Source organism: Acomys minous (assembly GCF_964271855.1).
Source record: "Acomys minous genome assembly, chromosome: 15".
Taxonomy (NCBI): Eukaryota; Metazoa; Chordata; class Mammalia; order Rodentia; family Muridae; genus Acomys; species Acomys minous.
Genome location: NC_140497.1, coordinates 76621777 through 76693865, shown reverse-complemented (window position 1 = coordinate 76693865; position 72089 = coordinate 76621777). Strand labels below are relative to the sequence as shown.

Below are 72089 nucleotides of genomic sequence, written 5' to 3'. Positions count from 1 at the left end.
CAAGGCTTTCCAGTCTGCCCGTCTGATGAGAGAATCTGTCCTTCTTCAGCTAATTTGTTGAGCTGTTCCCATTAGTTTTCTGTGTTGTCTGCATTGCTGTCTTTCTATGTCTCTTCCTTGAGTAGTGTCTTTTATGTGGAAGCTTCTCTCTTATTCGGGTCAAATCTTTATCAATTTTGATGGAGCCCATAGTCATCCATCACCTGTGGAAATATAGGCAAAACCTCTACCCCAATGAAACACATTCTCTGACTTCCATTCTGATGTTAGAACATCTATAAAGTATACAGCTTGATCTACTTCAGCAGGTTTTTTTTCTACACTCCAATATCTTTCAGCAGCTGCTGTTCCTGCCTCATTGGCATTCAAAAAGTTAAAGTTAATAAAGCATTATTTTGTTTATTTCTGGGAGTTTTTTATTCCCCTTTTCTGTTTATTAAGCATCTCTTTAAGGTATGATTAGATCTCTCTATCACTGCTTGGCCTATTGGATTGTATTTTATGCCTGTAATATGTTTTATGTTTTACTATGCATATTTCATTTTATTGGAAACATGCAAGGGCACTATCAGTCTTAATTTGTAAAGGTATTCCCATGATAGTCATGATTTCCAAGTGTGTAATTATAGAATCAGACTTTTCAGATCTCAAAACAAGAGCCATTGAAATTCTGAGTAAGTATTAATGGCATGATGCACAATTTTTAGTCTCCCAAATTCTGCAAAGTGAAACACATCCATCTGTGTTCCAACATCATTCCATTGTGTTTCCTTTCGTTACTTCTTACAGGTAATGGAACTTGATTATACAATCAACAACTAGGACTTTTTTTTTTACAGTTTCTTTGGCTTGTTGTCAAGTAATGGAAATATTTCTATTTAAAACTTTGGTGTTAACATAATTTTTTAATGAGGCTTCTAGCACATTTCCTTTAAATAATTGGTTAATCTTTTAATTTCCTTGGGTCAATGGACCAGGCAATCTCACAATCTTGTATCTGGTCAAAAATAGGTAATATATAATTGACAATTTCTGTTTTGAGTTGTCTGTTACAGTTGTATAATGATGCTAATTCTGAATTATCAGAAATAAGCTCAGCAGTTTCTACATGTAATACAACCACCTCTGCAAATTGTGAGTCAGTAATTATATAGATAGGTTCAGAAAAAAATCTAATAAACCATAAAAAATACATATAGCTCTGATTTTTTGAACCAAATCATAAGGGTTTTGAGTTACTTTTCTTATATTTCCTCACTCATAACCTATTATTCCTGGTTTATTTTCATCTGTATAAAATGTAGGAGCTTGAGAAATTAGTGCCCCTTTTACTATGCCAGGGAGAATCGAATTAGTTCTTTTTATGAACTTGAGTTGCTTGCTTTGGGGATATTTGTTATTAATTTCTCCCAAGTAATTGCTACAACCTCTTTGCCAATCTTCATTAATTATGCATAATGAGGTTAATTTCAGCATTAGTATAAAGTACTATGATTTCTTCTGGGTCTTTCCATGAAAATTGACAAAGTCTCATTCTTCCTTTTAAAGTTAGACAACAAAATTTTACAACATTATGATTTTAGTTTTTTACTCTCTGTGTGTGCTAAGAATATCCATAAATATTGTCTTCTCCGCATAATGATTCCAGTGGAAGAATGAGTAAAAGGCAAGATAACAAGAATACAGTCAAGGTTTGTGATCTAGGTGGTTCACATGAGTTTCCTGCAATTTTTGTTCTACCTAAGCCAACTTTTTCTCTGCTTCAGCTGTTAATTGTCTAGGACTGTTTACATTTGAATCACTTTTAAATTTTGAAACAGATTACTCAACTCTTGAGTAGTTATTCCAATAGTAGGGTCGTAACCAATTAATATATCCCAATTGTTTTGAAACTTATAAAAAGTTTGTAACTACTCTCTTCTGACCTGTATCTTTTATGGTTGAATTTTTTGTATTAATTTGTATCCTAGATAAGTGATAGACTCTCTTCTCTGTATTTTTCAGGAGCAATCTACAAACCCCAACTAGGAAAATCCTTTTTGCTTCCTTAAGCACTCTTTTTAATGTGTTTGTATCAGAATTGACCGACAATTCTGATTGAGGAATTGGTAAATTCATTTACCATATAATGGTAAATTACGGATTGAGGAAACTGTTTACAAATCATTTCTAGTAGCTGTTGTGCAAAATATTGACATAGAGTTAAACTATTTAATATTCCTTGGGGAAAAAACTTTCCATTGGTATCTTTTCACAAGTTGAGCATTATTACAGGAGTTACTGTAAAAGCAAATATTTCCCTATCTTGCTCTTATAGGAGAATAGTAAAGAAACAGTCTTTTAAATTGGTTATTATTATAGGCCATTTTTTTTTTGGTAATAGAGAAGGTAAGGGGATTACAATCTGTAATGGACTCATAGGTTGGATCAATTTATTTACAGCCTTTAGGTCTGTCAACATCCTCCAATTTCTAAACTTCTTTTTAATGACTAATACAGGAGAATTCCAAGGCCTTGTAGACTATTCCTTATGTTGAACTGCCAGTTGCTCTTATACCAGCTGCCCAGGTGCCTGCAACTTTTCTTTATCCAAGAGTCATTGCTCTACCCATAAAGGCTTGTCAGTTAACCAATTTGCTTTTTATTTTATTTATTTATTTATTTTTGGTTTTTTGAGACAGGGTTTCTCTAGGTAGCCTTGGCTGTCCTGGATTCACCTTGTAGACCAGGCTGGCCTCGAACTCACAGTGATCTGCCTGCCTTTGCCTCCTGAGTGCTGGCATTAAAGGCGTGTGCCACCAGCTGTTGGTCCTGTTCTAACTAGTGGAGCTCCTCTCTGCCTTTGATTGATGGGCTACTTTGGGCTAAATCCAGAACAGTGTTGCCTTCTACAGGATGCATAAGGTCTCCAATACCAAGTTTGGATGAGCTATCCCAATACTGTACTATCCTCCCAAAATGTGCTATACTAACTTCATGAACTCTACTGTACTACTCTCCTCTCCCCTTCCCCCCTCTCTCCTCTCTCTCTCTCTCTCTCTCTCTCTCTCTCTCTATATATATATATATATATATATATATATATATATATATATATCCTGCTGCGCCGCTGCTCTCTTAAGTAGCTTTTCCATCCTGTCTGTTCTCGTGAGAGTTGGGCATATCGTATCTGACTCATTCTGCCAAATTTCTCTGATTCATCGCATTATCTGCCCCTCAATTAGATGTCACTGTTTGAGATTAAAGATGTTTTGTTGCTAAAGGTGTGTCTGTATTCCAGCTGGATCACACAGACCTAGGTCTTTGGACATGATCCCATGCCAGAGCAGCCATGTGGCTGGATTAAAATTCTTCCACACATCTGACTCTGGACATGGTGATACCAGGTAATGTCCAAAACAGCCAAAAGCGTTCCTTTCTTTAATCCTAGTGCACATGCTGAGGGCATGCAAAGAAACTGTTATATTGTGTTGTGCATATTTTTACTTACTTCATTTGGGTTCCTGTACCTCTTTCTCCCTTCTAACCCTTATCCACCTCAATACCTTCCAACACCTCAACATAAGGCAGGAAACAAAGGTTAGTAGTAAGAAGTGATGTAGGCATCTGACTGGAAGAAGATACAAAAATATCAGGACCCTGTTTTTCCACATAGCAAAAACTGATTAAATACATTGTGACATTCTTTTATTCAGACCTCTGTCTGTCTTCTCTTCTCCTTCATAGAGACACTTGAGGACACATGGAGAAGAACTTGAGGAAAGGAACACATACACAGAATAGACCCTCAATGCCATTTAGAAAGCAGGAAGAAGGAAACCCAGGGACCAAGTTGGAACACAGGACAGACAACTGTAGTTGGAATAAACCATCTAATTTTTCAAGCCCACCTTGCTCTTTACAAATTAACTCTTGAAAACTTACCTCTCCCTCCTTCGGTTGAAAAATAATTATTTTAACAAACTTTGATCAGGTGGATACAATAGCCCAACGAGACTGTATGTCTTTATTTGCAAATGTTAAACATGCAAAGATGGTGATGATGGCACGACCTTCAAGAGAGGGACTAACAGAGCTAAAAAGGCAGACTATGCCAAAGAAGTCTCTGGAAAACTCTCTGCCAAGTAAAGTTGAGGCATAGCCATCTTCTGCTTCAGGGTTACTGACTCTTCATCTGCTATGTAATTAGGATGATTGGTTTTTAAGTCTGCTGTGTATTTAGAATGTGCCATGCCTTTCCCATTGAGTTGGAGTTCAACTGTAGTCGTTCACCCTATTTAATTAATTTTATTTTATTTTGCATATTTGGAATTAGTGATTCAGGAATGTCATATGCAAATATATGCAAAACAGCACACAAAATGGTACTGAAAGCCAAAAGCCAGTTTGTTTGCAATACAATTAGGAATACAGAAATACATCACTGGAAAACAGTGGAGCACTGGAAAACTGCTCACTGACCTACTGGGCTTGGGTTTCTTAGAAAAGTCTTCACAGTTTAATAGACACCTATAGATCCACATGAAGAGAATAAACCTGGGAGCTGGGGGTGTAGCTCAGTTGGTATATTACAAGCATGAAGACTCTAGTTTAATCACCAGAAACATATAAACCAGGCTTGGTAGTACATGTCTGTAATCCCAGCACTCAGAAGGTGGAGGCAGAAGGATCACAAGTTCTTGGTCATACTCAGCTACATAGTAAGTTCAAGTCCAGCCTGAGATATATGAGACAATCTCAAAAAGTGTAATAAAGCCTGAGAGGATTGCTCAGTGGTTAGAGTTCTTATCGTGCAAGTCTAAGGACTGGAGCTTGGATCTCTATATAACTTATATAAATGCCAGGTGGGCAGTTCTGGCCTCTCTGTAATTCCAGCCTCAGAAAATAAAAACAGAGGATTCCTCAGAGCACGCTGCCTAGCAGGTCTAGCCATATACATGATCTCTGAGTGTAAGTGAGAGACCCTGATGCAATGAAAAGCTGGAAGAGGAATAGAAAACAATTCCTGACATCGGTCTTGGGCCTCTACACGTAACCACACACCACTGCATGAGCACCCCAAAACACACACATCAGAAAAAAGAAAAAACATATTATGATATTTAATATTGAAAAATTAATAAAGCCAACTGTTTTAGTGTATTGACCCAGTTCACCCTAGAGAATAAATACTACTATAGCCATAGATTCTTATCTGGGGGTGTGAGATATAGGTGGAGCTACAGCAAGAGTGAGAGGTGAAGTGGTCACTGTTTCTCAAATTCAGTGTGACACATACACACACACACACACACACACACACACACATACATATACATATACATATACATATACATATACATATACATATATATATATAAAGCTTCCAGTTCCCACCTTTCAGTGGCAGAAAAGAACCATTAATTGGTATCTAAGTGAAATCTAGAGAAAGGCAGACCACACCATTGAGCTCCCATGCCCCATGTTGAGTAAATGATCTTATTCCACAGTTGGATTCATAGTAACTATTAAAATCCACTTCATTTCTGGGAATTGTCATGAATCAGAACGCTAAATTATCTTTACAAGTGGTGCTATTTTTTTTTTGTATATTTTAGTAAATAAGTTATTCTCCTAAAGTTCAAATTAACGTGAGGTTTCGATAAGACATACCCAAAGCAGTCAACTAAACAAAAAATGAACAAGGAAATAAATAAGGGTATTTAATAAATTCTGAAAATTCTTTTAAGATGTAGTAGACAAGGGTTGTATTCCAGCTCTAAGGAAGAATGGCATTAATACGCTTTTGAAAAAATTTAAATTACAAGAAATAGACTTCACATAGCACTTCATAATTTCCCTCGTCAAGTCCTAAAGACTATATTAAAACATCTGTTTTTTAAATATCTTGCTGACAGTAGAATGCTATAACCCCAGGGAGTCTCCTAATTTTGCATAAAATTTACATACTCATAAATAAATTAACATGGGGGAATAAGGATATCATTTGCAAACAATGCAGGTATTTTCAACATATTCTCTTAATAATTAGCTTAGGACAGGGAACAATACTTTAAAAAATAAATTTCCTTTTCGTGATCATGAGAATTTTTTATAAGAATTTTTATTGCGGAGGGAGGAATGGGAGGATACAAGTGATGGGATAACAAATGAGTTGTAATCTGAATACATTAATTAAATAAAAAAAAGAATTTTTATTGCTCATATTTTTCCAATTGACACTCAAATTTTCAAAAGGAGTTCAACTGCTTCAAAATTCACTGACAGATACATTGCAATTGTGTAACAATGATCTTTAAAGTGTGCCGTATATAGCAAATTGTCTAGAAAACATATGCATAACCTGGCTATGAGACACAGAGGGTAAGATAGACTCTTATCTTCTCTTAGTATTACACAAAGCAACTATATATACATGTACCCTTAGTAATCCACATAATTCATTTCAGTACCAACATCAAGCATCCTTTATTTAGCTAACTGTGTGCCCTTAATACTGAAGTAGAAAAAAATAAATCTCCAATGTTTATTTTGTTCTCACATATACTTAGAAAACAGCGGAGTAGGACAGGAAAGGCACTCCATACAGATAACTGTCAAATCTGCTTTCAATAGTCTGCATTACTGTATTCTTTATATAATTGTTACATCACTATAGAAAATCATTCTTTGAATATAATTAATGACTAGCATCTTGATTTTCACCGACTTTTACTGCCATAGTCTAAGCTGGTAAGAAAAACGTAGGGAAAACTATGATCAGTGTGGCTTCACAGAAAACAAAAGGCGTCTCTGTCCAAATTATATCAAGCCAATGGAAAATTTATACAATTGGAGGCATACCTTTTGTTTTCAAATGTAGTTTTTTGAGTAAGCTAAGGAAAGTGATAATAACACATGAGATTAATATAAACCATTATAATCTGATAAAAAGAAATCTTAACTGGCACTCATGTACCAGATATAAGATTAGACATGATAATACTTTTCATAGTATATTCAGTTTTATATAAATGCATTTATATGAATGTTGAAAGGAAATGAGGCTCATAGATTTTGACATCTTTCCAAGTAATAACACACACACACACACACACACACACACACACACACACACACACACACACTCACACTCAAGGCCCAGTGCTGTAGTGTGAATGAAGTCCTTGAAAACAAGGTTGGCAAGGGTTTAGAGAGAAACAATGTACGTGCCTCACAGCTGAGCAGGATGTAACAAAACAGATTGCAGAATGACTACAGAGGGGGAAAGAGGACAAATAAAACAGTTGTTTTAAGGCCATAGCACCAACTGTGTTGGCTTCAAATTTTAATTCAAAACAGATAGAGGGAAACATGAATTCACTGGGTGAAGTTGCCATCCAAAAAAAAATGACTCATCATTATGACCTTTAATACTTTACATATATATGTATATATATAATTGCATATATACATACATATATATAATTACATTTTTAGAATGATCTTTATAAACTGACTCAGAACATCAGCTAAAACAGTAACAGGACTTAGATCCCAAAAGATTGAACTCTGGCTGGTAATAGCATCTTTATTAAGTACTATCAAGTAGAATAATTTCCTAATTTGTAACAGAACACCAGAGAGAGGGGGAGGGGGAGGGAAAGGGAAAGAGAGAGAGAGAGAGAGAGAGAGAGAGAGAGAGAGAGAGAGAGAGAGAGTTATTTGGTTTAATTGAAAGGCCATCAATAGATCAAGCAATGAACACAAAGGAACTATGTGAGCATGAACCCTTTGTCTCTGTCTACTCTGACTCCTCCAATCTGTTGATGGTCACGAGATGGCTGGGACAATTTCCTTGTTCAGATCCATCAAGTCTGGTTCATCATAACTAGCAAAACACCCTAGCTTACTGCAAATGGACTCACTGAGTCATAGGTCATGCTGGAAGCTTTGTAGAGTAAGCATGTAAAAAAAACAGAGATTAGTTAAGCCATTCAGGGGCCATTGCTGGATCTTAGGGTTGGACTAATCTGGTTCAATTATGTGGTAAGACTCGAGAGTGAACTGTCCAGTTTTTGCTGTTTTTATCAGGAGAAAACAGACGTGTGTGTGTGTGTGTGTGTGTGTGTGTGTGTGTGTGTGTGTGTGTTACCTAACATTAACTTTCTACCATAGTGAATAATAAAGAAATAAAATTTCCTCCAAGCCACAGTGAGTTAATGGCCCCATCACTAGAATACCATATTTCAAGTGAAATGGGGCGATAACACGAGATCCAGGGGCAAAAGAGAAGAGGCAGGTACAGTAAGATTTGAAACCGTAGTTTTCTGATTAATGATTGAGTGCGCCCTGAAGCTGTTTTGATTTGTGGTCAAAAGTCATTGTTGGTGGCTGAGGCCAGTTTAAGATGCAGGAGCAAATCTTTATCCCTGGGCCCTTTCCCAAGATGGCCCTGTCACCAACACTGTCAGGAACATAACTTTCGTTCTCATCAAAAGGAGACCGTGAGCTTACACAGTCCTTTATTCTTCCTTGTCTTCCAATTCCTCTATTTCAAAGTCATCCCCCGTTGCAAAAACATTTCATCCTATGAAATCCCAACCACAATGAGCCTGAAACACAGTGGATGACTGAAAACAAACAAACAAACAAAATCTATAAATAGAGTGAAGCAGCTGAGATCTTACAGCACTGGAAATCTTTTTCTTCTTTTTTATTATTTTTCTTTTTTACATATACATTTATATTATCACACATATATACAATAAACTACCTATAGAAAGAAGAACCATGAAACAGTCAGGAATTATACAAATGTTACATTCTTAGTGTTTTGGCTATTTGTATTTGGCAGCCTTGAAGGAAACATCTTTCCTATCTTGGTGCATCTAAAATTCTGAATGTAAATGAGTCTCCATCACATCTTGTCGTTATCAACTTAAAACATCCATCTAGACCTAAAAACATCTTAACCCCCAACAACTAAACCTAATTGTAAAATTAAACTATCTGGTCTTCAACCCCATCAGAGACTTGAGAAGGAATAAGCTTCCAAAATGAGAATTATGTCAGTTGATCAAATCATGGTTATGTCAATTACTAGTCTAATTTTACCATGAGAATATACATCCTAGGTTTAACCAATAGACATGATTCTACAGATAGATAAGATAAAATAGATAAGATCTTCAAAACCCTCAGAGACCTAGAGAATATGGCATTTAAAGATGATTTTATTATTTTAAAGATTCTCTGACAATAAGACGAGTTAACTCCTGGCAACACCCAGCCTACCTCAAAGAAGATGAGCATCAAAGAACCTCCTTATGGAGATGGCTTCAAATGTGGCAAACCAGACACTGGGCAAAATGTCCTCGTTTCTGCCACAGAAAGAATTCTGCCTAAAAATGGACAAGCTTAGATGCAGTCATATTCAATGCCTGAACTCTGTCAAGACAGGGTAAGCAAGTCCTCAATAGTTCCTGCCTCATGAATATGTCTGCCAGCTATATTGAGCCAGAAGGCTGAATATGATGCTCCAATGTTATAGAAAGTTTGGGGTGACTGTTCAGGCAGCAAACTGTCTCTGTCATTTTCTCATTTTGGAACCAGTACTGGAAATCTCACGTGGCAGACCACAATAGAATCTGTAGACAGAGACTCTTGGTCAAAGACAAAAGGCAGTGTATTATTCATGGCTCAGCATCTGTGCTGTTCTGTCCCCCTGTTGATTGAGACCTGCCTGTCCATGCTGTGCAGTGCATTCTGAGAAAGGATCCTGGAGGCCTGTGGAGCAGATCCTCAAGGCACCAAGTAGGCACTCCCGTTGCTCTGGGAAGGTTCTCACCTCCCTACGACTCTGACTACAAACAACATCTTTAAAAGACAGTGCTGGAGTGAGGCACCCTGTCTGCCCACTCGCTGCAAGGGCAGACACAGGAGAGCACTAAGGAAAGTGTCTCACAACTTTCTTTCCAGCACTTCAACAATTCTTTTTCTAAGTGTCACAGTCACCAACCATCTAATCCCAAGTGAGAATTAAAAAAGGAAACACGGGCGTAGGGAGGGGGGGTAGCTATGTAAAGTGAGGAAGAAAGGCCTTAATTGCTGAAAAACCCACTTGCCTTCTTTTCCAAGGGCCAATACCATTGCAATAGGCATATATCTTTAGTGGAACACCCCATTGTGACAGATATTGGCTGCTGAGATACAAGTTACGGGGAACAAATACTCCAGTTCTGAATTTGTCAAACCAGTAGTGTTTCATTATGTGACAATGCTGCTTGATAGGCAAGTGTGTCGTGCTATCTTTTTTCTTTGTTTATTTATTATAATTTATTCATATTACATCCCCTGATTGTTATCCCCTTGCTTGTGTCTTCCTTTTCCCACCATCCCTCCCTCTTCCAACCTATTCCCCTCCCTTAGACTCTGACGGGGGGGGGGGGGCCCTCCTCCCCCATTGTCTGATCACAGCCTTTCAGGTCTCATCCCAATAGTCTGCATCCCCTTCCTCTCTGTTCCTGCATGGTCTCCCTGCCAAGGGGAGGTGATCAACTTGGGAGCACCAGAATTCATGTCAGAGGTAGTCCCCATTCCCCTCACAACCGTGGGGAATGAGCTGCCCATTGGCTATATCTGAATAGGGGGGTCTACGTTCTCTGCATGCATTGTCCTTGGTTGGTGCAACAGTTTGTTCAGGGCCCCTGGGCCCAGATCCGCCAGGCTTGATACTATCTTAATGGTAAAACTGAGACACAGAGAGTGTCAGCAGCTTCCTTAAGGCCCTACAGATTATAGCTGAATAATTGAATTACCAGTAGCATCAGTAGTAGAAAAATATCATTTGCTACATGACTTTCAATATATGTCATCTAAGTGTTAATACAGCCATAGTCTTATACACATGTAGGAGTCCATGCACCAGATATACTTGAGTGCTATATGCAAGCTGTAATAAGTTGGAGGTGATTCTATTGTGACAGCTCATTTATACAGCATGAAGTTTACAAAAGACAGAACCTTAGACCTTTGCCCTGGCTAATATTGCCAGATTAGTAAGACTATTAAGCACATTGTCTAAACGCTGCCACATGAACATTTTTTGATGCAAATATTTTTTATTTTTATGAGCTGCTTCAATGTTCTAATTATAGAGACTTCCTCAGTAGCACAATGTACAGTACGCTGGGAAACTCAAATCACTCTACAAATGAGATTGTTTCTTTTTTTTTAATCATTTAAATATGGGATATTAATGATCTAGTGCAGGAAATATTTATAAAGTGGGTATATTCAAAGCACGTGGCAAATAGCTGCTAGAAATGAGCAGATAAAAGCTCTTGGAGGGGTGTGGGGGTGTTTCATGCGTATCTAAGACACAGCCTGTCATAGAGTGAGTGCCATAGTCATGAGTTTCATTTTAATCTGTAACGTGGTAGCAGATTGTCAAAGGGGTTAAAGATGATGTCAACCATGCCTCCTTTCAGCTCTCAAGAGTGTGGCAAAACGTATTATTTGGCATAGTCATGACACAGATCTGCATGTGTACATCTTCAATAATTCATGTTGCAGCTTGTCTCACTGTGGGGACAGATGTCAGGGAAACCAGTGACAGCCGATCATGCTGATCCCACATGCAGTCACGTGGGGCTGATCCCACAGCGACACTGAGCTTGCTGGGATACTTGCTATGCTCCACTAGAGCTGAGAAAATGCTGTCCAGCAAGCTTGGGTCTAGAGATTCATGTCTTTTTCACATAATTTCTCAAAAAATTAAGGGTTTTAAAATTTTGACTCGATATGCATGGTAACATTTTTGACTCTTGAATGTCATACACACCATGGAATACACACACACACACACACACACACAGAGAGAGAGAGAGAGAGAGAGAGAGACAGACAGACAGACAGACAGACAGACAGACAGACAGACAGACAGAGACAGAGAGTCAGAGAGCATGCAGAAATTTGCTATTTCAAGGCCAGCCTGGTCTATAAACCAAGTTCCTGACCAGACAAATTCTATGCCAGATAGGCTTACATAGTGAGACACCCTCTCTGGAAAATACACACACACACACACACACACACACACACACACAGAGAGAGAGAGAGAGAGAGAGAGAGAGAGAGAGAGAGAGAGAGAGAGAGAGAGAGACTTCCTGGCAAATTCAATTATTCATGATACTGCACAGAAATATGTCTCCTACATGTGATTCTATAATACCAGTCTTGACTATTACCATTGCTACTGCATGGTAATGATATGTGACAAATGCCACATATTCAGAAGATTACAACAGCCATTTTGACCATCAAGAATATTACTTTCTTTTAACATTAAACATTAATTAAATGGTTGGTTCAAATATTGTAAGAGCAATACAAACACTTAGTTTTCATTACTTAAAACTTGGGCTATAAAATGCAAATAAGACAGGAAAACTTCCAATGTACCCAGATTAGTGAAACCCTTACACATTCATCTCAAACTTGTTTCAAGGTAAGGGGGGACAGAATAAGGAAATGTAGCTGAGGCCATGCAAGTCCATTTTCTAGCTCAAAGTGCTGATTTTTTTTATTTGCACATAAAGAAATTAAAAGCTGGCAGTACCTAAGTCATTAAAAGTGCAAATGAAGTTTACTATTTCTAAGCCCAAAGATGAGCTCTGATTATTCACTTCTCAAATGGTATTAGGAAAAAGGTCAAACTCCGTTTAGAACCTGCATTATCTCTAACAATTAGAAACACTATGCACACATGAGTAAATCGTGTGTGTATATGTGTGTGTGTGTGTGTGTGTGTGTGTGTGTGTGTGTATACTGGCCTATGTATATGTATATATAAACTCACATATATTCATATATTTATGAAGAAAAAGTACATTAACACTGATGAATTTTGGGGCTACATGATAAGTTCTTTTGCCATTGCTAACTTGCCCTTAGACATAAGCTTAAACAAACAAAGAAACAAACAAATAAAAACCACAGGCTTTCAATGTGTAGCCTCCTTAACACTGGGATTAAAGGCCTGTACCTCCACTCCTGAGGCTGCACATAAAGCAATTTAGTTAGCTTTTGAATCACTTCACTTTTTCTTGATGATTTTTTATTGTTTTGCAGCTTATTTATAAGGGATCCCCACACCTGTTCTTTCTACCCTAAATCCAATACATTTAGAAAAAGATCTTGTTGCTCTGGGAATGGTGGCTCGCACCTATAATCCTAGCTCTTAGGAAGCTGAGGTCGGAGGGCTGCAATGTCAAGGCTAGCCTGGGCTGCAATGTGAAGGCTAGCCTGGGCCTGCAATGTGAAGGCTAGCCTGGGCTGCAATGTCAAGGCTAGCCTGGGCTGCAATGTCAAGGCTAGCCTGGGCTGCAATGTCAAGGCTAGCCTGGGCCTGCATGGTGACTTAGCAGGCTCTGAACAAGTCTGGCTTCCTGGTTGCCACATGGGATTCTGTTTATTAAGAAAAAGCAAAAGACAAGAAAAAAAAGAAATGGTGTTGGTTTTTCATCAAAGGATTAGATTATTTCTGAGAAACACTCTGACTAAACGAGGGAGTTAGATCAGTGCCACCATGCAAACTGTTGCCCAACCCTGGATACCTTCCCCCCCACCACTGCACCGCCCCCCCCCACTGGAGGTGCATTTACATAAACATTTCTAAGCACAGCTCTGTAAAGAGACGGTATAATAACTCATGACTTTTAGGTAATATGTCATCTGAATCTTAACATATGGCATTGTACTCCACAATGGCATTCTTGGCTTGCAAGGGGACCTGGAAAACATCCAGGGGGATGAGACTAAGCCAAACTTGATAGAAAACCGTATCGATGCTAATCCAGGTTTACACCTTTCATTCAGACTCAGAACTCTCTAGCAGATGGTTCAGTGTTGAAGCACTAATGTTAGCAAAATGTCAAAAACTATTTTGCTAGACTCCCCAATTGTTCATACAGAATATTTTCAAGTGCGGGTATCAAAACTGCATTAGTGAATCGTAGCATCTAGGTATCTCTGATCACAAGCAGAGGTTTTTAGTTTCAATTTCCAAAGACAATCTGGCTTGGATCTCTTGGCGTATAGCCAATCAGCTTTTACAAAAGAAAATAAAATTGTAGAAATTTCTGCCATGGTTCTTTGGTCAAAAAGGACCTATTCAAAGTAGACAAAAGAATGCAAGAACCGTTTGGCAGATTGCACTGTTAGTGGCTGCTGTATCCGTTTAATGATCGAAACAAATGTCATAAGATAGGATCTCTTCTCGAAGCTTCTAATCTTGAAATTCATAGAGAGAGAGAGAGAGAAAAAAAAATATGAAAAGCAGAGTCCACAACTATCAGACTCTGGAGCTAGATAAGCAAGGGAGCCTGAGCGGGCGCTGGTCCTTTGTTAACATGTGTATACACTGAACGGCCAAGGGGAAAAGGGTAACTGAAGGGGCCTCTTACATTGGGAGGGGACCAAGTGATAGGTGGTTAGAATACATTATAACACAAGATTATCACATCTGCTTCTAGACAAAGACCTATCTAAGCATCATCACCTAATGCTTGCTCGTATCTCTTCTATTTTAATGTAGTTTCCCCTCTAATATCTAAAAGATGTTGTGTGATAAGAAATTGAGGGTCTTGTCTTGCAAATATCTAATGACAGCTGTCCTGAGGTGTGTCTGAGGTTTTCCCACAGTTACTTCACATGTGGTTTCCTGCCCCCAGTGTCACCCTTTACTTTTATGTCACACCTCCTCCTGGACTAACGTTTACCATGTGAAGTCTAGCCACACCATGTTCTCAGCAGGTTAAAACGGAGTTAGCTAAGCCTATGATACCATGAGAAGACGTACAAACTGCATAATGTGTACAAACATTATGTGTTAATCAAACAGTATTAAATGCTAACAGGGAGGAAATGTTGACCACCCTGATCTTATCATTAGATGCTATTACATGTGCATCAAATTATACTGTACTGCCGAAACATATACAATCAAGATTTTAGAACTCTTGAAAAGAAAAAAGACATACAATAGGAATCTGTATTCATGTAACAGTCTTTCTCTCAAGATGTCTTGATATGAAGAATATGACTCCTGCCCACTAGGAGCACGCTTTTCTGTGTGAATTTCTTCAGCCACTGTAGTCTTACAGTCAATCAACATGAACTGATAAAACAGTGGTTTTCTAACACATCTATTCAGGAAAGCCATGTAGATGACCCACCCTGTGAGCCAGCTCACATCATATGTCCTGGTCTCTAGTGATTCGTAGTCCCAGGACTCTGCTTAGCGAACACCCATACTTTGCGCTGAAGGGCTAAGGAAAATCAAAACCAGTAACGTTCACTAAACTTCCCTGAGGAATTTGAACGCTGAAAAGAGATGTCATGCCCATATTACATCAAACTATTCAACACTGAACTGGAACAGTAGAGCTACACAGTCTGTCAGTTGTACGTCACTTCCTACAGGACTGACAAGACAGACTAGACACATTCCTCAAGCTATCTAATTTTTACACAAATGATTACTTCACAGTTCCCCATATCTCTAAGTCCTAATTTACTCATCTGTGTCTTCTGATTAATCAGTTTTATTTTCATATTTGTTCATTATCTATTGCACCGCTGAAGACTGGCCTTTTTTCTTTAATGTTGTGACAGGAATTCTTTGCTGACGCTTTAAAAAAACAAACAAGAATGAAACAAGCTAAGAGAATAACACTGTATTCCATTTTGTTCATTTAAAATATGTTACAAAACAGCTTTCCGTTTAAAAAATTTTGACAGTGTATATTAAATTTTTCAACTAACAGATGCACGTACATAAAATTATATGATTGGAATTCAGTGTCAGAGGCTTTAGTCTTTTAATCTGGGCAAACTCACAGCATTGGTTTACAATATTGCCCTTGAAACCTCTCTGTTTGTTAATGATAGAGTAGGATGGCTGTAACACAGAAGTCCTTGTGACTTTTAAAATGTGGTTTATGCATTTCAATAATGAAATTAATGGATTATTCCTAAATAAAAATTACTCTCTTCTTTCAAAGAAATAACATTCTAAGATCAATTGAGGCAGGTCTTAAGCTCTTGTCTTAGTGCTGTTGTTCAGCGTTCTTCCCCGTAAACTCTCAACGGAGGCCTTCGGAGTCACAACAACGCTTCGGTGCAGGTACAGAAGAGCATCTGTGGGAAGCATCCATGAGGTTTGAGTCATGTTTTCATCCAGGTTCTAAGCTGACCCTAACAAGAGCAACAGATGTGTGATTTCAGCAAAGGGAACCCAACAGGGAATTGATTCTAAACTGCCAAGTCTAGTTCAGCAGGGTCCTTCAGCATCCTTCTCAAAGCGCCGTTCTGGTACCCGAGTCAGGGGCTCTGAGAACACTGGCTCCAGCTACATTTCCTTCTTTTTCATTCCAAGACATTTTTAAATAAATGGATCGTTGTGCTCCTTTACATTCTGAGGCAAGCTCCCTGGGACATGGTCGACTACTCACAAACTGTTAGATACTGTCATCACCTGGTAACAACACCTTATATAGCAACTGTCCAAGGAAAGACAATTTAAGGCACTGCCATCATTAAATATATGGGTTTGAGATTTATAAATCACTCACGAAAAGCACAGGCTTTTAAAATAGTTAACTGACTTTTCCTAATTAATCTTACTTTCTTGTACCTAAATAACTATAAGACTTAAGGAAGTAAATTATACTCAGCAAAATAAACTGTGCTTATAATTTTTAAAAAAAAGTATAAAAGGCCAAAAATTTAACATTCACATTACTTGTACTGTGTTTACTGGTTTTAAAAGAGACAGACACAGAGCAGCTTTACCTGTTGGCTGTCTCTTCATTGTTCAGCGAGTCATTTCACAGCCAGGCCTCAAAGATGAATGTTGTCCATGTTTCACTAAAAGATGAGTGACTTGAATTTATCCTAGCTCAGGACTTTTTGTTTTAATGATGCCAATAAAATCAAAGTCATTTAAAAGCTATTTATTTGTCTACATATAGGATCAAATCTGTCTAGAATACATGCATATCTTTCAAGCTAGAGATTTGTTATGATAGATGTAGGTGCAGAATGTAGATTTTCTACTCAGGAAAACAGACTACTCTCCACAATAATTAGATTTAATAAGAAAACTAAGAATATCTCCTACAAGCCAAACTTCTCTCTCTGTCTAAAAAAAACAAAACAACAAAACAAACAAGGAAACACAATTGGAATGCCACACTAACTCTTGTTTGAGGACGGAAGATGAGGCTGGCCTTCAATCCTAGAGATCTACCTTCCTCTGCCTCTTAAATGCCACATTATTATCTTTAAGGATGTGTTAACCTTAAGGAAATATGTTTTCACTCCAAATAGGACAGGGTCACTTACAAATACTATTCAACATGGAATTTTATTAAAGCAAAGTGTGAAATGTATTTTACCTTTAGTTTCTGGACTTTTTTTTTTTTTCAGACAGGGCTCCATCAATAAGAATGACTTTGTCTTAAGACATTTTAGCCTAGGAAAGGTGGCTTTGAATATTCAGCAGGGCTCCAGGCTAGCAGTTTTGCGGTTAGTTTTCTTGTCTTCTGTGAAGCCCTTGACAAAGGTCACAAACAATCTGCTCATTCTTCTTATTAAAACAAAGATGGAAATCATTGGTGGTAAGTCTGCCCAGCAGCTAACTCCATCATCTGTAGCAGTCCCAACATATGCTTGTAGGATAATGAAAAATATAGCACTGAATACAGCGGCAGATTGAATCTTGTTTCAGGGTAAATATAGTAAGTCATTTTTCCCCTCCTCATTTCCTCAAAACCTGTTTAGCATTAGACTGTTAATATCATCACTGATACATGACAAAATCATTGCATAATATACTGTGTCTCACACCCACCCCTGCATAAAAGTGAGCAACAGAATACTATGAACATTAATCCAGCATTCAAAATAATGAAGTGTTCCCAGCCAGCCCTCTTCAAAAAGCCTTCCACTTGTATGGCATTGTAGGAGCAAATGGTCTTATAAATCTGACATGCTTTTCTGGTCTCAGTTAATATTATGAAAACCTCATTTTTCTGCAAAGCAGTGTATGTTGAAAATTTTTAAGGATCTATTCTGTAAGCAATTGGAAAATCTCCCTTGCAATTTTATGGCGTAATACTTTCTAAAAAAGCAAGTTTTAACTATAAAAAATGAATTTTGTTGATACTGTTAATCTTCAAAAAGGAGGAAAATAGACATAATCATTTTCAGCAACCAACATCCTGCGACAGCAAATTATTGCTCTGGAAAACTGCAGCTGTTCAGAGGCTATTTATGATGTGTATTTTAATTTCATAATAATTTTCACTTTTCAGTAATAAAAATATTTAGCCATTAATTTGGAAGACAAATCAAGTGGGTTAACCATAATTGGATAACTGGAGTATACCTCCAGATTTTGTTCTATAGTAACACACACAAAATTCTAAAACCATACCATATTTAAATAAAGATATTATTATTTAAGAATCAAGCCATGCATTTATGAAGATTGATATTCCATGGCTGGCAGTTTACACTATTTCCCTCTGTGTGGAGGCATCCATGAGCTCTGGGTGTTCCCTGCTTTGGGATCAGTGGAGCCTCTTTCGCCACCCTACACCCTCGCCGGGAGATGTTGACCCTGCTGTGTCTCTTGGGCTACTGGCATGACATCAGAGGACAGTTCACTCTCCTCTCCCAGCAGCTTGCACCTATGCTTCTGCCATTACACTCCTCACTCAGAAGTGATATTAGGAAAAGCATCTTCCCTCTACTGGCTCTCGTTTACAGAAGCAATAAATGGCTCAGCTGCAGCCATTACTTCAGGATCTAATTAAAACAGGGGCTTGCAGATGTTGTGATTTTTTTTTTTTTTTTTTTGATGCCTAATGATACAAGCAATGGCATGGAGCACATATGCTCACTTTCTGGTCTTCAACAAAGACCATAGAGAACACGAATGTGTGGTGCTCTTTCTAGCAGTGTTTAGAGTTGACTGTTTCCAGGAGAAATAACAGTGACAAGCAATAATTAGTCACATGACTGTGAAGTGTAGCCTAAGATTTCACGTCTTCATTTTTAGATTTAATTTGTAAGTTTTTTAAGACGTATTTATTTCCTTTTATGTGCATGAGTGTTTTTGCCCGCACACATGTGTGTGCACCACATGCATACCTGGTGTCCTCAGAGGTCAGAAAGGGGTGTCCGGTCCCCCAGGCAGTGGAGTTACAGCTGACTGTGAGCCAGCATGTGCCCTCTGAATGCGTAGCATCACCTGACCCACTGACTCAGCTCTGTAGCCTTCGTTCTCCTTTCAAAGCTTGAAAACCAGTCATGTGGATCCAGCCAGCTCAAAAGTACTCTAGATTATAGCAAATAGAAATTTTGCAAGGAATGCTCCTTAGGTGTTAAGTTTGTATTTCATGTATCTTTGAGTTATGTAGCATTATGCAAACTGAGGTGGGTGGACAAGCACATTAAAGCTAAGCATCACAGTGACAGATTTCTGTTAATCCACTGTCCAATTTAAGAGTAACTTCACAAGCAGCACTGATCGATCTTACTTTTAAAATGTTTAATATATTCATTTCAAGATACGCATTGTGCCTCTGATTGTCTCTGAGTCAGAGTCTATTTGGAAGAATGTGAATGTTTGGTTATTTGTCAGTGTCTAATGTGACTATTTTGATTCCATTATACTTAAAGAATATGGTGGCTGCAATTTGAATCTACGTGATCTTATTGACCTGTTTCATCTTCTGTTTCAAGGAAGATGTTCTACTTTGGTAATTACATCATGTGCATTTCTGCTATTTAAGGTACATGGCTGTGTAGACTGTACTTAGAAAAAGCTGAGTCTTACTTTTGTTCAAGTATTTTATACCTTCATTGATTTTCTAACTATAGTATTTCATTGGTCATTGAGGATAAGACACTGAAATAAAGGTTTATTAATTATCATTTTGTGCAGTTTGTTCCATGTCTTCTCAATGCATATGACTGGGCATATAAGATAAAACTTTCAGAATTGATCTTTCTTATGAAATGATTTTCTTTTTCTCTAATATTAAGTTTTGGTTTAGAGCTGGGTATGGTGGAGTATGCCTGTAATTCCAGCACTCAGGAGACTCAGGCAGGAAAACTTCCAAGCTTTCATGGCATCTGGGTTATAAAATAAGTCTCTCTATTTAAAAAATCAGAAGTGAGGGGCCAGAGTGATAACTTAAACAGAAAATAGGCATGAGGAGCTGAGTTCAGTCACCAAAAGACACACACACACACACACACACACACACACACACACACACACACACACACCACACACACACACATATACACACACGCACACACACAGGCATAGGCGTGACTGCTCACAACCAAAAGCTAAGAAGGCTGAAACAGGTGGATTCCTGGGACTCCTGCCAAACAGCCTCACCTAGTCATCAAGCGCCCAGTGCCAATGAGAGACACAGTTTCAAAAGATAAGTTTACACACACATACTCACGTGTGTGTGTGTATGTTGTGTGTGTGTGTGTGTGGTGTATGCATAGGCACACAAGCACTAGGGTGCATGCACACACACACACACACACACACACACACACACACACACACACACTCCAAAGTGAAATGGGCAGAACAAGCCGTGATTCTGGTAGGCCATGATTCCATCTATCTATTTGTCTTCCTTTGGATCTTGGGTGTTCTGCATCCTTCACACTTTCATAGACATTCTAATATTATCAGTCTCAACTATTCAGAAATATTCATTTTAAATATTTAAAATACTTGAATATTCATTTCTTAAAACTGTGGTAGGCGCAAATTCAGAATGACTCCCAAGATTTCCACTTCCTGGAAGCTCACAAAATTGTTAATGGGGCTTTAATTAGAATTCATTTTCAATTTTAGATAGAGTTGTGAAGACAGGGTGAAAACCTGGTGCAAGTTATATGCCCAAAATACATAGTAAACATCAGATCCCACAGTGGAGTATTAACAGCTTTGCCTCTAGAAACAGAATGTGAACAAAGATGATTCCTATTAATATTTCTATTTAACATTAAATTGTAAAACCTAGGTAGTTCTAGGTTTAATCTAGACTTTAAGAAAAATTTAACCTAAACTATAAAACTAGGATAGGAAAAACTAAATATGCTATTATTACTTTAATGGCACTTGTCATTGGAAAAAAATTAAATTACAGATGTTATTAAAATTATAAAACAGAGCTGGGCATATTAGTGCCTGCCTTTAATCTCAGCTCTGTGAGCTCAAGGCCAGCCTGGTCTACAAAGCGAGTTCCAGGACAGCCAGGGCTACACAGAGAAACCATGACTTTAAATAAAGTAATACTAATAGCAGTTTAATTTGAATATGACATTAATATATTTTTTCTTTAACAGGCTACTAAAATACAATTAAGTTATTACAATGTTTGCCTATTGATGCATTGATGAAATACTGACCAAAAACAACTTGAAGAAGAGAAGGTCTACTTGGCTTATACTTTACAGTTCATAATCAGGGAAACTATGAAAGGAACATGGAGGCAGAAGCTGGAACAGAAGTCATGGAAGGGAGTGTTTACTGTGTTGTTCCCTGTGGCTTGCTCAGCATACTTTCAACAAGCCAGGACCCCTGGCCAGGGCTAACACAACCCACACACTGTCCAGATATGCACACAAGCCAGCTGAGGCAGGTCATTCCTCGCCGTGATTCCCTCTTCCCAATTGTCTCTAATGTGTGCCAAGTTGGCAAAAAACTACCCAGACCACACAATAATAATAATAAAAAAATGCCTGTGAGTAAGTCCAAGAAATGGCACAGGTAATATTTTAATAAAGAAAATTGTTCAGAAGGCAAAAGGGTTCAGTGGGAGTAGTGGGTATCAACGGATAAAAGCATATGATATATATGTATGCTATTATCAAGCAGTAAGATATAAAGAGAAGGGCTGGAGAGATGGCTCAGTAGTTAAGAGCTCTGCCTGTTCTTCTAAAGGTCCTGAGTTCAATTCCCAGCAACCACACGGTGGCTCCTATCCATCTGTAATGTGATATGGCGCCCTCTTCTGGCTTGCAGGAGTACATGCAAGCAGAGCACTGTACACATAATAAATAAAAAATAAATCTTTTTTTAAAAAAAGAAATAAAGAGAAAATAAAGTAATCAAAATACATTGAAAGCAAATTTCAATTGCTGGTTGATGATACACATAAGAAAAACGGTCACATCTTAATGATGGCTGTTTACGGTTAAACACATTTTGGAAATGGCTAGCCAAATTTAGGAGAGGAGAAAAATATATAAAGCATCCCTACGATTGCAAGAACTCTCCTCGGTGTATTGCTCACTTTCTGTAGCTATGATAAAATGCCATGAGCAAGGCCGGGTACGGAAGGACAAGCTTGCCTTGTCTTCCTGTGTCTGAGAGGTGAGGATCTCCTGTGACAGGGAGGCAAGGCAGCAAACGCAGGAGTGGCAGCAGGAGCAGCAAGCTAGAAGGTCACACCTACAACTGCAAGCACAAAGTAGGGAGAAACTGCAAGTGGCACGGGGTGCGGGGTGGGGTGGCTAGAAACTCTCAAAGCCCATCATGCATTTCCCCCTCCAAGACTGTACTTCCCCATAGGCTTCCCCAGACAGTGTCACCACAGGGGTCCAAAATGTTCAAATCCATGAGCCTGTGGGGGGACATTTCTCATTCAAAATACTACTCAGAAATAGTGTCTTTAAAAAAAAAAATAATAATGGTGGTAGACAGAATTCCAGGATAATGTTCAAGGTTTCTACAATATAACGCTGTTCCACTTCCACTGAGGTACTGCCATGTAGCAGGAGGGATTTTTAAGAAATCAGCAAGATCTCTTATAGGTGACATAACCAAGGGGAATAGTACTCTCAGTGGCCTGATAGAATCAGAAGGCCTGTAAGAGATTTAGAGGGGATTCAAATTTTGTGATATCTCTGCTAAATCCAAGTAAGCAAACTTCCGTATTGCGAAATGGTTTCCCATACCAGGGAACCCCAAAAGAGCTAAGAACACTTCCCTTTGGTAGGCATGGTGGCTGGCGTTATCAACCTGAGAAACTACAATCACCCGGCAGTTGAGCCTGTGGGTATGCCTGTGGAAGCGTACTTTGACTGCCTTGATTTAGTCAGGAGGATCCACCCACTGTGGGTGGCAGCATTCCCTACCCTGAACTGTTAAGTGCAGAAAGGAAGCTGACCAGCAGCGTGAATCACGCACTCTAAGCTTCCGGGTTCTGGGTACCCTGGGACCAACCACTGCAGGTCCCTGCTGTTACCATTTCCCACCATGACAGACTCGATCTGTGAACAGAGAGCCAGGATAATCCCCATTTTCTTTCCCTTAAGCTACTTTCATTAGAGTATTCTGTCACAGCAACAGGAAAGGTCGCTAAGACCATGTGCAACAACAGCAAAGTGGAAACCTTGGGCTTCCAACTGCAGAAAGTTAAACTCTCACAACTTGAAAACATGGTTAAGAGGAGCCTTGGGCTCACAGGAGATTGCAAGCCTGACTGGAACCTGCATTTTTGCCTTGAGCGACCCTCAGCAAAGCAACCCACCTGACTGTGAGGTGCCCACCCTGTTGAATGACAAAATTATAAGGTAACAATCGTGTCTTCGTTTACGCTTCTAAGTTTGCTGTGACAACACAAAATTGAGGTAGTGTGTGATGTTTTTAAAAAGTTCAAAGTAAACAGAATGTCTAGGGAAAAAGCATTATTCCACTTAAGGCAAACAGTGATATGGTATGCCTAAACAGTGCTAAAATTAAATACTTTATGAGTGTGTATACTAACAGACAAAGCTCAAAAGTAAATATATTATAAATAAATAAATAAATAAATAAACATTGAAGGCTGGCATGACGGCATGCCCCTCTAACCCCAGCACCTGGGGGCTGAGGCAGGAAGATCTCTGTGATTTTTAAGATCAGCCTGTTTTACAAAATGAGCTCCAAGCCAACCAGCACTACATAGGGAAATCCTGTTCAAAGAAAAGAAAAGAAAAGAAAAGAAAAGAGAAAGGATAAATTGGGGAAGAAGAACTGGTGATACAGCTCAGTTGTCAGCACATGTACAGTAGTATGCATGAGGCCCCGAGTTTGGTCTGTACATTGCACAAATTGGGCTACTTGCAAGGAGAAGTGTGTGCATGCCTGGGGATCCCAGAACTCGAGAGGTAGAGGCAAGGGGATCAGGAGTTCAAGGTCATCGCTGTCAGCCTAACATCAATCGATGATACCTAAAACCTGGTTTCTAAAAGACAAAGAAAACCCTAAACCAGAAATCACACATAAAAATTTTTTAAATTAAATTTTAAAAATATAAATTATCAAACACATGTATTTAATCATATTTATATAATTATTAAAATGAGAAAACTTGTATAACTTTTAATTTAAGGACACATCTAAATGAAAAAATGTTTAATATACAAGATAGAGTTGAGCGAGATTACCTACTTATGGAGGAAGAATAGACACACAGATAGATAGATAGATAGCCATCCAGATAGATAAATGATAGATAGGTTAATGTATATATATGTATATTTATATGTATATATATCCTAACATATATTGTCATGGATTATGGATTATTACTGGAATTCAACAGTATTAGTATTTCTTATTTCTTAGCCTAGTGCTGAATACATGGGCTCTTTATTTCATTATTTTTTAAAGACCATCTATTACTACACATTTACATGAGCAGCACATTTCACCTATTTAAAACGTCCCCAATTCTTGAAGTATAACCTCTTGTCTTCCTACATTATGCACTGGATAATAAGTTCATCAAATGCATTTAAATACAGTAACAGCCAAGGAGGCAGTCATCACTTCACCCTAATTGGTGATGGCAGTCGAGGCAGGTTAGCAGAGTGAGCCAGGAGACCGGACACCCACGGGCCATCACTCTTCTGTGCTGTATGCTTTCCATGTTCAATCTGATATGGGGGGGAGGGGAAGTAGTGGGGAAACTCAAGAGCTAATGACAGTGGGATAGGAAGACACAAGCAGAGGGTTGCAAATGCGTTTTGTATTTATTGGAATATTTAGACAATGGATTGTAAAGTAGTGATTAGCCTGCAGCCTCACTGTGGGGAAAGTCACTTATCCAGCTGCACAGTCAGTCATAATATTGAGCTGTTCTCCTCATACATTTCAAACAGACTTGGGGTTCTTACGAATCGACGAATCACCTTACTGAGAACCATAGGGACTCCTTGAGGAAATATGACATGTCAGGGGTCCCTATGATTTACATATTAGTCCTCTAAATCTACCTCTACTTCGAGTGCAGTTCTGAATATTGCTTGCGTGAGTCATCGGGCTGCCAGGAAAGATGTCAGGTAGATATATCTGTGCCATACGTCCTCATCTCTTGGAACAAAGTAATGCTACGTTAGGTTTTTACTAACTGTATTTCCCATAATCAGCTTGCAAGGAGAAGTGTACCCCCAAGATGATAGACACTTTTAGCACTTTCTGGTTTGCAGAATTGGGTACCCAGTCTTTCTCTTCGTTTTATTTCATAGGATAGATGAAGGTGGTCGGTTACTTACCACGATCTAAGGGACCATGGAATACATCACATCAATGGATGGCCCTAAAGTTAACAATGGACATATGAATGTGAGATGAACCCATTGTTGCTTGTTTTTGTTTTCTTTTCATCTTGGATACTGTGAAAAGTTAGAGATTATTACTATTCATTCCACTGTCATCCTAGGACCAGTGTAGAAAGGCACTTACAGTCACTGCTCTTCTATCCTGCTTCATTGCCTTTTCTTTGAGCAATTCTTCCTTCTTATCAAACATGTCTATCAAATCAGTCAATCAGTATATTCAGGACTTCAGGATGAGTTCTTTGAAAAAAAAAATGTAGTAATCTTCTTCCTCTATGCAAGGCTCTAATATATATTACCCCATTTCATTCCCAAAGCAAAGTAGGAGAGTTACTACATAGAGTTCTAACATTCATAGGAAAAATACCAACCCCTAAAGCACTGAAGTGGTCTGTCCAGGATCATAGGTACCAAGCCATAAGATAGGAATGTGAGTCGTTTATGTTTACTGTACCCAGGTGATTCAATAATGCTACCTCACTCCTTTTGTCACAATAGCGAGTCCCCATTCATCACTTTCCCTTTATTGTCACATGTCACTCCCATATATACTCATATCTACCATGCATTACTATCATTGACTTCTACATCCAGTATTTTACTGTCTGGTAGCACACAGGACAGTCAGACACTAATATGGAAATAATCTGGCAATAACCAAACAGTTTATGGTGCCTCCTGAAGCAAAAACACTTCCAGTTTAAAATGACTCATCACTTCCTTTGGATCTTCTACTTTATTTTTATTTTTTAAGCTTTTATTTATTATGTGTACAGTATGATCAGATCACATTATAGATGGTTGTGAGCCACCATGTGGTTGCTGGGAATTGAACTCAGGCTCTCTGGAAGAGCAGTCAGTGCTCTCAACCACTGAGCCATCTCTCCAGCCCCCCCCCCCCGACACCTTATTAAATCACTCATTAGTGCCTATATTATTCAATTTCTCTGTTTTGGACTGGAAAAGTAGCTGTAGATTTTAACTCATATGGAATACTGTCATTCTTATACCAGTCAGTAACTAGCCATGAAACCACTTCATTAATTTAAGTTGAGGAAATTTAATACATATACAGTGAATGACAGATGTGCTAGGAAGCCAACAGAGGATATTAAAAACAACCAAAAGATTAGCGACACTAAGAAATGATTTCTAAGACTGGGGTAACAAAAGTTTCTATTATTCAAAAACTTGGACATCAGCCAGCACTGTCTAGCTGAGAACTAAAACCAAAATAAAGAATCCATCCACCTTTGTAAGTTGTCATCAAAGATGTCTTTGCATTGCCCCTTTCTCATACTCTCCTGGCTACTGCTCAAGCCATGGATCAAATCTCCCTAGAGTCAGTTGGCTATGGGATCTGAGGAACATCTTTTGCAGGTCCACAGTAGGAAACTAATATTAGCAGAACACACAACTCACCTCCCAAGGCCTGAAAGAGAAGTTTAGAGTTGCAGTGTGATTGCTAAATTACGTCTGATTTATTTCTGGTTTGGATAATGAAATGATCTGCAAACCAGACCTTAAAGCTTTTGCTAGGTAATGCAGCTGGGTTAGTGAAAATGGTGGTAAGAACACAGGATAAGAAGGGCAGCATCAGGGAGTCTGTGGGAGAGTGAGAAGGAAGGATGGAAGAACCTGGAGGAGACAAGAATGCTGCAAGAGCCAACAGAACCAACTAACCTAGACCCATAGGGCTTACAAGGGTGGAAGCACACACCAAAGAGCATATGTGGACTGGACCTAGACTCCCTACACATATGTAACCCATGGGCAGTTTGGTCTTTCTGTGGGTCACTTAGTAAGTTGAGTGGGTGCTGTCTATGACATGGATTCAGGTGCCTGCTTTTGACCCCTTCGCCCTAACGGAGCTGCCTTGCTTGACCTCAGTGGGTGAGGATGCGCTCAGTCCTCATGCAGCTTGATGTGCTGGTGTGGGTGGGTTCATGAAGGGCTCCCCTTTTCTGAGAACAAGGGGAGAGAGGATATGGTGAAGAGGGTGAAAGGGAGGGACTGGGAGGAGACTATGTAAAGAAAAAACATAAATTAAAAATAAATTTTAAAAAACTATGGTAATTTAACTTTTAAAAGTGGTGCCACATGAATATCTTCATATCTTCTCATTACATACTTTAAGTAAGAATAACTGATATTATTCCATAACAATATGTGCTATAATCATACAATTTATTTGGGCCTAATAAAGGAAGATATTGTTTATTGTGTCTCAAACCACGGGTGCCTCCAATTACATAATCATTTTATAAGCCTCCATCCACTCAAGACCTATTAGTCAGTATGTAGCTTGCTAATGCCCAGAAGGAAACCGATTTTCATGTGACAGAGAGAAGTCCTCAGAAAGCAAAGAGAAAAGATAAGACTTAGATACACAGAGAACAAAGTTACCCTAGCTATTGGGACTAGAACAGCAATGAACATGAATGTGCAAGTATCTCTATAGAAGATAAAAGTCTTTGGCTATATGCCCAGAAGTGCTACAAGTGAGTCACATGATACTTCTGTTTCTAGGTCCTGAGAAACCATTAAAGTGGCTACACTGGTTTACACTCCTGCCAATAGAATGTATCTCTTTTCTGCACATCTACATCAATACTTGTTATCATTTGTACCCTGATGATGGCTATTTTTGTTTAATTTCTTTAAAGTTTAAAAACATGTATAGAGGGGCTGCAGAGATGGCTCAGAGGTTAAGAGTATGGGTTGTTCTTCCAAAGGTCCTAAGTTCAATTCCTAACAACCACATGGTGGCTCACAACCATCCATAGTGAGATCTGGTGCCCTTTTACTGGCAGGCAGCATACTGTATAAATAAAGATAAATAATAAATCTAAAAATATGCTACTCATTAAAAACGTGGAAATATGGTATATGTACTTGTTTGTGCATATGTGCACTTGTGTATAGCTACTTGGGTACATGCATGTGTCCATGGAGGTCAGAGGTTGTCCTCTATCACAAAACAGTGGTGTGCACAGGTCTGTAATCCCAGCTACCTGGGAAACTGAAGCAGGAATCTTTCAAGTTCAAGGTCTGCCTGGACTTCAGAGTGAGTTCAAAGTCAGCCTCGGAAACTTAGTGGGATTACATCTCAAAACAAAAAGTAAAAAGAGGTTGTATAACCTGATGGTACTATACATCCAAGCATAGAGCCCCAGTTCAATCAGTACTATTAAAACAAAAAAAATTTTTTAAAGGAGCTATTAATTTCCAAAATGATCTTGCAGTATCAGAAATATTAAAAATTCTACATATTTGATGACCATGACATCCTGTGTTGGTCTAGCTTTAAGCATCCTTGACTCTTTTTTTTTTTTTTTAAATTTTAAGAACTGTAACTTATCAACTTTCCATCACAAATGAGGGAGGGAATCATGAGACCAAACCCTTCTCTCATAAGGTATGGGCAGCAAGGGTTTCTGGGAGCGTTCAGTGGGGGTGAAGCCACTAGTAACTTGCCCACACTTCAGTAAACAACCTCCTACCCATGTTCATGGCAAGCAACTCCAGCTGAACTCGGTGGATCATGAAACAATAATTTAAAAGAGACATGAAAGTAGAACTGGGGACGTCTTAGGAGGAAGATAGGTGTCCACAGGAGTGACAAGGAGATGACTGGCAGCAATAAGGGGTAAAAACACACGAAATACATTATATATAAGTAGGAAATTAACAAAGAATAAATGAATAAATAAACTGCAAATTGCAAAAGCCAGAACATGGTGGTATATACATATAATCCCAGCACTTGTAAGGTTGAGGCAAGGGCACTGTCATATATGTGAGGCCAATCTGGGCTATATATTGAAATTGTCTGAAAAAAAAAAGGAATAAAAAAAAATAAAAACAGAAAGGAAGGAAAGAAGAAGGAAAGGAGGGACGGAGGGAGGGAACCAGGGTGGCATGAAAGCTAGATCGAATGGTGCAGGGAAAACCACCAGCTACCACACAGGTTCAGGCAAGGGCATCACGAGTTCAATGGGAGCCTGGTCTACAGTGTGGGACCACTGTTTGTTGTTAAGTTTTAACACTACCACCAACACAGTGGTTATTTAAGCTATGTCTCATCCTTCACGTGGCTCTAACTATGAATGGAGTATGTACTGGCATTGTAAGAACGCTGGCATGAATTTGACATGAATCAAAAGTTAGAAGCAGGAGAAGGCTATGCTCTCATTACAACTGAATACACTTTGGTATTTGAACTCATAAGTGTGCTGGGAAACTACAAAGATAGATGTGTGTGTGTGTGTGTGTGTGTGTGTGTGTGTGTGTGTGTGTGTGTGCACGTATGTGTGTGTGTGTATACATGTGTGTGTGTGTGCACACATGCACTTGGGTGTGCATGTGTCTGTCTGTCTGTCTGTGTCTGTATGTGTACATATGTATGTATAATATATTTCTAGGGTTTACAGTCAGCTTATGTGTAAAACATGCTGACAAAATGTGATTCCCTTGCATTATTAAAAGATAATCCCAGATTTTGCTTTATTAAAAAATGATATATTTTTGGGGTTTTGTTTGTTTGGCTGTTTGGATTGGTTTGGTTTGGGGTTTTTGTTTTGTTTGGTTTGAGACAGGTTTCTCTGTATAGCCTTGGCTGTCCTGGACTCATTTTGTAGACCAGGCTGGCCTCGAACTCACAGCAATGTGCTTGCCTCTGTCTCCCCAGTGCTGGGATTACAGGCATGTGCCACAGGCATGCTCAGAAAAAGGTGAATTCTTTTTTTTTATGTGCCAAATGCTTATGGCAAACCTGACACTGAAATTTAGTGAAAAGAAGGTGATGATTAAAAAAAAAAAAGTAAGTAGTAAATGAATTGAAGTATCAATCTGGAGAAGAAAGTAACCTAACTTACCTGGCAACACATTCAAGAGTAAGTGTCAAAGAGAAGCAAACGTAAGTATGAACCTAAGACAATAAAAGTTTCAGAAGAAATTCCTAAACACAGAATTCCTAAGCAATACACACACAAAAAAATACTCATAAAGTCTAAAAATCAAGCAATTTCTGTCTGATTAAAAATTACCATTAAGAAGTCTAGAAAGACAGAAATATCCTGGTTTGGGAAGGCTCTGGATTTACTCTCCAGTGGCCGGGAATGAGGAGAGGACCTGATATTAGAAGAGGAGGAGAATCAATAAATAAAAAGGATGATATTCATTACAGCTATTCTTTTTTTTAAATTTTATTTAATTAATTTATTCAGATTACAACTCAATTGTTATCACCTCACTTGTATCCTCCCATTCCTTCCTCCTGCCCACTTTCACCCTACTCCCTTCCCCTAGGTCTATGACCGAGGGGGACCTACTCCCCCACTTTATGGTCATAGGCTGTCAAGTCTCATCTTGGTAACCTGCTTATTCTTTCTTTGAGTGCCACCAGGCCTCACTACCAAGGGAAGGTCGTTGAATATGGGGCACCAGAGTTCATGTCATAGTCCCGGTTCTCCACATAATTGTGGAGAATGTCCTGTTCATTGGCTAGATCAGAGTAAGGGTTCGATGTTTAGTACTTGTATTGTTCTTGGTTAGTGCAATAGTTTGAACAGACTCCCCTGGGGCCTGATCCACCCATTACAATGTTCTTCTTGTAGGTTTCTAAGATCTGCTGGATCTTTCTATTTCCCATAATCTGTATTTCTCTTACCTAGAGTCCCAGTAGGAAGTCCTCACATCTATCTTAGTCTCCTGGTAAGTGAAGACTTTCATGGAACATGCCTTTTGGGCTAGTGCCCAATTATAAGTGAGTATATACCATGTGAGTCTTTCAGCTTCTGGGTTAACTCACTCAGTATGATCATTTCTAGTTCCATCCATTTGTCCATAAATTTCGGGATTTCCTTGTTTTTTTTTATAGCTGAGCAGTATTCCATAGTGTAAATGTACCACAGTTTCTTTATCCATTCTTTAACTGAGGGACATTTAGGCTGTTTCCAGGTTCTGGCTATTATGAATAAGGGTGCTATAAACATGATTGAGCATATGTCCTTGTTGTGTGGTGGAGCATTTTCTGGGTATATTCCAAGGAGTGGAATAGCTGGGTCTTGAGGAAGCCCTATTTCCAGTTTTCTGAGAAAGCGTCAGATACATTTCCAAAGTGGTTGTACCAGTTTGCATTCTCACCAGCAATGAAGGAGTGTTCCTCTCTCCCCACATCCTCACCAGCATGTGGTGTCACTTGAATTTTTGATCTTAGCCATTCTGATGGGTGTAAGATGGAATCTCACAGTCATTTTGATTTGCATTTCTCTGATGCTAAATACGTTGAGCATTTATTTAAGTGTTTCTCAGCCATTCGATATTCCTCTGTTGAGAATTCTCTATTTAGTTATGAGCCCCATTTCTTACTTGGGTTATTCAGTTTGGTAGTGTTTAATTTCTCACTACAGCTATTCTTATAACTAGTCAACAGAGAAATGCAAAATCAACCACAGTGCAATACTTCTATCTGTACACAAGAATGAAGAAGACAGAAACAATAAAGAAATAATAATAAACAAGAAAGAAAGAATAATATGTTGACAATGTAAGAAATATCAAATATGAGTCTTTTCTACCAAATTGTAGAAGACTTGTGTTTAGGACAATTAAGATCTACTTCCCCCACCTTGTAAGACTTGTGTGCAAATGCTTTACTTCTTCCCACCCAGTAAAATGTTTGTTTATACAAGAATCCACTGCTCTGTTCTAGGAATTTGATGGCCTGGAGCAGAGACCCCTTCCCCTTCCTCCTTTTTTTTCTGTGCACCAGGTTTTGTTTTGTTTTGTTTTGTTCTTTTTTTTTTTTTTTTCAGACTAGCCAGTTGAGGAAGATTCTGAGGACCCCAACCAATGGGTAAAAGACACATCTCCCATCAGAGTTAGAATAAAACCCCAAATGCTCTTCCTGAATAGATTTCTTCCACTGAGCACAGCCTCTTGATCAAGGGTTTTGCCTTCTCCAGACACTTCATTTGATGTGGTGCTCTATTTCTTTGAAACCAGGAACATATTTCTAACAAAAATGAAGAGGAATCACTTTGCAAATCTGCTTAGGAATATTTATAACATTTGAAAAGCATTATGTTCTCCAGTCCAGGTGAGCATGTACATAAATATTCAACAACATTCAGCTAAACTCTCCATACCAAACCGGAAATACCACAAATAGCCACGAACAACGAAGCTTTCCAGTGGATTGCAATAAACTTAGACAATGGAATGGCAACCGAGATTATAAAGATGCCTCAGTTGTGTACAAAATTACATATAGTGAGTAGAAAAAATACACAAAGCAGATGCATACAGTGTAATTTTATTATATGAAACTTGATAGGTAGGGATCCAGGAGATAAGGGGCAGGAAAGGCAGGCTACCTGTGATGGCACTGGTGCACTGGCTTATTTTAGTTACATAGGGCTGTTTAGACGAGGGCAAACTAACAGAAAAATTGAGTCCAAATAGATGGCTCATCCAGTATAGGGGGTATAGGTGCTTGCCGACAAACTGAGGGCTTGAGTTCAGTCCTTGAGACCCACATGTTGGAAGAGACTTCTACAAGCTCTGTGACCTCTACACATATACATCACACACACACACACACACACACACACACACACACACACACAGGATAAGTTTTTTAAAAAGTTAAAAGTGAGCTGGGCGTGGTGGTGCATGCCTTTAATCCCAGCACTCGGGAGGCAGAGGCAGGAGGATTGCTGTGAGTTCGAGGCCAGCCTGGTCTACAAAGCGAGTCCGGAACCGCTAAGATAACATAGAGAAACCCTGTCTCGAAAAATAATAAATAAGTAAATAAGTAAGTAAGTAAGTAAGTAAGTAAATAGTTAAAACTGAAACAAATATAAGACAACTGAACGCCAGAAGCGACAAAGCACAGTTCGGGCCTCTCGCTCCGCCCACCTTCCCATTTGCGCAGTCGCAGGCTTATGAACCGGAAATCTCCTTGGCTGGGACTGCAGGCTTCAGGAAGTGCCCTTAGTCCCGCCCCTTCCGCTCGTCTGCCTTCCCGCCTCTGGTCTCCACCTCGGGCCTCCTCGCGGGCTGTACCTGCTGAAGCCAGTCCCTGAGGCAACGGCGCCGTGTGGGCCCGCAGGCCCTGCCCGCCAGGATGAACATCCGCAATGCCCGGCCTGACGACCTGATGAACATGCAGCACTGCAACCTGCTCTGCCTGCCGGAGAACTACCAGATGAAGTACTACTTCTACCACGGCCTGTCGTGGCCCCAGCTCTCCTACATCGCGGAGGACGAGGACGGCAAGATAGTGGGCTATGTCCTGGCCAAGATGGAGGAGGACCCCGACGATGTCCCCCACGGGCACATCACCTCGCTGGCGGTGAAGCGCTCGCACAGGCGCCTCGGCCTGGCCCAGAAGCTGATGGACCAGGCCTCACGGGCGATGATCGAGAACTTCAGCGCCAAGTACGTGTCCCTGCATGTCAGGAAGAGCAACAGGGCGGCCCTGCACCTGTATTCTAACACCCTCAACTTCCAGGTTAGTGAGGTGGAACCCAAGTACTATGCCGATGGGGAAGACGCCTACGCCATGAAGCGCGATCTCTCAACGATGGCAGATGAGCTGAGAAGGCAGCTGATGCTGAAGAAAAGCGGCTATGTGGTTCTGGGCTCCAGGGAGGCCCAGGGTGGCACACTTCCGGGTGCTGAAGAGGCCTCTCATCTGGAGAACCCCGCTGGCGAAGACAGTGGCAGCGACAGCACGGATGTCCAGGACAGCTCGGAGGACTTGGATTCCACCTCCTAGAGCCTTGCCTGAGGTATTCTCTTTCCCTGGCCCGGCCCCTCTGTACCCTTTTGCTTTGTTTCTTGGCCTGTGCCTTACCTTCCTTGTACTTTTGCTAAGCTTTTTTGGTGACTGTTAAGTCATCACTTTCAGACAAATACTACATTTTTCCTGAATGCAGTTGAGGTATCCACAGTGTCACCTATGCCATAATCTTGCTAAAAGAACCGTAGGTTTCTTTTTGAGAGCCAACCAGTGTTTTGTTTTGTTTTAAGTAGAAAACAGAAAGATGTATTGAACAATATACTGTGCAGTCAGAAAAATCTAGAATGAGAATGAAGCAATTTTGACAGAAGGATGTCATGCTTTCTTCAGCAAATAAGTAGCATTTTAAGGAGGGAGGGGGTTGTAGCTCAGTGGTAGTGTACCTGCCTAGCATGCAGACAGTCCTGGATTCAATTCCCACCACCACCACCAAAGCCAAACAAAAGAATTTTCTATTAAACTAAAGATCATAGCAGCCAAACAATCATTGGGACACTTGTACTCTCTATTCAAACAAACCAAGAAGACATTTTTTTTCTGAGGCTCTGTCCTGTTAAGTGTGCTAAATGTGAAATGAAGTAATTATTCTAAAAAAAATATTTTTTAGTCAAGTAAACTAATGTAATGCCTAGAATTTGTTTTTAAATACACCAGCAAAATGAAAGACACAAAAAATAGTCCAGGTTGGGAATTCAAATAAGATAAATAGCCCAAAAAGTACAGGGGTGAAGTCGGGTGGAGGAGAGTGTGTAGCCTGTGAATGGCCCCGAGTTTGATCTTAAGGACTTCCAAAAAGGTCTAAAAATAAAAAAAGAATGCCAGCGTGGCATAACAACTGAAGGTGAGAAATATGTACTGTGGGTGCCTTATGCTGTCTTTTCACTCTTGGATTTGTGAAAATTCACACAAAAACTTAGAGCAGAGTATTATATTTGCTAAACCATTCTTAGAAGCCAGTAAGGCTACACATAGTGGCACGTGTCTAAAATTTCAGCTCTTAAGAGGTAGGAACATCTTGAGTTTGCAACCATCCTGGGCTAGTGAGATCTTATTTTTATATATTTATATATTTTTAAGGAAAAAGAAGGTGTTTTTAAGACTCAAGGGCTAAAGGCACTCATAGCCAAGCCTGATGTGTTTAATTTCAGTCCCTGGGAACCGTGTGATAAAAGTCATCCTCTGATCTCTACACATGTGCCTGTAAATATATATAGATAATTCTTTTTTAACACACCAGCAAGTACCTTTTTAAAGCTACTGTCTTAGACACAGGCTCGGTTGTAATAATAAAACACCACAGTATTTCTTCCAGAAAGAATTCCATCATGTAATTCAAGGGTCTCTATGCTTATAGCAGTTTTAAAGTTCCAGCAGGATTCATCTGATCCAGGATCAAGACAGCAGAAGAATGTAAAGGGAAGAGGGGGGATAAAGTTGAACAAAACAGAGAGATGTCATCAAATTCCTACCTGTCTCAGAACCTTTCTTGACAGAGGCAGACACTCAGCTGCCCAGTTTGCACTAGGCCCAGCATTCTATACACAGTTCTGTGTTTAAAGTATAAGGAGAAGAAAGAACATCAAACACAAAAGAATGTTTTATCATTTAATAACATTTATTAAAGTTATATCTTTTAAAAATCTCAGGGTGGGGAGCAGTGACCCACTCCTATAGTCCCAGCACTCAGGGAGGCAGAGGCAGGTGGATCACTGTTGAGTTCCAGGCCAGCCTGATCTACGAAGCAAGTCCAGGACAGCCAGGACTACACAGGGGAAACCCTGTCTCAAAAAAAAAAAAAAAAAGCAAATCTCTGGAAGAACATAGGACATGCTGGCCATATCTCTTTGTGGTAATTCTGTCTCTTGAAGTGTTAAATTGGTTGAGAATGGAGCTAATAAGAATGTCTTAAAATGCTAGATACAAAATATAGTAAATTCAGAAGCCCTTAGGACCTGAGAAATAAAGTAAATAAAAACATCTGCTCATCTATTAGATGAAAAGAAAAATACCAGAAAAGATTGAGTCTTGCATGGAAGTGATAACTCTCATACAAATACAGTTCAGTTGTACTGTTTGCTTATGTAGCATAATTGAATCTTAGTTTTTTGTATTCAACTACACCTTCCTTCCAGGTTGATATCTCCTGAGATGTTTCTGTTTCTCCTTCCTTTTCTCCCTCCCTCCCTCCCTCCCTCCCTCCCTCTCTCCCTTCCTTCCTTTCCTTTGTCATAGTAAGCTCTGCATGGCCAGCCTGGAATGTGTCATATAGACCAGGCTAGCCTTGAATGTGATTTGATTCGCTTGTGTTTGCCTCCTGGCTTCTAAGACGTTTCTGTGACCCTATCTAATGTTTGCTCCTCATTTGTCATTTTTGGGTCATATCCAACCAGAGGCCACTGGATCTTGCTGGGGTCATTTATAAGTTAGGGTGCAGTGCTCTGCATAAAGTAACTAAACTGTTAAATAAAGGAGCCTCTGACTTAGTGGTTTAGAAATCAGTCTTCCATCATAGAGCAGTGTGGGTTGCAGGGTCATAAAGACTAGGTGGGGAGGAAAGGGAATCTGCTCCTTCAAAGCTCCTCAGACTCCACCTAGAACAGGTCTCTGTTGGTAATCTGGCAAAGCCTGAGGACCTCTTCCCAGGGGAGATGGTTTCCTGAAGGTGTCACAATTGGATTAAAGACAAAAATTTCCGAAGTAGGACTTTTGAGGTTTTTAAATGTCTATAACAATAATATATGTGCTTCAGTAGCTAAGAAATAACAGTCTAGCAGTATGAGTATTGATTAGTTATCTCTAAACAGGCTTGAGTATAGTTTAAATGGCATTTGAGATGCCTGCAATAGTCATAATATGATATGAACTTACTATGATTTTATTGTGACAAAGCAAGTACTTCTGGTGCAAACACAACTGAAATAAGTGCAAAGTTTCTGTTCCTTGCTTACTGATTCCTGTTTTATAAAACAATGTCTTCTGCCTGTTTGTGCACATTTAGGTAGCAGGGAAAGGAAGAAAGTAAATAGAGAACTTCATAGAGGCTTTAAAAATCAGCACTAATTTTCCAGTGAATGGCAAGGGAGATAAAGAAGTGTTGTTTAGCTTTGTCCCAGGAGGGAAAACGAGGCATTCTGGCAAACTGCAGCATTTCTTCCACAATGAGAAACATCCTTGTTATGCTGTGGATTTGGGAAGCTGCTTCATGCTTAGCCAAAGGCAGAGGGTCCCTGTTGCTCCCCTTCAAGACACACCCACAGGGAATTCTGGGAATCCACCAAGGGTTTTTACATAAATAGATAGCATGTTTATTCTGCTTTTGTACACATTTGAGCAAGTTAACAATAGGATTCTACCCCCACCTTCTGCTTTTTTGTCTCTTTCAACTGTGAAAGAAATTATATTCCCATGTTATTGGAAGCTTTACTGTGGGCCTATTAATCACCAGCTCATAGCTTTACTTGCCTAAATGAGAAAAGGCAATGGTAAAACAAGAAAGAACATGAAAGAAATGAGATTGTACTATAAAAATATTACTACACTGCTGCAATTTGGTACCCCTTCCTTTGAAGACACATACAGAAAATGGCCTAAAGAGAGTGAGTTTCACTTCTCCTTATTCCCATTTTGAGTGAGTAGGACAGTTGGTGAATGAGGACTTGAGTGTCTTCATCCTAAAAAATAATAAACATCACTGCTTTTCCTATAGCACTCACTGTACTGCCTCAGCTGTTCTCAGGACTGTCTGTGAGTGCCTCCTTAGTCATGCTACCCCTGGAAGCTCACCATTTACAGGTCAGGCTGTCATGTAGTAGAGAGCACTGCATACACAGAATACTTAGAGAGCAGTGACTCGGCCACTTGGGCTCCACACATGTGAAGGTTAAATACGATGCTTTCGGTCTTGCTAAGCGCACCTCACGCTGTAGATTCTGCTACTGACAGAAGCTAATAGTAACCGTGCGGCCCCCTTCCTTCACAGCAATCAAATGGTGAGTGTTGCATCTGAGCTGCAACAGTTTGCAATCTTGGAAAGGAGATGGATTTGAGCACTAAAATAGCTTTTTCAGACAAGCTCAACGGCAAAGCACTCAGCTGAGCCAATGCTAGCAACAGCAGAGTTCCTAGGGAGCCATAGCAGTGGAGACAGGTTGAGCAGTTCAAGCCATGCCAGCCGAGGCAGGAATGGCATCAAAATGCATCCTGTCTCCTGGCAGGAAGTATCTGCCTGATGCCTAATAACAAAAAGGAGAAATCAAAGTCTTCACATTTTTTGGTTGAACTGGCACCAGTGAGTGAACTAAGGTTACTTTAGCGACTTTCGCTTTTCTAGTTTATTCCTCCTGTCGCAAAGCTGTCATTCCAGCAGAAAGTTGTTAAATGTTCACATGAGCATTCACTGAAATAGACTGTTCTTAATTTTACCAGACAACTAATTATAACTGGAATGATATAATGAAATGTGGGAGAAAGTTAGGGACTGACAGGCTGGGTAAATTCCACGTATAACCTTAGCCCAGATGTGCCAGGGACTATAGATGTCAAATGCAGCTGCATACCATGACGATAAAGAACGCTGAGAAGAGATGAGCTCCTGTTTTCAAAAGCTAATCAGATAGAGTCGATTTGCTGAATTATTTATAATCTCTAATGGTGTCACCTCTCAATCAGTGTGTAATATACACAGGCTGGCTGAAACACCGACTTTGTCAGAGGTGACACATAAAGGCAGAGATTGATTTTCTTCTGAGTCTCACTCTGTGTACCCTCCATGCTCTACTATGTTAAAATCAATATACTTAGTGGTGAACAAGGTAAGAAAAGGGACACTAAAACTCTACTCATTGAGAGTGGTTTTTTTTTAAGTCAGTATAAATCTAAAAATATTATACAATGACATTTTATAAATTAATATCCCCAGAATATTACAGATTTTTATGTATTGTAAAACCATAGCATTCTCTTCCCAGTTCAGAAAGTTTTTATCAACAATTAACATTTTTTCTATAGGCTTCCATGGCCTACCATTCAGAACAGCTAGTGATGTAGGCTTAGCAGTGAAGAGCATACACTGCGCCTGCAGATGACCTGAATTCGGTCCTCAGCCCCGCCACCCATCTCTTCAGCCCCAGAGTATCTGACACCCTCTTCTGGTCTCCAAGGGGATCTACACTCATGTGCATATACCTGCAAACAGACATACACTTAACTAGAAGCAAAATCATAAAAATAAAAGAATCCCTGGTAATATTAAAAAATGAACTTAATAAGTTAATAAATTAAGGGATACCATATATCTTTTGAAGAAAATCTTCATAAAAAGTATCTGTACCAGAAAACAAATTGCCGTAGAGATTTATTACACTGTTACTTGAGTTTTCCACTTTAGTTTCTTAAAATTGCCAATCAGTATTTGCTGAGATAACTGAAACAGCCATAAAGTATTTAGGGTTATATAGTTTTATAACTATGCTAACTGTTCATTAGAAACTGGGAAAGGCAGTGCTAGTGTCTGTGGCCTGTTTCCTCGTATCTTACTCCTTCTCTAGAACACTACTTATGCTTCTTGTTAAAAAATGGATTTTTATAAATTTTAATTTCATATATGTTTGTGTATGACTGAATGCAGGTCTTGTAGAGGCCAGAGCCATAGGATCCCTTTGACACTGGAATTACAAGTGGTTGCAAACCACCTTGGCATGGTGCTAGGAACTGAACTCAGGGGCCCTGAAAGAAAAGTACACACACCACTGAGCCATCTCTATAGCTCCCAAATATGAAGTGTAAACATTCAGTTTTGCATAATGTTGCCTCCTGTTTGATTCTGCATTATTCTGGAAACAGGCTTTTCTGTAATGATAATTTTTATACAAAAAATGTTTCGTGACTGCTCTGTGCGTAAGAGTAACCTCTATTTTATTACTTCTGTGTGCAAGGTAGATAGAAAAAGATAATTCAATTTTTATAGTTGTGATATTTTGTTATTGTTTTGTTTTCAACTAAAATTAGGCAGAAACATTTCTGGCCTTCTTAAAAAAAACTCAGTCTATTCACGTATCACACAGACCTTTAACAGGGCTCATGTCTTGTTTATCTTTTTAAATATCTGACGTGTTCATTCCTGTTAGACGCTCAGCAGATAGCCATGACTGAATGAACAAGCCTTAAGTTATGTTGAAGATCCACAATCTATACTTTGGATTCCTGACCAACTTTCACTGAAAAAGATGACTTACAGAGCTGCACACTGCCTGGTGATAACCAGGAACTAAGGCATTTCATCTCTGCACTGTTAACTCCTGTCTTCATTTTCTTTTAAATGATTTGTTTTTGAGGCAGTATCTAACTCTCTAGCCCAGGCTTGCCTGGAAGTAAAGTGGTTTGCCTGCCGGCCCTCTGAGTGCTAAGACTACAGGCATGTGCAATCATCCGGAGCATGGAAAATCCTTTTGAGTAAAATAGGATGGGAAGATATCAAAAGAAGAATCTCAGTTTCTTTAGCTTTGGAAACATTCTCTAGAGGAGACTGGACCTGCAAATATTAGGAAATGCTATATTTCCTGCTTTTGCGGGGGACCTCACATCTGTGATAACTTTGTGGTGTGGTCTGATTCCCACCAACTTCTGTGGGGATCCTGCAGAGCAAACTGATTAGTGGTTCATCTGCTGTTGAAGTCTTAGCCATTACGTTCCTGTACTTTTTAAAAACTTGTTTGGGAATTTACTGCATGTGCATAATACACTTTAATCAACTACATCTCCCCTCCTTCCCCTTCTGCCACCACCACTTAGCCTCTTGACTTCATGTACTTAAAAAACAAGATATCTAATGCTGCCAGTATGTGCATGGGTATAGGGTCCTCTACTGGAGCGTAAGTGCCCTCTCAGGGACCACACCTCCGAAGAAAACTGACATTCTTCCATAGCACTTTCAGGGCTGTCAGAGACCTGCCTTCCACCGATGCTCACATACTCTCTTTTCTCAACAGCAGTGCTGATCTTCGGGTCTCAGCCAGTCTATTGTGAGAACCCTGGCTTAGCTGGCGTATTCTGCAGTGTATTCATGGATTTTCGCCCAGTGACTCAAGTGGCTTGTCATTTTCAACTCTCCATAACCTTCCACATAAAGCTACTATGATCATGAAGGAACAGCTCAGCACAAGAGCCAAGGAATCTTGGAGCCTGCCCTGCCGTGACAGCACATTATGGCCTCCTCTTACCATGCTACGCTGTACTGTTTGTAGTGGTCCTACGTTGGGTTGTGGTTTTACTGCATGGTTGTCTTTTAGAAATGCCAGACAGGAAGCAGAAAGATTCCTGAAGTTGTCAGCATGCAGGTTTTGCCATTGTTTGTCTGGGTTTCCATCACTAAGGGGGTAGTTGGGGCCATCAAGTTACACCTCATGCCCTCTTCCGCTTCTAATTGAGTTATCTATTTCCTCCTGCTTTCTCTGGAACTCCCTGTGTTCTATATCCACATTCAAGGGGTACTCTTCCCTTTTCCAGTGGGAGAATGTGATAAAGAAGGGCTCCACTACACCACACAAGCAGAATGTATAGATTTTAGGAAAAGATCAAGCAGTGATTAAATTGCACGGTCATCTGCTTGCTCACATCAATTGCTTTTTGTCTTGGTGTTTGTTTGCTTCCTTTTATAATGATGTCACTTGCCATTTATTGAGGATCAGGATTGTTCACATACAATGCTATGACATTTACTAACATATGTGATCCTGTGTGTAATCCTGTGAGGCAGGCATTATTATCTCTGTTTTACAGGTAAGAAACATGGAAGCAGTACAGGGAATAACTATTTGGTGTTTCAGTCCAATCCTGCATGAAATCAAAGCCAAATTTCCTTCTTTGCTCCTGTTTGGACTCAGAATTGATTTGCAAAGCAGTGTTAATGTTTCAAATGACAACAAGGAGACTCTGTTGTTTAAAAGCGTTCTGTATTGACTTAGTATGTAACAACCACGTGTCAACTGTAAATATTTATGTAACCTTCCATTGTAATCCCTTTAAATATTTCAGTAAAAATAAGTGAAGGTAGAAAGATTTGACTCAGGCAGAAAAGTCACAGATAGATGGACTTAGAACTGAGTAATGTTTTCATATTCTCTGACCGCTAACTACCAAAATATCCAGCATGCTCGTGTTTACGTTTTTATGAAAACTGGAATATGGATTTACATCTAAGCCCTGACATTAACCAGCTGATGACAAGAGATAAGTCTGTCCTCTGTAATCCATATCAGCCTGATAAGTACTGCTTACAAAGCCACCCCTGTGTGTGGAGGATGCCTGTCTAAGAGTAAAGGCTTGCCTGTAGCAGAGATAGAACTTTCGTTTTTCTCCCTAAAAGGATTTGCCATTTTGTGTGTCAACACAGTCCTCTCTGTCTTTCCATTTTCCATTTTTTTCCTCCTTTTTAATTTTCTCCCTTACTCTGAAATGGTTTTATTTTTTCCCCTCAAGCATGTGATTATCTCTTTATTTTTAAATATTACAGCTTTCTAACATCTGTCTCCAGGGCAGCATAATCTTACTGATGAAATATTCCATGTTTTCCTTGAGCCCTTGTCAATATGTCTTCGCAGTAACAGCCCAGCAGATGGAGAAACAGAAGGAGTAGCCTTAGCCTACCTGAGTGATTTCTCCCCAGCCCAGCGCCAGCCAGTCTCTTGTAACCTGACTGTAATCATCAGAGCAATTGGGAAATAAGGAAGGCTTCCAGACGTTTGCAGTGTGGCTGGATAAAACTATTGGTGCTTTTCTTTGTTACCAGGAGACAACAGGAACCCTTCAGAGCAGCAACCTACACAGTGTGGGTTATGCCTGTTTAGATAATAAAAGTAAACAGTATTTTAACATTGTTTGGGGCGTAAATTAGCAAGTTCTCAGGCGATTCCAGGGGAGTGCTGCTGACTGAATAGAAGCAGCAGTTCTCCCATCACTGGGAGTGGAAGCCTCTAGCACTGCTTCCCTGACAGCGTTGTTCTTTTCACACAGACCAAATTATGATTTTTTTTTCTCTGAATAGACCACTTGCTTTTTACTTAAGCCTGGTCCTAGAGAGACCAAAGCAAGGATGTAGTATAGTTCAGTGGTGTAAGGACAGTTGTGCTGGTTGTAGAGGGTGACCCCCACCCTTTCTGGCTGGGTGGCTTTACAGAAACCATTGGGTGGACCTTGTGTCGTCAGCAAATTGTTCACAGGTATTACTCACCAGGACGTAAAGTTTTGTTTAGTTGTGGCATCAACTTGTGAATAAAGCCTGTGAGTTACATAACTAAAAAAAATCTGCTTTTCCCTTGGAGATAAGAGCAATAAGAAAGATGATATGAAATAAAATAATGGAATATGGGAGTGAGTGAGACACACAGAGTAGTGCTGGAAATTAACAAAGCTGGTATGCTTTAAATGGATCAAGAAATAAAGGAATTTTTTCATTAGTTCTATGTAATGCTGATATTGACTAGTAAGGATCTAAAACTCAACTTGTAACCAGTCTAAGACACATGTAACTACTTGCTACATTAATTTGAATTAGACCCTAAATAATTCAGAATCTCATTCATTGACATAAATGCTGTTTTTGATACTGTGTCAAGAGGTTGATGACCAAGTAATTTCAATAGTAAGTTCCAGACATACCAAAATAGATATAATAAAAATGTTTATATATACATATATGTTGTATGAAGTAAATTAATAGCCAGCATTTGCATCTTGTATCGTAATCCTTTCATGTGCTGAGTTCTTGCATGGCTTCCAGGGATTTGACCTGACTACGTGGGGAGGGAATGAAAAGAAGACAAATGCAGCTGCACAGAAAATCTGGGACTGGGTGGTTGGGGGCTCTCCGATGGAGAAACTCCAGCATTGTGGACATTCAGCATGCTTATTATATTCAGCTTGGTAGAGAGAGAGGCAGGGTTAGCTAATGGAGAAGGAGCCGTCCCTGTAAAGAAGCAGTCTTCAGGCCATAAATACCTTGAGGGAGAAAGCTGTGCTGGGGAGACCTTTTCTGCACACACTGTGAGTATCTGCACGCAGATCAGAGGACGTTTGCCAGGTCTAAGCCTTAGCCAAGAGTGGAGAGGTACCATTTCCCCATGAATCCTTGACACGACCACACCCATGTCAGCAGTCCATACTCGCTCAGAATATTCTCTGCTCCCACATTACTGCACTAGCTTTCCTTCCCGTCTTTAAAAAAAAGACAAAACAAACAAACAAAAAAACATGAGTGGTCTGTGGGATTTCTTTTTAAGATATCACTTCTTTATTTCTTATCTTTTTACATTTATTATGTTGGGTGGGCACATGCACCACAGTGGTGCCCATGTGCTGTCAGGGGACAACTTGTGGCAATTGATTTTTCCTTCTACTACATGGGGGCCAGGGAGTGGACTGTTCTTTATTCTAACATATTACAGGAATTTGAAAAGGGCTGTGAATTACCACGTCCTCCACTCAAACAATTTATAGCCAATGTTTTTTTCAAGTTCCATTCATGAAATTGCTTTAGGATCACACCAGGCACCCTGTTAAAAGTTGTCCTTTCCTTGTCTCTGGGAACTCGGGCCTGGTGCTGTGAACATTTCCCTAGCAGTTGCTTTGCACTGTACCATCTGAAAGTCAAGATTAGTGCAAGGAGTCACATCTGTGGAGACGAAGTACAAGATGCATAAGAATTCAAAGGAGGCTGGGAACTTAACTGATTGGACAAACTTGTTTGCTATAAACATGGGGAGGATTGGCGAATCTATTTTTTTCTCTTTTCTGCAAACCTAAACTGGTTCTCAAATAATTTTACATTTCACAGAAATGAGCATTTGATACACCAATGCCTTTGCACGTGGTGTGATTGTCCCATGTTCTTCCAAGGAATTTGGCATCATTACATTCTGCCTCTACTCCACCCTTATTTCAAGAAGGAACGATAGCTCCGGCTCAGCCTTGGTTCTATGTGGCACAAGCCTGAAGAGGGAGAATGCTCACAAGACACACTGAAACTTCCTCAGTTTGCTTACACAACAAAAGAATCAAATTCTGCACAGCCTTATTAGGAGCCAGACACCTGGCTGGTCTGGAACAGCATGCCCTCCTGCCCTTGTCTCCAGCTCCTTTTAGCCACCACCGTCTGGGTGTTGTGTGTTTGAAATCATCGACACAGGACCTGGCCAGATCTTTGAAACAGACCAAGTGCATTGCCATTGTCCTTTATGCTTTTGACTTAAATCCTTCTTCGAAATTTTGAATGATACAGATCGTTTGCCTCGAGGTGCACTCAGAGGGCTATTTAAACACTTCTGCATTATGTGGGCATGAGAATCACATTGTGTCAAGCCCCCACAAAAATCCTGTCACTAATAAGCCACATATATATTGCTTTCCTGACTAAAATTAAGATATATATGCCACCTTTGGAATGGGATCATCACCTCCCCTGAATATTACAAGCGCAAGTTAAGCCGTTTTCGTAAGAGATGGTTTAATAACATGGGAAGTCAGGCCTCAGCATCCAGTGGCTTAAAATTTAGTCTTAGTTTGGTTTATTACCACCTGGACAACCTCTGACCACCCCCCCCCCCAATTTTCTCATTTACAAAATAGGGATGAAAACATCTTGCCTTTCAGGTTTTGTGGTAATGAGGGAATCTGAGGAGGTTTTGTGTTATTTTTTCAATAGACATATACACATCAATGCTGATAGCTTTCCTATGGAGAGTCTACAGACATGCGTGGTCATTTGCTTTTGTTCTCTCCAGTGACGAGGGGTGGGGTGGGGGTTGGGGGGCCGGGGCTGGTTGAAATCATTGTCTCATAGAACTTATCACTAGACCAGAAACAGATACGTGTGTTCATAAGGGATGGAGGATGAAGAAGGCAGTGAATTTCTATAATTGTAACAAATTGACTCTATCACTTTCCTTGTTCTGCTACCATGAAACTCCTTTCACACTGTAACATGGACTTTAGGGTAATCTAGATCCATGTTCCTAGGCCTTAGTCATTCAGGTTTGGCTCCAGAATAAAGTATCATTTATCGTATTTAAGGTGAGATCTGTGGAAGCTCCTGCTGCTAGTGGTGGTGGTGGTGGTGGCGGCGGCGGCGGCGGCGGCGGCGGCGGCGGTGGCGGTGGTGTGGGTGTGTCTACATCCCCTGTGCATGAAAGCTTAGCTTTTCCTTGTGAAGCAGTAAAAAAGATGGGTGAGCTTGCATCATGGCATGTAACTATGATTCAGCATGTGAAAAGTGGAAACAGAAGGATCAGGAGTTCAAGGTCATCATTGCCCACATACAGAATTTAAGAGCTACAAGAGACCCTGTCTCAAAAGGAAAAATTTTTTAAAAACCTGAAGAAATCAACAACACTGAAGTGCTCTCAGGCAGGTCATTAGGGAGGGTGTATTAGTGAACTTGTTAGAGAATTGAGTTCCCCGAAATCACTTAGACCTCTGCAGACCCTTTAAGGGCAACAATCTCCACTGTAGTTTTCAGCGTCTCACACATTTATTTACTTTTATTCTGTTGAGATGGTAGGAAGTGGATTGCTTTGGGAACACTAAACATCTAGGGCTGAAGCATGTCACCTTTTGAACCCAGGCTCAGCATCTGCGTCTTTCACTGCCCACAGTTAGTGACTGATAGTATTACATAGTGCTTAAACTCAATTCACTTGCACTTTGAGTTGTACTCTGAGGCATATGCAAAGAATTACACCCTGAGAAATGCAAAGAATTACATAAACCCTAATTTATAGCTATGCCAAAGATCAGATAATCACCTTTGGAGGTTAGAAGGTAAGTGTGCTTTCCGTGAAAGCATGACAGTTTTGATCTGGAAACTCAAGGTGTAAGGAACAAAACTGACTCATAAAAGCTGTCCTCTGTGCCTCCCTCCCCAGCATCCTCTCCTGACACATGCTTTGTTGCACACTGATACCTGCACTCATATGTACACAACAACAAATACAATGCAATGTTTTAAAATAAAATTTAGGGGCTAACAAGATGGCTCGGTGAATAATTGCACGCTGCAGAAGCCTGGTGACGTGGGTCTGATCCGGGAAACCTACTTTGAGAAGAGATCACCAGTTCTGAGGTGTTCTCCTCTGACCTCTGACCTTGCATGTGCATGGAACACCTTCTCAGGTAATAAGAGGTCAAAGATGGCTTAGGAAACCTATCTTGTGTTCCCTAATCCTTATCTAAGCAAAGCATGAAGTTTTGCTTTTTGTATTCTAACCTGGCCTTGAACTCCTGATCCTCTGGCATCCACACCCCAAGTGCTTGAACCAAAGGTTTGCACTGCCATACCCAGCTAGATCTTTTCAGAAATTAATTAGGAGGGATTTTACTTGCATAATGAAAGGAAGTAGCTGTAAAAATAATTGAGCATCCTGGATAAAATAGGCTATACGTATGGTTTTCATTTTGATAAGCCAAAAGAGTTATGATAATAAAGCACTCTGTCACTGTCACAAAAAAATCCAAAACAAAAATAAAAACAAAACAAAAACAAAAAACCCAAAACTAGAGCTCTTATCTTGAAAGAGGGCTTACTTCAAAATGTAAAGCTTTTAAAATCATCCTGTAATTTAGGATTATTCCTGAAAAGCCAAAGGCTTAAAATGGTAAACCACGTCCCCCAGCATGGCACCTGCTGTTTTCCTTCCTACAGGACAAAGCTAAGTCAGGGCACAAGTGAATTCTTCCTTCAGCTCTGATACCCAGCATTTCTCCCTCTGCACTGGCTCCCATAGCACACTCCTGACTGAGATTAGCCCTTCAAGTCAGTCCACATCCCATATTCGTAGCCTTTTTTCCCCGTCTACCCTTCCTTCACTCAATTATATCAGTTAATCCACCAACTAGATCTACATCATAACAGGTAAAAGGAGTTTTTGAAAATTCATGCTGAATTATTAGTAACTTTTGGGCTTTCTCTTATAAAGAATATTTGTGATATTATATAATATATTTGGATTATATATATGAATATAGTATACCTAACTCACTTAGCCTTAGGATAAGCCTACTTCATCAACATCAATATCAGCCTCTTATTCAAATATTTAAATTTGAATGCCAAGAGATGTTCTTGCCAACTTGGTCCACGTTTCTAAAGAAAGAACGTTTTTAACTGTCTGAGCAGGTGACGCAGCAGAGTACCATACAAGTGATGCCCTTCGAAACCCCCTAAATGCTGCTTCTATGTTTTCCTTTTTCTTCCACATCTTTCACAATTTTAGGCTCTTACCTTCCACACCCACAAAATAGTAATAATTGCAGTGTTCCCATAAAGAGTTGTTCTGGGGGCTGGAGAGATGGCTCAGAGGTTAAGAGCACTGACTGCTCCTCCAGAGGTCCTGAGTTCAATTCCCAGCAACCACATGGTGACTCACAACCATCTATAATGTGATCTAATGCCTTCTTCTACATGCCAGCAGAGCACTGTATACATAATAAATACATCTTTTTTTAAAAAGTTATTCTGAAGGTTAAGTAAAATAGAAGGATAGAGGGTTGTGCCCCTGCATATGGGTGTTCTGGTCAGGATGAAGGCGATGGCGTTGGAATGGAGCAGGGTCTTGCAGCCGAAAGGAGAAAAATCTTGAGATGGCTTCAGTAACCGATGGTAAAACTGGAATCAAAGATGCCTCTGACCAGAATTTTGACTACCTGTTCAAACAGCCCATCATTGGCAACAGCAGCCTTGGGAGGACTCTCCTTCCTCTTCCGATATGCTGATGACACCTTCACCCGGGCCTTTGTCAGCACTGTGGGCATCGGCTTCAAAGTGAAGACAGTCTTGTGAAGCTGCAGATATGGGCTGGGCAAGAGCGGTACCACACCATCACCACAGCCTACCACGGTGGGGCCATGGGCTTCATTCTCATGGGTGACAGCACCAATGAGGAGTCCTTCAACACTAGCCAGGACTGGGCTACTCAGATTAAGACCTACTCCTGGGACAATGCGCAGGTTATTCTGGTGGGAAACAAGTATGACATGAAACAAGTAAAGGTGGTCCCAGGTGAGAAGGGCCCGCTCCTTGCAGAGCAGCTTCGGTTTGACTTCTTTGAAGCCAGTGCCAAGGAGAGCATCAGCGTGAGGCAGGCCTCCCAGCGTCTGGTGGATGCCATGTCTGACTCGCTGGGCACAGACCCCTCCATGTTTGGCACCTCCAAGACCACACATCTCTCAGATGCCACACCACTGCTGCAGCAAAACTGCTCCCTCTAGGCAAGCCCCAGCCTCCTGCCTCTCCGTGTTGTGCCCAGTTATACTTTGCCTCGCTCTGTTATTCTTTGCCCACTACCATCCCAAAGCAAGCTGGGTTTTTTGCCAGCACCTATGGTTCTCTGCAGAGGGGCCCAATGACAGATACTAACAGTGCAGGTTACTGTGTGGATAAAGATTCCTTTCACAATAGAAAGTTCCCTTTTATGAAGGATGTTCAATATAGAGACCTGGAAAAAAAATCCTTTTTGCCCTTAAAATAAAATTTCCTTCATTTACCAAGATACCCCTCCCCCCCCCAAACACACACACGCCTCAGGGGCTGGCAAGTGTGTATGGTGAGGCCCAACTGCACAGCTAATCAAAGAAAATGTCTCAAAGTTAAAAAAAAAAAAAGAAAAAGAAAAGAAAAAGAAAGAAAGAAAAAAGAAAAGAAAAGAAAATAGTAGGTATACAAAATATTAGCTGAGCCACATCCTATGCTGTAAACACTTTAACAAAGCATATCATAACAACACAGGATCATACATGTGGGAGTCAGTGAATGTTAAAAGATGATTCCAGGATCACAGGCTATTTCTACCCGGCCCCCCACTCTCTTCTTACTTGTGTTGCTGTGGCGCCCAGGCAGTGACAGGCACAGGGGTGAAACCCAAGAGAGTAAGAGAACCAATAAAAACAATTCCCAATCCTCCTTATCAATAATAGTAGAACTGGAATTCTTTGCCGCCAGACAGCTAACAGTATTGTAAAGGCAGCACCATCCTGACGTTTTTCTGGAGTAAAAAAGTACTTTTGTTTCGACTCGACATTTCCAAAGCCAAAGGCCAAATATTTTCCCACATAGTCTTACATAAAAGATAAAAATAAGAGACACATGCAGCTGAATAACATATCATAGCTCTACGGTGCGTGTCTCTAAATACTTAAATAAGAAAACATGGTGCTTACCTGTGAAATGTTGAGTAGTGTACTATCAGGGTTCCCTTTGGAATTGCATCAAAAAATGATTAACTGGCATAGCTTGGAAATTACCGCAGCACAGTATGGTCATGATGGGTGTTTGCTGATGCCTTTGTAAGAGAGCTAAAGCGCCATTTCACTCTTACAGCCAGGGCTGCTTTGTTTACAGTTCAGAAACAAACAAATGGCAATCTCCAAGAAATCATCTTGACCAGCATTAATGACTAGTTTGGTAGCTGACAGCCCCAGGCAAAGCTAGAGGCCATTAAGGCTCTTGGGGGTAAGGGCAAGTTGGAGGGTTGTAGCTTACCAGTAATTAAGCATAGGTACGAATCAAAACTTGCTAAGGGGAGAGATGAAAGTAACTCTGGATGGTCCTGTATCTGTTTGTCTTTTCACACACTATCCGCGCGCACACGCCCCTATACATACACACTTGAATCTTTTTTTTTAATAAATAGGAAAAATAATGGCATCATTTCAGATACCAAGTTGGAGCGGAAATAATTCACGTGATGCAATGGGCATGCTCGTGGGACCAATTAATTCCTTTTCAAGCTTGAACTATATAACTATAAGAACCACTATAAAAAAAAAAAAAACCACCTCATTCTACCACATTAGTTGATTGTTGCTGAATTGAAACTCAATCATGAGATCATAAGGATTTTGGAAGCTTTTTTTTTTAAGTTTTTAATCCTATCTCAATAAAAGTAAATACATAAGGATTATAAATAAACCAAATCTGAAGTAATATAGATTGGGAGACCCTCAAGAGGGTCAGGAGATAATGAAGATTATGCCTCAATATTGGGATTATGATGTTAGTTCTTTATTTCAATAAAGGTGGATAGAGATCCTTCGTATCAGGGACAGGGCTTAGCAGTAAGGACAAAGTAATCGTCTGGGAATTATGCATACAGGCTTGACATCATTTTTATTGGATGGCTGATGAACTGGAAAACTCTAGGACAGTCAGGCTTTAATTTGTAATCTTAATTTTCATATAAATCAGTACATTTTAGGGGGAGGGAGTGGCGGGGGGATGCTGGACATTGATGCTTGCTAGCCTGTGGTAGTAAGACAGGCCTGAGGCATAGGCTGCAGCACTAATTCATCCTGAATCTGATTTTGTCTTTTCCTCTATCCATCTGTCTTCCATCTTTGTATCTATCATTTAACAAAATTTACAGCTTGCAAATACCAGCGGAGCTACTGTTGGTACAATCTTTCCTCTACCACCACTTAGAATTATCTATAATAATCTACTTATCATAGACAGGCACACTATAATACACAATAATTTACTCTTCAGCTGGGAAAACGCCTGCAATTGCTTCACAAGCATATATTAATAAGGTTGCCCCTTCTTCTTTTGTTTTTTTTTTTTTATTGCTTTAAAAACTATAGGATCTGAGAGAGCAGTAGTTCCCCTTCACAAAATAATTACCTTAGTGATTCCCATACATAATTTCATGTCTATGGGGTTCCATGAGGTTGCACTACTAGACCAGAACATGGTAATTATTTGCTTGCATGTATAGAAACTTGACTAAGGCATTTGAAAACAAATGGTAGGTGCCTTTCTCTGTTTAAAAATGCTATTAAGCTGAGTATGTTATAAATATGTCAATAAAATAGAATGTTCTTTCTAAATTATATTGACTCCTCTATTGCAAGTAAAAATGAAATTTTGTCCAAATTTGTCTTTTATTCTTTCTCGATTAAGCCATATAAAATAATGTACTTCTTTCCTATTTTACTTTTGCTTCATGCACGTCCCTGATTTATCAGCAATTAGCTTTCCATCATCCCCTTCTCCTTTTTTCTTGAATTTTGAATGCTTTCTTACAGAGAGGGGGTGAGGGATAGGAGAAGAGGAAAAGGGAGAGGGAGAGAGAGGGGAGGGGGAAACTTTGTGAGTTATCATCCACCATTTTCAAACCAGACATCACATGTGATCTTGATCTTCCAATTTACACATTTGAAAATCATTAGGCACTAATAAAGTAATGAAAGAACAAGAACATACAAAGCTCATGCTTTGTGAATTCAGAGGCTCACACACCTGCCCCACGTACACATGCAGAGCGTGTTGGGCAGAACAGCCTTTCCTGTGGCCTGGCTCTATCTGAATGGCCTTCGTGTACTACTTCTCCATGATTTAAGAGTCTTTTCACTTGGTAGAGATAAGTCAGCTGCTCCCAGGTCTATTTTCTTTGTGTTCTGGTATCTTCCCTGATGTCTGCCCTCTCAAGTGTCAAGAGGCTGGCTACCTTCAAGAGCAGAGAATAGATGCTCCTGATCACACCAAAGCTCCCCATTTGACAGAGAAATAACACGATATCTGATAAAGATAGATACCGAGCCCCTAATCCCAACTGGGAGCACGCTCATCCCTTAACCAGTTCTGTCAGCTTGGATTTATCTGCACAGACAGCATATAAAGCATCGTTTACATAAATAACGTGGAGTCTGCATTGGGCAAATATCAGGCATGAGTAAGTGCCCTGGGGTAGACCCATTAAATCAATCATTGAGCCCAGTCAGAGAAGCACTGACTACAGCCAGACAGAAGTTCATCACAGCATAATCTTCCTCTGCTTCTTGATGAACTAACAAAATATGTTGCGCTCACTGAACAGCTGCTTTCATAAGAGCAATAACGGAACAGACTCCAGGAGCCTTCAGCATTGCCCGTGAAACAAGATTTCCAGAGAGAAAATTAAAATGCCAACAAGATTTATACTTATGTATGTAGATGTTCTATGGTTTAAAAGACGTTCTATTACTTTAAAAGTGTAAGAAAGAGGTGATGCCATTTGTAATGGTACTGTTATTGAAAAATAAAAGCAATAAGCAGAGCTCACATTATGTGCTGAATTACACCCCTACCCCACCCCCGGGTTTCAGTTCTCACCCCATCACCTCAGAATGTGATCCTAAAGAAGTAACTAATTAAAAATGAGGTCATTAAGATGGACCACTGGGATGTCATCAGTCATGTATGACTGAGCGTCTCACAAGAAGAGCGAATAAAGGTAGAGACACAGGTGAGTGGAGACGACAGACTGTGAGGATACTAGGAGAGGAGTGCTCTCTTGCAAGCGGAGGAGGGAGCCTCTGGGAAGCATTTTTGCAAAGCCCTGACACCTAAGCCTTCTGACACCTAGAATGGGGAGACTAGACATCTCCTGTCTCAGCGTAGCCAGCAAATGTACACAGCGCATCCCCTGCCTGTTTACAGACAAGTGAGGGAATAGACAGGGAAAGCCCAGAGTGAAGTCATCTCTACCTCGCTCGTACAAAATCCTTCCGGGTTGGAATTGGAGAGGTGGTTCAATGGTTAGGGGCACTGGTTGCTCTTCTGGAGGACTCAGGTTCAATTCCCAGTACCCACACTGACTGTTGACAACCATCTGTAAATCCAGTTCTGGGAGACCAGATAAGCTTCTTTTGGCCCTCCACAGGCACCAGGCATGCACAAAGTGCATACACCTACACGTAGGCAAATTACAAAATAATTTTTGTTGTGGTTGTTTTGTTTTTTGAGACAAGGTTTCTCTGTGTAATAGTCCTGGCTGTCCTGGACTCTTCAGAGACCGGGCTGGCCTCGAACTCACAGAGATCCACCTGCCTCTGCCTCCCAAGTGCTGGGATTAAAGGTGTGCGCCACCACGCCTGGCTCAATTTTTTTTCAATTAAAAACTATTCTGTTCTTCTCTGACTTGTTCTGGCAGTTACTGTTTTCCCATCACAGCTTCTCTGGTAAGAAGAGTGAAATGACATACAGCTTGCTGGGAAGGAGTTTCCCAGAGCTGCTGAAAGCAAGCAAGAAAGCCCATTCCCCTAGGAGCACCTGCTTTTACAAATGGGCCAATTCTGAAGAAGTAGCTGCATAAAGAACACCTATTGATTGGAGTACCAAAGGCGATGTCAATACAAAAAAAAAATTTTTTTTTCAGGCAGGAGAGAATGCTCAGTGGGTAAAGTGCTTGCTTGGAAACAGTGAGGCCCTGCAGTAGGGTCACCAGAACCATGCACAAGCCAGACAAGACAGTGCTTGTCTGTAAAGCCTCCAACGGGGGGCGTGGGGGAGAGGAGGTAGGACTGCACAGTCCCCAGAATCTCATGGGGCAGCTAGCATGCATGGCCTATGAAGCTGAAAGAGGCAGGGGCTCTACCTCAAACTAGGTGGGGATCAACTCCTGAGGCTGTTCTCGGTCATGTGACAACAGAAGTCACACACCTGAATATGCACACATATATAACCGAAGTCACACACGTGAGCATGCACACATGTACCATAGAAGTCACACACATGTGTGGGACTCTGCTGGTTAAGGTTGTAGTCTGTCGTCTCCAGATAACCAGTTTCTCTTGGTCTATGAAGAAGGGACTCCCTTTCTCAGCAGTGTGAGAGGCCGCGCTCACATTCGCCATTACAAGATGGCGCTGACATCCTGTGTCCCATGCTGATAAACAACTAATCTGCGCATGTGTGAAGGGATTTTCCACTTGTTGTGCTCTGCCTCTCCCGTGGCGTCATCTCGCCCGATGAGCAACAGCCAATCAGGGACTGACACATCCTAAGCGGAGGACAGTTTCCTATATAAGGGATGGGTTTCTGCTGTTTGGGGTCTCCATTTTACTTGCTGTAAGCTTATGCTCTCCCTCTCAAGATGCATTAAAGCTTTACTGCAGAAGGATCCTGTGTGTGTGTGTGCAGCGTCGTTCTTGCTGGCGAGACGGTAACGCAAGCCACACAGCGGGGTTTTCATGCCACCTGATCTGATGACCCAAGATCTTGTATGGGAGTTACATAGTCCTAAAACAAAATACAGGCCCAACCTTTTTCTGATAACAAGCACGGGGAATTCCAGGAAGTACCCGGCCCAGTTCTGAGATCCTAGCCTCCGACAAACGATACTTAATTATACCTCGGTGCCATCCCCTCACACATAGGATAATTAAATACTGTTTTCCCTCCTGTGATAAAGGCCCTGTATCACTGCATGTGGATGAGATAATCCTGGCACTCTTAGCCCTAGGGAATCACAGTCACCCTCACTACCCAGGGTCTATAACTCCCTAATTCACAAGTAAAGTGGCCTTTGATTCCTCACTCCACCATGACCATCTGAGACTCCATTTATTCAGGGGGGGGGGAGGGGGGGAGGGACCTGGCTCTGTGCTCAAGCCACAAGCTTCAACCCAAAAGCACTCTAGCTGCCCCAAGAGAGAGATGGGACCTCTGATCTTGAGGTCTGCCTGTTCCCTCTGGAAGCAAGCAGCAGCCAGACTGATCTGTTGAGACCCTCAGACCAGACCCGTGGGGTACCACTGGATCCTGAACTACAGCAGATGGACCCAGACCTGCTGATGCCATGAGATGTGAAATCACACACGTGTACAACAGAACTCACACACATAAACATGCACACATATATAACTTACACACATAAACATGCACGCATGAACAACAGAACTTACACATGTGAATATGCTTATATACAATAGAACTCATACATATGTACAATAGAACTCACACACGTGCGCACACATACACAAGCACAAATGCCACACTCATGTCATACACATAAAGATTTTTAAAGAAGGGAAATGGGGGCTGGAGAGATGGCTCAGAGGTTAAGGGCATTGACTGCTGCTCCAGAGGCCCTGAGTTCAATTCCCAGCAACCACATGGTGGCTCACAACCATCGATAATGTGATCTGATGCCCTCTTCTGGCCTGCAGGTGTACATGCAGGCAGAGCACTGTATACATAATAATAAATATATCTTTTAAAAAAATAAAGAAGGGAAATGAAGAAATTAAAGGGAGAAAAAGTAAAATGGATTATTGTGTTACTCGGCTTCGCATTCTTTTACTGTTTTTAAAAATCGAGGAAGACAATGAAGGGTTTTCTAACCTGCAACACTCTGTCCCTCTTGTGTTGTTTCAATCATCTGTAAGTGATGAGGTCACTTCTCCACCTCTCCTTGATTCACCATCTGACTGCTTCTAGCAGATGAGAGGAGAAAGCGAACTAAAAACAACGGCAACCAAGACCTCAGTCACAGGAAGTAAATAGCTCAGGTGCACATCTTGGGAGGAAGGCTCTGGCCTTTGATCTTCACCGGCTTTTCTGGAGCAAATGATGTAATGACACAGGAAAGTTTAAGCACATCAAACCAGTAGATGAAAATCATGATTCCTATAGATTTCAGAACATCTACAGTGAAGCGATGGCTGTGTGGCCCTAGTTCTTGCAATGGTTATATAAACATATATAGAACGTAAGCCAAAAAATCAGTATAATAACCTTGTTTTCCAATATGTAGACAAATCCTTAGGATGTGTAAAGGGGACACGAGATGAGACACTCTCACTGTGCGGTCTTCCTGACTCGTCTCACCAGCTGAAAGTCACAAGTCCACCACAATTAATATTTGCTGTGATGGTTGCTGACGTAAGAAGAATAGTCCTTTGTGAAGAGGTACTCTACTCAAAAAGGCAACGAATGAGGCTGAAGTATGCATATGACTTGGGGAGCGAGCACAGCATCCCTACCCCCCAGAAATTCGCTAGGGCTGCTAACTTTGCCAAAGAGTTGACTTGCTCACCACAAAGACAGTCCACCTTCCTGCATCCCTGTGATCTGCACTTTTTATGTTATGGTTGGCAGCCCTGGCAGGTGCCCACAGGAGCTACCCATGTCCTCATCCATCTTCTTTAGCTACCCTGTAAGGATAATGACTTCAAACATTGAAAACATATAGCTGTTGGGAGAGCAATGAGCTGCTTGCTGTCTTCCTTGAGACGCACGGGTGGAGAGAGGTGAGTGTCTCCATCCCACAGCACTGAAGGAGATGCAGAGCTCCACATCTGAAAACAAAGTCTCAGAGAGTGGCTGGGTTTGCAGCTTTTGTCCCATGATCCTCACCACTGGCAACAAAACAAACTGGCAATTTTATGTCTTGTTTTGCTTTGTGGGAATTTGGGTTGTTGCCGTGTGCTTTTAAAAATTATAATTTGAGAGGTAGGTACAGGAGAAAGCTTTAAGACAGCAGAGGTGAGAATGGAAATTGCAATAAAAAGATGAGCTGAGAAACTATAGTGTCTGGAACATTTTAAGTAGCTGTAACCAAAACAAGACCCTAAAATTCAGTGGCAAAAATAAAAGCAGAAAATTTAATTCTCCCTCATGTAACAGTCCAAGATATGTCCAGTCTGGCAAATGGTTTAAGTTAATCCAGGGTCACAATGAGAGAGGCTGCCACTCCAACTAAAGTGTGCAAAGAGAGAGGCCACCACTCCAACTAAAGTGTGCAAAGAGAGGCCACCACTCCAACTAAAGTGTGCAAAGAGTGATACCTCCATGCTATCTTAAGTGTGCAAAGAGAGAGACTTCCACTCCAACTGAAGTGTGCAAAGAGAAACGCCACCACTCTGACTGAAATGTGCAAAAAGAGAAACCATCACTCCAACTGAAGTGTCAAAGAGTGTAGTTGTGTTTTTCTCCTTTGGCTGGGTTCTGACCTCACAATCTTACTTATCTGGCTAGTCTGAAAGGAACTTGAAGGATGGGGAAAGGAAGTCTGATTCCAAGGAGAAAAGGCTCCCTGCTCCAGGCCATCACGTTCCTAGAAAAAAAGCAGTGAGCCTTCAAGTAAAACAAAGGTTTTACTCAGTGGGGAAGGTTAAAATATTGCATAAAAAACTCTTACAGGATGGTGGAGACAAATATTTTAATTCCTTGCCCTAAATACAAGTTTTATAGTAGTTGATAGGAAAGACTCTGATAGCAGCTTAACTATAGAAAGATGAGAGTTTTACACATTAGCTTGTAAGAAATTTCAGGATGAGACCAAGAGAGAGGCTGGTGGTGAGAATGAAGGTTTAATCAAGGCTCCTATCTTAGGAACAGCTCAGCTGTGCTTAAGTAAGAAGAACACATGTAGAACTTCTGTTGTAAAAAGCCAGACCATTGAGACAGCCTAGCAGGTGAGAACACTGGGCACCAGGTTCTACAGATCCCTGGTTTCCTCTTTCATCTTTTCATATTCTTTTTTGGTCCCTCTTTTCTTTTGTTCTTTTTCACTTCTTTCTCCCCCACTCCCACCCCTCCCCCCAACTTTTGAGACTAAGTCATACTATGTATCCCTGCCTGACCTGCAACTCTGGAACTCACAATGTAGATGGGGCTGACCTGGGAATCCAAAGAGCTTCCTGCCTCTGACTCCCCAGTGCTGGGATTAAAGGCATGGTTTTGCCACATTAGAGTGATTTTAACTCGTTCTGTGTAATTTCTTGGATGAGTGTGCAAGCAGCTCCCTGGCTGTAAACTAGCATAACAGCCATAAGCATAGACTGGAACCTGTCTCCCAAGCGTGGGCCATGGTTGTGGTATCTAGGCTTAGGCAGTTTTCTTCACCACTCTGATTCTTTGTATCCTCATTTATATAAAGAAAGATCAGCACCAACTTCATAAGTCTGCTGTGAGAGTCAGCTCAATTGACTATAAAAACTGATAATATTTAGCAAAAATAGTCTATCTCATTCCAAACATTTCAAGACTTTGCACTGCCTTTGTTAATCATGACTTAAAACATGGCTGGGATCCCTTCTTGCAGTTCTCTACTTCTGTATGAGCTAGGGATAGCCAAGCACTACAAGATAGAAGAACAGCATCTCCCCCACTTGAATAGTTTGTGTGTTTGGGTTTTTCGTTATTGTTATTGTTGTTGTCGCTTCTGTTTGTTTTTGACACAGGTAGGCCTGCCCTTCCATGTAGCCCAGGATGACCTAGAAACTCTAGTCCTCACGCCTGCCCCTCCGGGGTCCTGGGGCTGGAGTTAGATGCTAGCACACACTTCTCCGTGAAGCTGTAGACCGAGTTCGAACCTTCATTGATGCTAGCCAAGCAGCCTATGGACTGAGCTACGTCCTCAGCCTCTCTCTTTGATTTATAAACAATGAGAAAACCTGCTTCTTTTATGTCTCAATTTCTATGACTAAACCAATTGACAGATTTTTCGCTTAATGTGGCTCAAGTGAGCATAAGAAATAGAAGGTCAATGCTAAACTACGGAACCCTCCCTCCAGCTTGTACTCCAGCACAGGCTAACCTTGTAAAACTCTTTATACACCACCACTTACTTTTAACTCTCCTAATACAGCCAACAAATATAATTACCAGCCAGGGAAATTTAAAACAACCCCCCCCTCCACTAAAATCTAAAAGATAAAGTCTTTTTAATCAAAAACAACAGGTTAATCCTGGCTTTGGAATGGGGGACATTATATTAAAACGAACACAGTGTGATTCATTCAAAACCCAAATTCAGCAACATGCAATCCTATAAAGCCACAGAGATTTATAGATCAAGGCCAAAAAGGTAAACCAAACCTGAAATGAATGGATTAGCAGAAATGAGAGTGCTACTGTAATATTCTCTTGTACTGAGTAACGGAGAAGCAGCCTTTGCCGAATCTGGCTTCCTAATTCCCATCTGGAAAAGCCTCCCCTTGGTCTGAAGGAATGCCTATGACATCTGTAAAGTTAAAAGGCATCAATACTCAGAATGGGTTTAATACTCACTCAACAGCAGGTTCTTTACACACGATCCTAAGTGAGGAACTGAAGCACAGATGTGAAACAGATGTAATCGGCTCTGCCCCTAGTTTTCCCTGGTCTGCTTTAGAGTGTGCTCAGCCTGGGTTAACTGAAGTAGATGTTCCTCTGAGAAGCCACAAGTCAGGTTCAGCATGACAGGTGATGATTTAACTTAACTTCACCCACTACCAAAAAAATCTTCGGTACTATTTCTTTGTGTGACGCAGTCTCTAGAAAACTAATTTAACGAAGGGAAAAGACGTAGGTTTTGCTTCTTGGAGGTTCTGAGTGATAAGGGGCTGTTGTCAGACGGACTGACCAGCCAGGTCAAGTCAACAGAACATTTAAGAGGCTTAGCAGTTGTTCCTGGTCTAAGATATAACAGTCTGGAATAGGTGTGCCTTTGTGGCTCTGAAATCTGTTCTGTGTTCCAAGCTCTTGTGTTTACTCCTCTCTCTTCTCACATGGTGTTAGGAAGACTGAGGAAAGAGGAAGGTTTGAATTGCAGACTAACAAGATAGCTTTGATTAGAAATTAATGCTAGCATTAATCTTGAGAAGCTCGGGGTCAGTCCTAACTTTGTTTGATATTATTCTGTTCTATTTACAATAGTTAGTAAATGGATACTGAAATATGTGGTTCATATACACTGTGAAATATTATTCATCTGCAAAGAAAAATGAAATCATGAAATTTGCAGGAAAATTGATGGAACTTGAAGGCATTATATTGAGTGAAGAAATCTAGAACCAGAAAGTCAAACGCTGCATGTTCTTGCTCATCCATGGCTCCTAGCTCCAAACCTCAGAAGTAAGTGTAAGACATGGAAAAACCATCAAGCCCAGGAAACTATAAAGGGACCATGGCAGGGGAGCCTGAGGGGAGAATAACGTGACAAAGGTGATATTAAGGAAAAAACAGGGGGAGAGTGGAGAAGATGCCTTTAATTGGGGCAGGAAGAGGGAGATCAACATAGAATAAAAAGGAAGAAGGGACAAATAATTTCAAGGTTGTTCGATAAGGCCTCAAGAAATTATTTTATATTTACCTAAAAAGTATAGATATTTTAAACAAAGATCTCCTTGGGCTGACAATGTTCCCCACAAAAGCTATAGATTACCAGAGTCCCCAGTATCAGAAATGAGAAACTTCCATTAGACTTGGTCAAAGTAGCCCAAGTGACTCCAAGTTACTTAGTCCAAAACACAACAGGCTACTGCGTTTGCCCCTGGTGCCTCTCCGAGGCTGAGTCCCTATTGCTGCAAACACTGAACACTTAGAACACAGGAATTGGATGATTCCAAGTGAATCTAATCTGAAAGCCTTCTTCCCTTCCAAATTACTAGAAAATATTATGCAAGCTTCCAAGGGAGGGAAACAGTCAATATTCTTTTCCATCTCTGATACCGATGAGCCATAGCAATGGCCAACACGGTAAAATATCACCAAGGATGCAATAGTGGCACTCATACATTGGCAGTAACCAATAACTATCTAACTGAACTTAAGGCCCACTCAATGGGAGGGAAATCATGTCTGGTACTAGAAACCTTACCAACTATCTATGGCGAGTGAGGTCATGAACTGGAAGAAAACCATAGCACTTTGTTAGACCAACATAATTCCTAACTACATTTTAATACTTATTGTTAGGATAAAGTAGTGAAAAAGTACCTTTGTCAGGTCTGGGGCCAAGGTGTGTCACTAATAGATCACTCCATGCAACAGATCTAAGGCAAGAGGGAGGGAAGGGAGAAAGTGAAAAGGCATCGCAGAGTGGAGACATGAGAGAGAAAGAGAGATAGACAGACAGACAGAGGGACTGGGAGACAAAGAGAATGAACAAGAGGGGGAGACCTTTTAAAGTGGGCACATGTCCAATAGGAACATATGCACTGCACCTAAGTCACTGAAAGGTAGGCTGGTTGAGCACCAAACCTACCACATGTATCTACAGATGAGTAAGTGTAGCACTGACTCCTTAGCAAAGAGGCTTCTCTTGGCAGCAAATGGAGACCATTACAGAAGATCACAGCTGGACACAATGTAGAGAGAAACTGATCATGGCGTGCCCAGCCCCAATGGATACATCTAAAAATAGGTCAGAGAACACATAAGCATAAAGACTCCAGGAGCCAGAGAACCAGGAAAGGTGCTGTGAGACTGTCTCCTAGAAAAAGGTTACCTAACAAGACACAAACCATGACAATATCAACAGTCATGCTATTGATGAAAATGCAGAAAGATGAAAAGTCTCACAGGGTCCAAACTCTAGACATATAACTACAGGTGACTAATGATGGCTGAGAAAGAGAATTAGTCTTTCCCAGGCATCTGCCCCTAATTGGCTATTCAATATAAAATGGTCAGACCCAAAATCATATACACATAAACAACAAAACAGACTCACTGGGTTTGAGGACGGTGTGTGTGTGTGTGTGTGTGTGTGTGTGTGTGTGTGTGTGTGTGTGTGTGTAAAGCAATAGTGGTTGTCAATTAGAGAGGGAGTGAGGTAAGGGGCTGGAGGGGTGAAAAGAGGAAAAGTAAGGAGAGATGTGATCTAATTCAATTTTAATTAAAATATATTAATAATAAAATAAAAATTCAAATTCCCCTCCCCAAATATAATCAAACCGAAATAATCGTAAACGTATTTGTTAGAACCTGTCCCGTCTGAGCCACCAAGTGTACTGCATTACTTATGTGCAGGGTTCTTTCTAGGGTGTTGTGTATGCTCTTATAAAGCAAACCTGAAACGCTGATAGCTGGATCGCACTGGCACTAAGTCCGCTAGCAATGGCGTTATTTTGCTTTCTTATCCATTCATGATAATTGAATGTTTCATTTTCCTGCTTATGCCTTTGCCATACAAACTCAAGAATGCATCTTCTTCAGCTCCTAACTCCACTCTGAAAGTCTGTGAACTCCGTGTGTAGCAGCCTCTTCTCTTCTGACCTCCACCCTCACATCCTCAAGTGCGCAGAACTTTAAAAGCTGATTATTTCTGACCATATGGGATCTGAGACTAAGATCAGACCCAAGCTAGACAAATGCCACGCAGCCAATCCACAACTGTTCCTGGAGTCCTGGGCAATGGCGAGGAGAGAGCGTGCCAGGGCCTACTGTTCTCAAACGAGTTTCATTTCTCTAACAATTTCAATCTGCCAAGAGGAAACCGAGACAATCAAGCTTTGTGCCAAAAAGCCCCAAGCTCAAGCGTGAGATGTAGCCTCTCTTTAGCCTGGTGATGAGCAGAGGGCAGGAGGAGAGGAGCTGGGGAGGAAGGAGATTCAAATGAGCAGGGCAGAAGCTCAGCATGCATTTGATCACCACCTCAGGACCCTTGGTGACCTTACGGGGGGCCATTGTTTGTGCTTGGAGCCCCAGTGTCTCAACACAGCGCATGATGCTCCCAGGACATATGGCTCTGAAAATTATCTACAGCAGATCTTATTTCCAAGTCCTGATCTCAGCTCTCCCGAGGATGGTGTCACCAGGGAAGGGAGCCTGGATGGAAGCGTCTTCCCTTGCCTTCTGTTATATCACTACCCCTAAATAAGGAACTGAAAAAGGTGGTTAGAAAGGAGAAAAGAGAGCCTTGAGCCTCCTCAGCCTACCCAGCAACAATCCTTCTGACGCCTAGTGTTCTGAGGATCAAGACACCAACTGTTTGCAACCCCGGGACCAGGTGGCAAACCCTATAGCTTATCCAAGAAGTAGCTGTCAGTCACAACGCGCAGTCGCAGCATGGGGGGATAAATGGCTGCCGTTGCAAACCTCATGTTTGCTCATGAGGTACTGGGTTCTCTGAACCATGAGCTTGAGATCCCCGAATGAGATCTTCGGGTCGGTTCAATGAGACCGAACAAGATTCTAATCTCAACTCCCTACAAATTATTTGTGCAGCTCTGAGCAATTTTAATAAACTTTCTATAAACTACAGGATTCTCTTTTTAAAAAAATCATTCAAATGTGTTGTGTTGGATAATTGTAGGGTTTTTTTTTTGATGAAATAATTGATATCAACCACACAAAATCATTGCAAACTTAACCACCAACACATGATCAGTGCTCAGTTAAGTAGTAATTGTAGTGTTTAAGTTGCCATAAAACATGGCATTGAATAACTCTACTTGTTTTAGCTTTGAAATGACCGCCAGAATTATCTTGCCTTTGAAATCCTTTCAAGAGATTTTTCTCTCTATTGTCTTCAGTTAATGCCGAAAGACTGTATAAACAGAGCAGAGAATGGCTTTGTAACCACGGCTGTGAGGGAGGGAATGCCAAACAGACACTGTGCTAGGAATAAACTGGATGAGCTGTCTGGAGGGTGCCTCTAGTGACAGCCATCGTGGCCACCAGAATTCCAACTCTCCAGATGTGTCCAAAGGGCACGGCCAGATTCACGCTGGTGATGCTCACTGCTGTCTGACAACAAGGGAAAACAATCTCCCGAGTGAAATTACCCAGATGCCTTGGGAAATATCCAGAGGAGCATTACATAGGCCTTAAAAAATATCGCCAAATACCAAACACCTTGCATTCAGTCCCCAACACACACACACTCACACACACACACACACACATGAAAGGCATAAAAATAGTAAAAGCAAAGGGGCTCCATAAAACTGTATTACATTTTAAATTTTCATAAAGAAAAGTTGTAAAACGTGTAGATGTCAAAATACTAACATCTGTACACCAGTAGACTAGTCGTATTGATGTTCTCATGTTAGTATTCCTGCTTTTGCCTTTTTAAAATTCAAATTATTTTGTTGGAAAAAAAAGCATGTATTGGTTAGTAACTTTGAAACATTACATAGTGAGTTTTCTCAAGCTTTAAATTCTACCATTAGCATCTTATTAATACTAATTTAGTACAGGGTATCATGTCATATACACAAGAATAAAATGAACTCATATACAGCAATGTATTTTGTTTATAGTTTCCACAGAAGGTTAGTGTAGTACTCGATAATATGATTGCATAGATAAGCATATTTTCACAAACTTAAAAAAAACAGCTATTAAGTCCGTGTATTTCCTTAAATATTCAATTAAAAATTGATATGAACCCCTCATTCAAAAAATAGTTTCCGAGTATCTTTTAATGTCTCTTCTTTGTTAAGTCTTCAAATGATGCTGACCTTGCATAATAAATTCTTCCCTTACAACATAGTAATTATTGTTCCAGCACTGCTGGTCCACTCGTGAACTCAGCGAACTGTGAAATGCCTCTGTGCTGAGCGGCATTCTATATTTGGCACTGCGCGTGTTAATTACTTTTCTGTTCTCTACTAATCCCATCCAGGAAATAAAGTCTTCCTCATTCTGTCACGAGCCTTCAACGAGGGCTATAGGAAAATAGCACGGGGCCCTCATTTGTCAACCCATTGAAAGCCATTCTGGGGGTGCTCCTTCCTCACAAGCACCCACTCTGCTCCTTGCACACCAGCACCCACTGTGCTCCTTGCACACCAGCACCCACTGTGCTCCTTCCACACCAGCACCCACTGTGCTCCTTCCACACCAGCACCCACTGTGCTCCTTCCACACCAGCACCCACTGTGCTCCTTCCACACCAGCACCCACTGTGCTCCTTGCACACCAGCACCCACTGTGCTCCTTCCACACCAGCACCCACTGTGCTCCTTGCACACCAGTACCCACTGTGCTCCTTCCACACCAGCACCCACTGTGCTCCTTGCACACCAGCACCCACTGGGAGACTCACTATCTACTTCTGTAAAGTCAGTGCTCAAAACAGCGAGGCACCTTCTCATAGCAGTTACTGGCTCTCCTTGGGTAAAATAACACAGTTGAAGTTTAAGAAGCAGGCAATTCCAGTCATTTTGTTTTGAGGCTGAAAAACTAAATAAAATCCAGAGTCCAGCTCAGGGCCCTTAGAAGGCACCCAAAACAAAACAAAAAAAAATTTTAAAATGTAATCGCCAAGTTATAATTTGCAATGAAACGCGATGCAAGAAGATACTAGCTTATTAGGATTCTGTTTAGTCACCACTGCAGGTGATGAAGTGTTAAAATATAAATCAATTTGACAATCTGAGAGAGTGGCTTTAATCTTGAATTACAGGAGGCTGGGTCCTCACTTGCTCTGGTTGTGCCCCACCCCTTAACGCCAGTCATTCAGTCTGAAGAGAAAAAAAAAATCAGGGGTGACATTTTTTGATTCAGGAGCTGTGTTAAATAGTTACAAAGCTGCTGTAATTTACAGCAAAGAATAAAGCCAGCCTGAGACGCCTCAGCCCCAATTTGCTGTACTTATTACACTTCATTGGCTACTGACTACTCAAAAGAGGAGAAATGAAAAGAAAATAAAAACCCATATTCCGAATAAGAAACTTTACTAGCGTCAGGCTAATGAGAAATGATGGGCCTAAAATTGCTCCAGCTACATCGATGGGTTCCGATTAATACTATTTACGATGTTATGATTTCTTATTTCCCCAGTTACATAAAAGCCAAAGGAGTTACCGAAACAATATTTATGAGTCTATAGCTGTTTTTAGATGTCCGCTTAACTCTGGAGTCTGGTTAGATATTTCACAGTGGCACGTGGCTCTCTGAGGGATGCCTCAGCTCTTGAATTGATAGTTTTCCCAACTATCAAAACTATCCATAGGTATAATGAGACTAGGACTGTGAGTGTGTTGCTTGCGTTCTTCCACTTACATAGAATGGAGCGTGTTCTCATTAGCATGGTATATGAATGACACCTCACAGCTCTGAGGAGGACAACATACTATCTGGGGTTTTCATCACACCATCCTTCATCTGAGGTGTGTGTGTGTGTGTGTGTGTGTGTGTGTGTGTGTGTGTGTGTGAGATACAGTCTCTCACTCTATGGCCCTGACTGTCCTAGAACTTGCTTTGTAGACCAGGCTAGGCTTGAGCTCACAGAGATCTGCCAGCCTCTGCCTCCAGGGGAGTGCTGAGATTAAAAGCATGAGCCACCATACCTGGCCCGGTCACATCATTTTTACTCATGTACCAGTCCGTTGTAATCATGTGATTTTTGCATATTCTCAGTTCTGAAATCTTTCAAATACTAAAAACCAGGTCTATGGAAGAAGGCATTTCAACAGCACTAAATGCAAGTCTATAGTATACACATATGTTAAAATGCCTATTATTTAAAACTTTCCCAAGAAACATATAGAACAAGCGAAAGTAATCCTCATCTCTGATGACCAGGACTATGTCAAAGGCTCAAGATGTTGGGATTTATTTGCTTTTGAGACCAGGTGAATTATAGCTGATTCAATTATTTTTTTTAAAATCATTTTATATGTAGTATATATGTATATGTGTAGACACACGTATGACTTTAAATAAGTTTCAGGATGTATTATTCTTTTTTTCACTCTTTTGGTTAAGAGTTATGGTTGCTCTTCCGGAGGATGCAGCACTGAGCTGGTGGCTCACAATGCTCTAAAGCCCCAGATTCAGAGTCCAGTTCTAAGAGTCCAGCACCCCTGCTGGCCTCCATGGGCAGTGCATGCATATTTGCACAGAGTGGTATCAGAAGTTGTTCAGGAAAAAAAAAAGCATGAAGGCTAATGTCGGGAAGCAGACAGCCCTTCCTGTAAATCGAGGCCTTATACAAGTAAATGGTTCACAATTTTCTGTTGTTCCAGATATAATCATCCATCTCTACTTTCATTTACTGCAGTTACATGATATACTCCTCAGGGAAAAAATAATGTAATATTTGAAAGTTCCAGGATGTATCATTCTACCAACGCTCCCTATGCTGAAGTGTTTATATTATTAACACCTTTGAAAATTTACTAGAGTGTCTAATTTGCTATAGTCACTGGACAGAAATCATGTCATATGATTTACACTACTACAAAATCTTTACTAACTTGGGTCCCGTAAATTTGATCATGTAATAATTTAGTGCTGAATCTTTTCTTTTAATGAAATGAGAATGATCATGACTATTATTAATGCTATTTTTAGTTAGTTTTAAATTATGCCATTATGATAAAACATTCTACTTAATTTAATATTTCAACTCAAAATTAATTTCCAAAGGCTTTAATTCTAGCCAGAATGCATAATTACAAGGCATTGTAATACCTCTGCCACTGAATCTCTAAAGTACACTTCACAACAGGGAATGCTGTGTACACATCACATATTAGGCATTGCATCACGAAGTTGGTCTTGGCTTTGCACAATCTCAATAAGCAGCCTCCTAACTCAGAAATTAAAAGCTTATTTCATCTTTAAAGAAAAGACAAGCAATGAAAGCATTTGTATTGGTTCTGCTAAAGGCACCACATAAATTCAAAGTACTATGATGAATTTTATGTTTTCAAAAGCAAAATGTTGTTCTTGAAAACAACATACTGGTTCAGAAAGCACTCCTATGCTACCTCCTTCCAATTTATAGCATGTAATAAATAAAATAGTGGATGTGGACACGTTGTGAAATACTGTAGTTATTTCCCACGCTGACAGGTGTTAGGGTATGAGCAACTTGCAACTTAAGACCACCATCTGCTGGCTCTGCCCAATGCTGCAGACGCTGTCAGAGTAATAGCCAGCTGATTCTAATGTCATTCCACTGAACACTGTAAACACACTGCATCAGAGAATTTGCTGAGCTGGTTGCCTACATCCTAAGCAACACTTAACATTCCATTTGCACATCTGTCGGCCACTACTTATGATTCAAGAAGCATCCATAACAAGATTCTGTTGTGTCAGGTATCACCTACAGTGATTAATATCAGGCGTTTTCCACACATAAGCCTGGTCATCTTGAATCAGATTTGATTGCTAGTCAGGCCTATCAAAGTTTGTGTCCTGTCAGAAAAGCACACTCAAAGAAAGACAAAATTCTATTTAAGATCCAAACAAAAAGGCATTTTGCTGATGAAGCCCCTCTAGAGCCATTACACTATATATTACTCAAGAGCTATGGTTTAGCATTGATTTTGGTGGGACATTTCTATTTAGAAAGGAGCATAGAACTTTCACAGCCTTCTCCAGAGCCTTCAAATAACCAGGGTTGGCAACAGTCACAGGAGAAATTGAGCCAAGCATAGCTGTAGAACACATTTGTAGTTCCATTGCTACAAAGTGAGACCCTCTCAAAAGAGTCAGATTGAATTAGATTTTCTAAGTCAGCTGACCTAGAAAAGTTTCCTGCCAACTGGAAGTCCTGTTTTTGTGTTTAGGAACAAAGGATTATGGTTATGGGGCACTGACTTCATGTCCTGTCCTACTTCATCCTAGAAAAATGTAATTACTTGTTCACCAGGTTCCTCAAATCACATCATCCATTTCTTCAAGAAATGCATAAAACCTCCTCAGCTGTGCTAAAGAAAATGGGATGCATGGTAGAAAGCACCATCCCAACTACCATGCACCATGGCTTGCACTTAATCCTTATGTGCAAAATGCTACTACAGTCTATTTTCTAGTACTAATTTTAAAAAAGCTATGTTAGATTTTGCAATGGTATATATTTAGCCCAACACATACCATTATATTTGAAGGATATGCTTAAGCAATGGAGCCATTTTCATCATTAAAAAAAATGGAGGGATTCTGTGGTTGCTCTCAGCTTTTTGCTTTTCCTCAAGGATCCTTTGAAGATGGCAGATCACTTTTAGGTTCTCTCTCCTCCCTCCCTCCCCCCCCTCGTGTGTGTGTGTGTGTGTGTGTGTGTGTGTGTGTGTGTGTGTGTGTTATCTGTTCCATTATTTTCCTTAATTTCTAGACTTAGATCATGCTTTAGCATATTTTATAAGCAGTTCTCTTAAAGTGTTTATCTTTTTTTTTTCAGTTTGTATATGCATGTCTAGGTATGTGCACATGTGAGTGCAGGCATTAGTGGAGTCCAGAAGAGGGCAGCAGATCCCTTAGAGCTGGAGAGTAGGTGGTGCTGTGTGCCCCACAAGAGCAGTTCCTGGTCTTCAACACTGATTCATCTCTCCAGCCCTTTCCCCTGAATTTCTAATATGCATTTTATCAATATGCCTCAAATGAAACTTCTAGGGCCTGAAAGGCTTGTGTTCCCCTCGGTTTTATTCTTAATTCATCAATGTATAGCCCTAAAATCTACCTAGTGGTTCTAGAGACTAATAGAAATGCATTTCATTTCCACCACACCCTAGCCCATCAGCAAACCTACTTTTATGAATTCTATATCTACATCTACAGATAAGACCAGGACCACTGACTCTTCCCTTGGTACTTAATGTCTGTTCTCATAATTCTGCAGTCATCTTTTTATCCACCAGCCATAGAGAGACTTCTTTAAAACAAAGGATGTGCCACATAACTTTTTGACATAAAATCTCCCAATTAATCTCCATCCCTAGTGTCTGCTGCCTTGGCCATGTGCTCTGCTTACCTGTCTTCATTTCCTTACTCTCTTTGGACAATAGATTCTTCAGGTATGCTAAACTCCTTCTCTCCTCAGGGTTTTTCTATGCAATCGTCCCTAGGGACATTTCCCTGAGTCTTTAGAGGATAAACTACTTCTCATCATGCTGAGTTCTAAAACTTTGCCTATTACACATACCGGTCTACTCATTTTTTGAAAAATATAACTCCTTGCTTTCCAGTCACTTCATTAAGTCAGCCAACAAAAACATACTAAAGGGCCCCAGGGTCTGTGATGGGTAATGGAATAGAGTTCTCCACCAGATATAAAACTGTTCTGAGAGAGAGGGGGATTTCTTAAAAATCTAGTCTATTTAACCATAACTCACTCTCTACCACTTTTACCTTTTCTTTTAATCACATAAATCATGGATACTTGACATTTTAAAGGGACATTTGCTTATTGTCAGTTTATTCCTGGTAGAATATGTCCTCCATGATGACAGAACTTGTTGGCCTTGTGAGTCACGTGATTCCCGGCTATAGACAAGTCCAATATATTTCCTAGGAGGAGCCATTTTAACACCTGTCTTGCTGACACTGTGTACAGATGAAATAGGGATTGCCCACAGGATCCCATCTGCTCCTGGTGGTATGGCTCTAGGCACCCTGGAGCCTCTGCAGGCTGCCCCAAGGTTCAGTCACCATTTTTCCCCCTAGGATCTACTGTGGAAGTTATTAATTAAAACACTTTTAATTAATTCAACACTTATTAATTGCCTTTTACATTGTTTGTTACTTCCATATTAGTTACTTGTCTGCTGCCCTGGTTAGGGCTCCAGAGAAATAAGAATCCACCATTGTAGGGAAGCCTGGCAGCAAGTGACAGGCCTGGTGGCCAGGGCAGGATGCTGAGTGCTCTCAGTCTCACTTATGAGCATGAGGCAGAGAGAGCAAATTAGAAGTGGGAAAGGTTATAAGTTTCAAAGCCCATGCCAATGACATACTGCCCCCAGCAAGGCCACGCCTCCTAAACCTCCCCAACAGCTCTATCAACCTGGGGCCAAGTATTCAAATATAGGAGCCAGTGCAAGGCTTTTTTCATTCAAACCACCACGGCATCTTTGAAATAACTGAGTCGGTTGTAATCTTTTCCCGAAGCAGCATTAGTATGCCTGTAGAAAAACTTCTATGTACCTTGAGTGGAGAAATGGACATATGCATTTGCCATGGAATGGACAGACCTCCCAGATTGTGTCTTTTATGTCTGTTCCTTTCTTCAAGAAGAGCTCACCCAGGACCTGGCTTCCCCCATAAAACAATCCCTGGTGCTTTGGAGATGCAGAAGTTGAGATAGGAGACAGCAAGGGACAACAATAATGTGGCAGA

General features: G+C 40.5%; 1 protein-coding gene and 1 pseudogene across 4 annotated transcripts; both read left to right on the top strand.

The window, feature by feature from the left end:
• The first annotated feature begins 33708 nt into the window (after window positions 1–33708).
• Window positions 33709–46217, top strand: NAA11 (N-alpha-acetyltransferase 11, NatA catalytic subunit). 3 transcript variants are annotated; one of them, XM_084758095.1, is made up of 2 exons: window positions 33709–34490; window positions 46197–46217. In XM_084758095.1, exon 1 carries the CDS (start codon window positions 33824–33826, stop codon window positions 34475–34477), a length of 654 nt encoding a protein of 217 aa, XP_084614221.1. In that variant the 5' UTR covers window positions 33709–33823; the 3' UTR covers window positions 34478–34490; window positions 46197–46217. The 3 variants fall into 3 exon arrangements, with proteins under 3 accessions (XP_084614221.1, XP_084614220.1, XP_084614219.1); XM_084758094.1 differs by lacking the exon at window positions 46197–46217 and adding an exon at window positions 41491–44189; XM_084758093.1 differs by lacking the exon at window positions 46197–46217 and adding an exon at window positions 41488–44189.
• A 2912-nt stretch (window positions 46218–49129) lies between these two features.
• Window positions 49130–49756, top strand: LOC311584196 (ras-related protein Rab-3B-like; annotated as a pseudogene). The gene has a single exon. The product of its transcript is annotated as a ras-related protein Rab-3B-like (transcript).
• The last annotated feature ends 22333 nt before the right edge of the window (window positions 49757–72089 follow it).

Coding starts and splice junctions, on each gene's coding strand:
- NAA11 (XM_084758095.1), top strand. CDS start 33,824: ATGAACATCCGCAATGCCCGGCCTGACGACCTGATGAACATGCAGCAC.